The sequence below is a fragment of the Nelusetta ayraudi genome, unplaced genomic scaffold (assembly GCF_046127955.1).
Source record: "Nelusetta ayraudi isolate G7.1 ecotype Tasmania unplaced genomic scaffold, CSIRO-AGI_Nayr_v1 ptg000028l, whole genome shotgun sequence".
Taxonomy (NCBI): domain Eukaryota; kingdom Metazoa; phylum Chordata; class Actinopteri; order Tetraodontiformes; family Monacanthidae; genus Nelusetta; species Nelusetta ayraudi.
In genome coordinates, this window is record NW_027466078.1 from 3978146 (window position 1) to 4050234 (window position 72089).

Sequence of the window (72089 nt, forward strand, 5' to 3'; positions counted from 1 at the left end):
AATTGGCTATTTATGATATTGGTTTTGTGCAAGTGGGACAGTGCCGTTCTTTGACTCTTTGTTCTGCAGTCACCGGGCTGTCATTTGTGTTGTTGTGCCCATCCCACGCTTGCTACTTTATCAAAGACCACCAGCTGTGCATGAGCGTGCATATTGTCTCTGTCGTAGAACTGGGCGTTCTTGTGTGAAATTACGCTGACATCTGTCAGTACGTTTGAAGTCATTGAAATAGTCTTTTGGGAGCTCACTAATTACAGCTGGTATTAATAATAAAAAAAAACAAATGTACCACTATAATGCACAGGGCTGTCAGTGAAGGGCATCTATGGGGAGTTTGTAAGGGATTCATGGGCCAGTTTAAAGCACCTCAACAATCTTTAGGCGGAAGAAAGCAATTGTTAAGTTAAAGGCTTAGATCCAAATAAAAAAATAAAATAAAAATCTACTCCGCTTTATTTTCATAGTGCTGCTACGACAGGCCCTGGACGTGTGCAAACATGTTATGATGCTGTCTTGCTTGCTTTTGACAGATTCTTATCAAAAGAGTTTTTTTCCAACATATGCACATTAAACTCAGTATCAAAACATGCCACATTTTCCTGTATTTATTATTACATTAAATTGTTCCCACGACAAATCACGTTTGCTTCCTCCACATTAAAATAAACACAGTAAAGAGATGCTACCAATATCTCTGACCTCAATATTTCTGCTTTAAAGTATGATACATAAAGAGACCGGCTGGCTTATTGGTGGTTTCAATGTTCACAGTAAATTAATAACCCCAAAAAATAAATAAATCATGAACTAAGATCCACACGAAAGTGGCGTGAAACGAGTGTTTTTTGCTCGCATTTCTAATTTACAATGTATGATGAAAACTTCACTCTTCTCGCTTCAGTTGGAATAACTTTTCGAAAACACGCTTCTACCCAAAGTATTTTACACAGCTACGAGTCAGTCATCCAATAACATTAGATTATAGGCACCACCCACTCAGTGTCAACGCGGACCCATGAAGAAAATGAAAGTAAACATCTCATAAAAAAACATCTCAAAAACCAGGCAGCAGTCTCTTACGTTCAAATGCACACATGTTGAATCCAATGTCCATTTACCAGACACTCACCTGCAAAAGACAGGGGGGGGAAAAAAAAAACGAGACAGGACAACCGCATACGTTTTCTCGCCTTGCTTTCGTGATTCCGTGGGGACGACGGAGGAAGCTGCGCATGAAAAAGTAAACCCGAGAATTTGTCCCCTGCTCTTAGAGCGTGACGCACAACTCTGACGCTGAATTAAATGGACAACTGCAAGCTCTGCGCGATGTCATTTGCAAATGTCAGTAATGCACACACGGCGCATTAAAAATACAATATGTAAAGCCCAACCGGATGAACCTGACCCCGATAACGAAGATGAAAAAAAGATTTTTCATACGTGTGCGTCGCACTTTATGACATGTATTAGTGTTTGCAATGCAATCAGACTGGCTGACGATTCAAAGTGCAAAACTGTCTTTTCTGAACCGGATTTCAATCCTACATTACACTGAATGCGTAAAACCCTGACACCCTGTTCAGTACCCATGATGCTTTGGGCTTTAGCACAGTGCCATGCTGAAGGACATGACTTTGTTGATTTATTTCCCCCCCATTTGTTTGTTTGATTCAGCAATCGAGATGTTACGGTTCCTAACACTAACAGTAGTACCTATTTATAGAAATTATAATATAATAACTAATTAAATAGCAACAGGCAGTAGTTCTTCACACTCATGTCTCAGTAATACCACCAGGGATGTTTTACTGCACTACTTATACTACACAACTGCTGACATTTAAGGTGTGAAATAGAGGGATTTGCACCACCGCAGGGTCATTTTTGCATTATCTGTCACGGTTCACAGTTTGGCAACTGCAATTGTTCACCTTTTCAATGACTGTTCAACGAAACTGTGATAAAACACTGATTGACCAAATAGGTGTTTTTTTTGCCATCAATATGACTGAAATTCACGTAATGATTGGTAAAATAAAAGTAAAAAAAAAAAAAAAATCTTGAAAACAGTCTGGTGATTTTTATTTTTCTGTTCGTTTTTTCAAGCCTGGGAAACAATAATGACCAATAAATCGGGGTAGAGAGTATGCAGCTTGCTTCAATTGAAAAAAACAAAAAAAACAAAAAAAACAAAAATCCCACTTCTATTTGTTCAGTGCGTTGTGCATAATGCAAGCTGTGAGCCAGCTGGAAACATGTCACAGGGGGCGAGTGAGTCAGCTAAATAGAACTGAGCCAGATGCAGTGACAGAGGTTCCAAATGTGGCGCACCTCATGGGGAATTGCCAGTTGGATTCTATTACACAATCCACATATATAAGCTGTATTCATTTCAAAATGAGTCGCCTAAGCAGGTCAAACCTCCCAACATGCACTTGTTCACACATCACATGAAGCCTAAATTGTGTAGTCGTGATCTTTTTGCGCGAAAGCTTCTGCTGATTCGGCAAACTAAGGTAAACAAAAATCTTTTTTGCCCTAATCAGACAATCCTGAACCCTGAGACTGATGCTTTTTCAATTCCATCATCGTCATGCAGAAGCGCCGGTGGAGGTTGCACAGAGCTGATTTAGCAGGTGGATGCATGGAGTCAAAGTTCATGTTCGTAAGTTTCATCCGTTTTGGAAGTTGTACGCATCGGAGAATCTTAATGGTGATAATCTAACACTTAAAGGGCAACAGCATAACCCACTACTAAACACATTAATTCTTGTTTTCGGATGGTCTCATTCCATTTAGCAACAGTGAAATTGATAGCCCAGTCTTGTATCGAACCGATCCTGGAGACAAAATGCAAATTTTGCAGCGATCGACGTGCAAAAACTGAGCAAGATTAAATCACTCAATTAAACTTTTAATAGTCAATGTCATGATATTAAATCTGCTACTCTTCAGTCTTTTGTAGCACTGGCCACTGCAGTTATGATCAGTATAGTATAGCACTGTATTAATTGTCTTTATTACAGGTATTACATTTGGATTTAACAAAGATCTGCTCAATGCGTCGTGCTAATACATGGAATGGTCCAAACTCTGAAGGTAACAAAGTGATAAGAAAAAAGTCAGTATAAAAGATTTCATTAGACTCTGAATAATTTATATCTAAACATGGTTCTTATCTCAGAAACTGAAGAACTTTAACTTGAGGGAATACAGACACCAAATCACAGATGCGCAAAAAGACAACTGGGTAGTTTTAGTGGTTTTGATAGGTGTTGTCTCCCTGAATCAAAGGGTGCGTTCGGACTGCAGGCGAATCTGATTCAAATCAGATTCCTTCTCAAATCCGATTCTCAGGGCTGACTGTCCACACTGTTTTTTTAGCAAGTGTCCAAATGGGATCTGGCTCTGTTGAGACTGGGCCACATTATTGACCCATCTGACATGTTGCTGTAGCAACGACGTCAGAGCGGAGGCGTCGTCCAGCGTGTGTGTAGTGTGTGACGTCATATAATTGCAACAGCTGCACTTTGTTGTGATAAATGCCCTGGAGCTTGGCTTGAATGGAGCTACAGTATCTCCCCACAGACTGATGAGCCAATGAGTTTCCTCCTCTGTCCAGGGGCTGCTGTTTTTGACGTTCTCTGTCCGCTCCATTACGTTCCAGCTCCGCACCCGGAATGGCGCCCTCTGGTCTTGCGCATTTGTTCTTGCGTCGCGTAGAGTGACGTCACGGACAGTCAAAACCCATCGGTGTGTTTGGAGCTGTTCAGACTGACACTCATCTGTCCAAATTGTCCGACTGGATGATGAAACCACCTCCTGAATGTGCTTTCAGTACGGTTTTGCAAAAATTGGATTTCATGTGATTTGTGACTGTTCAGACTGCAAAAGAGCAATCTGCTTTCAATCTGGATTCAGTGAGTGTGAATGGATTGTCTTTCTATGGCCCTGTTTGCACTTGGTCATTTCATGCGTTTTTCGTATTCCGATCGGCAAAAAACACACAAAGTAACCAAGTGCAAACAGTCCAAATCCGTTTTGTCATCCGAAGACCAAAAATCGCATTCGTCACGGACGTGCGAACAGAATGCGAGCTCAGTCCACATTAAGGACCGCCTACTCCACTCACCTCTCCCGTGTACGTACTTGGTCGGCGCCCCACCTCCCTGCGTCGTCATTATAAAGTTACAAACAAGAAGCCAAAACAAATCATTTTATGTTAGACTCTTTTATTAGGATGCTAATAAATTTCATTCCGCATTAGCGTATTTTGTCAGTGTAGCAGCGGTCGCAGTTTCCCCACACATGTGATTAAATGTGCGACATTGCATCCGAGAATTTGCCAGCCACTGTTGATCCGAAAATAAAGTCGTCGCCACTCTGTCCCACCAGTCGTTACTCCTCGTTCCGATCCATACGCACGAGCTGCAGTAGAATTAAAACGAGTGACTTGATATAGTCCACAAACAGGAAGTTGATTCTTATTCGTTTTCAGGTGAAACTAGCCGTAGTTTTGCGCTTTACTGCCCCTAGTGGTTAAAAATGCACTAATGTGATCACAAGTGGCATGCCATGTGCGAACAGATGCTTCAAGATGCGTATTTGTGATACGATCCCCCAAAACAGTTACAAGTGACCAAGTGCAAACAGGGCCTATGTGGCCCTGCAATTAAGTGGCGACATGTCCAGGGTGTAACCCTGCCTTCACCCCAAGAATGCTGGGATAGGCTTCAGCAGTCATCCGCAGGATGGATGGATGAATGAATGGATGGATGGCGTGTGGTTTGCACAGACGTGACCGGGGAAGCCAAACAGGGAAGAAGACTCAGACTCTGGTGTGACAGTTGCAGGCGTGCTGCAGAGTGGCAGCCACAGGAAGCTACATACAGATCCAGAGATTAACTTTTGAGGAAAGAAGCAGAACGCTAGAAATACGGCGAGGTGCTTTATGACCCACAGACAGAATTCAAAAGAGAGCGACGACGCTTATTTAACTGTTTCAACCAGCAGGACTTTGTCTTACTATATCCTGGGCGTACTTATTATTACACACAGTGGTAAAGAAAAATAAATTACGCGCGTGACATCGTTGGTATCTGAATGTATCTATCTGCATGTACACAAAGACAAAAATGATGTCCCTAAAATATCCTGGTTACATTTCTTACATCATGTTGATATATACTTATTAATATAAAGTATATATACTTTTATAAACTTGTATATGTACACACACACACACACACACACACACACACACACACACACACACACACACACATAGTTAAAGGGTTAGCCGATTCATTTACACTACTCACAAAAAGTGTGAAATTCAACTTTTGGATGTACTGAATGGAAAATGGGAAACGTCAATATTTGGTGCAGAAGCATGCAGTGGTCATGTCTTCATCTCAGCAGTGGTGGGTAAACCGCAACTAATGCCAGTGTCTCAATCGTGTCTTTTGTTAGGCGTTGTCTCGTCTCACCATGTCAAAATGTGAACAGCATGGAGACGTGCTGTCAGTGAACCAGAACATTTTGTGTTCATCAGTCATGGATGAGACGCTAGTCTTTGTGATTTGCGTGGTAAATCACCTGAATTGCAAACAGTATGTTGGTAAATAAAGTTCCCCTGTAAAAGGTTAAAGTGCATGTAGGTGCATCCTGAAATTTCATCCAAACGTCACTCACTTTTGGTGAGTAGTGTAAGCATGTCAACTTCAGCCCAACCTGCCTTTGCTGCTCCTGATGCCAGGGTGGTCATTTTGCCTTCTGTGTCCATTCTCCTGCAGGTTATGTTACCCCAAAGACTTCCTGGATCCCTGACTGTCAAAGAGAAAGGCTGATCTCCTGCCTTCCTGCTTGTACCCTGATACCAACTGCACTGAACCCACAACCCCCCGACCTCCGACCCTCCAACACCCACACACACCCCTGACACCCACATCTCACCCTGGCCACCAAGAAACCAACCCAGCCATTGTTTTCTCTTCTCCGTGGCCCCATGGCTGCAGGAGGTCATGTCCCAGAGATAGAATCAAACAATTCACAACAGGTAAGGACAGAAAGAAAGTCTATTCTGATGTAATTTACCCATCAAATCAACCATGAGATGATTTCGTGACAATATTGTCATTACTGTTGTTGCTGGAGCTTTTAAATCAAGGTGCCTGTGTAGAAGGGAAGAATTCTTTTATTTCATTTATTTATTTTTACAAAAGTGACACTAAAAATATGATTATAAGATATAAGAAGAAATACGTGTGTCCTAATAAGTGATGTCATTTATAGCTCTCTGACAACATGTGAAAATGCACACAAACAAAAGTTGTGATGTTTTGTAAAAGTCTTGATTTTCCACAAACCATGTAAAAAAATGAAAATAATAATAGAAAAGAAATAAGAACTATTGCTATTACTACCATTGATTTTATACATATATATGTGTGTGTGTATATATATATATATATATGTATATATTAGGGGTGGGGCGATACGGGTAACCCACAATTCGATACTGTGACGATATTTGGCCCACGATAATGATAACATCACGATACACGATATCTCCGATATTGAATATATTGCAAGAAACTTTGCTGACGATATGTGACTGAAAAAGAAAAAAATACCCCTAAAAAGGAAAATGCCTGTGATCTTGCATTTATTCCAAAACGTTGTATAATGTACAAACAAACGTGCACTGCACAAGCAAACATTCATAACTTTCCTGTGAACAAGGACAGTGCTTTCTGGTAATGTAAAGTCAGTAGCAACTTGTTTCATCTAAACTTGGGGACTTTGGATATACAAACAGACGGGAAGATGAAAGAGGGAAAAATCCTTTCACTGCCCCGATTCTGAAAATCAATAAAAAAAAATGATGCAGACAAAATAAATAAATAACCGCGTCCCCGAAATATACAGGACAAAGTGAAGTGCGTCCCGTATCAGTTCATTACGGGACAGGTTTTTTAGTTGCCAAATATGGGACAATCGCGTATTTTACGGGAGAGTTGGCAACCCTATCCAGACCACAGACGGAAATCAAATGAGGTTTTGTCATTTTCCCTAAAAAACGGGACAAATTGTGTCCCGGGAGAGACTTTATTTTTCCCGGGGCCGTTTGGTGAAAAAAAGAGAACAATTCTGGGAAAAACGGGACGGGTGGCAACCCTACCGTGATAGCCAACGAGGCGGCTCTGCAGATTCGTAGTGTTGCCGTTGTATTTTACCTTCGCAAAACAGTTCTTGCAGACCGCATATTCTTTATCCAGTTTTCTCCCGTCATCCGTCTCGTAAAAAGCCAAAGTTGTTCGCATTTTCCGCCATTCTTGCATGTGTTCTTCCGTTGTTAACTCGTCTTATTCACCGGCCGCCGCTTACGCCTACTTGACTCTCATTTATGGGATTAGCGCCCCCACAAACAGGACAGAGGAGAGATTAATAGTTGACGGTGACAACGGGGTAAATCCATAATGTGTTGTTGAAATAAAATATTGATATTTGCCGTCAGTGTATCGATTATTTACTGCGACAGAAAGCACAACAATATATGGCAGTATCGATTTTTTTTTTCCCCCCACCCCTAACATATATGTAGACAGACATATATTATTAGGGAAACCCAATATTATCATCTGATATTAGTGGCCAATAAATGCATTAAAAATTCATATTGGAAAATATCGTTATCGGGAAAAAACATTATAAAAATGAATTTCTCCTGAATTTAGTAGTCATGCCAAAGAACGAATTTCTTGAATTTCCTGGTGTTACTAAATAGTAAATAACAATACTTTACTCGTCTCTACTACGCCTGACGATGTCATCAAACCGCATCGAAGGGTTAGCAACACAGCAAGCCACGCGCGTGTTTCAGCAGAGTGGTTTCAGTGGTGGCTGGCTGCTAACAAAATAGCTCGTTTGTAACTGACGACGACATGCGGGGACGTCACAATACAAATTAGCCATAATGTGGTAATACCACGACTGCATATATCGGTATTGGTAGATCTCGGTATCGGAAATTAGGAGTTGGACAATATCGGGATATCGGATTTCGGTAAAAAAGTCAATATCGATCATCCCTATTATACATATATTCATATATTGAAATGCTTTGCTCATAAATTTGAGATGCTTAGAGAAAACAAAAGGAAACCCTAATGCTGATATTTATGTATTTATATTAAATAGTGATCTGTTTATCTGGGAGGTGTCCCAGCTCCTTCAATCAAAGAGGCTCGAATAAAGGGATGGAAGGAGTGGGAAGTGTTTTCAAAGACGGCTAAATAAAACGAAAAGCAGAAAGCAGCAGAGAGCTGGAAGATGTGAAAAAAGAGAACAACTTTAACTTTCTAATAATAAGCCACCATTTTTCTTTAATATTGAGAAACGGTGTCCAGGCCGAATATCCTTCAAATGCAGGTTCTCACCTTGTAATCATGCCTGTGCCTCAGTCTGTTTTACACACACACACACACACACACACACACACACACACACACACAAATTAATCAGCAGCTTATAAATATTACATGGCGCTGTCTCAATGCCCCATTTACAATGAAATATTGATGTCGCTATAAATGTTGGGCAGCTCGTCTGAAAAAGCATGTTTCCAATCAGACAGCAGCTGCGCTCAGATAGCTGTGTCATTCTTTTAGGACAGTGGTTCTTATCATTTTTCCCTATAATGATTCTGTGACCCAAATTTATTCCATAGCACTCAAATTTGTTCCACAAAGATAAAAAAAAAAAAAAAAAAAAAAAAAAAAATGCTCGCCCACTTTCTATGATGTCAGGTAAATAAATTATTGAATTGAACTGTGTGTCCTGCAAAATAAATGGCCCAACATTTTCTCTATGAATATACATTTTAAAATCCTGACCCATCGCTTGAGAAACGCTGTTCCAGGAGGTCCGGAGTTCAAGTGGCCGGTTAAACAACAATGCAGGGTGATTTGCAGTAAATATCCAGTATTATGGGTTTTTAACAGAGACACAAAGCTCATCTCACGGTTTAACTCGTGATAGTATTGTCAGTGAAGTTTTATGTACCGGAAATCTCAGACCTATAAACAGGGTTATTGGCCATGTTGGAACGCATAAAAGAAGGACTGACCTTCTGTCTTTCGTGTGTTTAAAGTGAATCATTTCTAATGAATTACTCAAACGATCATACATTTATTGTCCATTTGCATATTGAATTCAATGTCATTGTGTCAGAATGTTTTCAAATCAAGCGGAATATTGTGTCTGAAAACCAATAATTACAACATAACGTTTGGCATTGTTGTTTAGCATTCGATTACGCCTTTGTTCTGTCGCATATTTGCGATTCCAGATTATTATGTCATTCAACAGAGAATGTGAACGAACTTTCACATTCTTAAGACATATTTTTGTTTAAAACCTCTTCAAACCACAACAACAACAACAACAACAACAACAGTAATACTAGCTAAAAAAAAAATTGAATAAAGAAGAACTGTTTAAAAAATGTCTTTGCACTGTTTGCTGTCAAATGCATTCTATTCACAAAATGCTCCCACTACCTGCTCTGGTCTGTGCCCTCTTCCCCTCCCCCCACCCGGCCACTTCAAAGCACACATGAAAGAGTCTTCAGTTATTAGTAGCAATGCAGCCGGAGCAAAAGTCTCAATTAAAGTACAGACGGAACTGGCCCCAGCTGAGACCATTATCCCCAGTAGCATTACATAAGCGCCGTTAAATCCATGGTCCCGCTCAGGCAAAAGCGATGTTTCGAGCAAGAAGAAAGCTGGTAGGTCGCAATTCTGTGTTCTTGCCCTGCCTGGCGCATGAATGAATATATACGTCAATAATGAAATTATAACATCTGTGAAAAAAAAATGCAGCAAGAAAGAACTGGCTGAAATCCAAACACATTTGGCCTGATTAGTAGTAGTCTTAACGTCTTTTTGGATGGATGAATTAAAAAAAAAAACAAGTCCACAGCTGGTGCTTAATCTTGTGAGGCTTTGAAGCCATCAAATATACACACGGCATACACATACACATATGTATATATACATACACTGTTTACACGCATATTTCTTTTTTGCCAACCACTGCCTTTCAGACGCTTGAGGGGATTTTTGATCCTGTTCAGTGGCTCTTGTGCCAACTGTGTTACTCGGCCTCACGTACGATTGATCAAAGGAGAAGTCAGTACTGAAACCTGACTGAAACTACATGCAACGTTACGCACAGTCGCGCCACACCTGCACAAGACAAAACAAAAGAACAAAATCAGTGGGTGAAGCTCCTGAACCACGTTTACTGTGATCTAAATGGGAGTTCCTGCAGTGTTTCAGCTCCATGCGCAGGGGTCGCCCTCTGCCCACCCCCTCCACTTCAAAGCAGAACATGAAAGAGTTCTCAGTCATTCGGGCCGATCCAGTCTTGAGAGAAAACAGAGCCTGCACGCAGAAGTGTCTCAGCCAAGACCAGTCTTCCCCATGATGCTAAATCATAATTTTGCACTGATAAATGCAATTTTGGAAAGGTAGGATGTTGGAATTGGGAGGCGGGAGGTGGAAATCGAGTAGGGACACTGGGCCTCTTAAATATATCAAAAGTGAAACCGGGACTTATATATATATGTTGAGTCGTTTTCATTTTCGCAGCGGGCTCAGCTGCCCAGACCCTGTGTTGGTCGCTAAGTGGGGCTATTAAACGTATCCTGTCCCCCCCCCCTTATCCCACCGGCAATTAGGAAGTAATGGAGCTTTGGCACTGAGAAACCTGAGACGACGAGAGTGCTCGCCGCGCCAGCGGCCAATCAGAGGCAGGGAAAGCAGCTGGCCGCGTAGAGTTTCTGACCTATCACAGCTGCCTCATGACTTTGACAGAGAGGCCCTCCCTCCCTCCCTCCCTGCAGCCTCCACTGTCTCCAGGGCCGGTCTGGAGCATTAGCGCTTTGCTGTTTGGCACTTTGTAGTATTGATTAATTTGATGTCCACGATGCGTAAGGTGCAGGATGGACATGGACACCTTTACTATATAGTTTTTTTTTTTTTTTTTTTCTTCTAAGGCTTTAATTAATATAATATAACTTGCATGTACATGCAAACCCACTCACCCACATTTTCATCCTGGCTACTGTAAGCTGCTGTGACTTAATTAAGTCTAAGTCTGATCCTCACCAAAGATTACCTGATTGCTTCACCCCTTAAGCCGCTACTATACTGTATAATATATGATTATCAGGACAGTGGATTCAAGAATCAGTGACAGCGCTTTTCAATTTTCACAATTGGCTTCATGTGCATTTTTGGACTGTGGGAAGAAGCCGGAGAACCCAGGCCAGGGGATTTGAACCCGTGACTGTCTTGCTCTGAAGTAACAGCCCTAATCACCGCACCACTTTGCTGCCCCACTGCAGGATTATTTTTTTTTGCAAAAATGTGTGGTTCCAGTGGATATCGACAGCGTGGATGTTAGACATCACCTTCTGACTTGGTGGCATGTTCTTTTTTATGAACGTATTTTTATCCCCGGCTTTAAGGTGAAGGTAGATGACGCACCGGCGGACGATGATGAGGACCTGGAAGATGCCTTCGGAGTGCTGCGCTTCGGGGAAATCTTCAGGTTCTGCTCATCGAGCAGCGAAGAACGAATGGGCCGCATCTACACAGAAAGAGACTATGACTGTAAGAGGCAGTGGACACCCGCAGTGGAACTCACTTTTTTGGTTTTAACCTTGAGATTTGATCCGACTAATCTCCAGAATTAGACAGAGGACCTGATCTGAGGAGATCCGTGTCATTCCAGTAATGATAATGTTGAAGGTGGCTTGGAGGCGAACCCAGAGAAGAACATTATCGGCCCTGCTCTAACGACAATTTCCTTCCTTTTTTTTTGTGTGTGTGTGTTTCCCTCTCCAGACCACAGACGCGCAATGCACCACACACACCACCCCTTGTCCACTCACCTACCTCAGCGTACGCGCAGACGGGCGCACAGCACAGACAGAAGGCACAAAAAGAAACGGAAGAAAAAAAAGACCTCGCTGCCCCCCTCGGCAGTCACGCCAACCATCCAAGAGGTGGATGAGGAGGAGGGACAATCGGAGACGGACGCGACGGCCGTGACTCAACCCCCCTCACAGGTAAAATGAGAGTCGGGTCAAAAGCAGGACTTCCTGGTCATTCAGAGGACCGCTGATACTCTGATCCTATTACTACTGATCTAATATTACAACAAATTATCTCATTAGTCTCTGTCACTCTCTTAGATCCTCTATGTTACATATTATTTATCCGTAAAGCATTTTTTTTTTTTTTTTATCACTTATCCTGCTAATTGACGTTTCAAATAGATCAAGCTAATGGGTAAGCTAAATGCAGTGGTTCTATCTAAAGAAGCTTTCAGTACCACGCTGGTGTTCTTTTACTAAGGATGTACGTGTCTGTCACTGGCAGCGTATGTCTTACTTTCCTTTTTTTTTTTTTTTTTTCTTGCAAAGGGACAGCGCACAGCGCAGACATGAACGTTGCCATTTGATGCACTGTGCGAGATTATAGCTTTAAGACAATTAGCATCACGAGTTTGCTGTCGCCTCCTGTTCCTTTAGCAGAAACAGCTATTGGCTGTGCATTCAAATTCCGACTGGCTGACAACTGTTCAGAGGGTGATTGTGAAGTGCTTGTCAGACTTGCTGCCACCATGTTCCTCAACTTTCACTGATGCCCCTCTTCCTCTCAGTTTAGTTTGGGGAGCCAAGAGGACTTGGAGAAACGCACTACCTACCACATGGAAAATGAGGAGAAGAAGGAAACCAAATCCACGAGAAGAAAGCGGAAGAGCGACGTAGGGGAGGACACCGACACTGCGAAAAGTGGAGAGTTTGACGATGAGGAATCTGCTGGCAGCAGGTAACTGGCGCAGCACTTCCACCTGGAGTTGCCAAAGGTCTCAAACCGGCCTTGGTTTTGAGTGTAGAAATGATCAGCATCAAGTACTTGGTGTGCAAAGAGCAAAAAATACATAGAAAAGATCAGACTGACACGCATTTTTCTGTGCCACTATGATGTGTCATAGTTCTACATAGGTTGTCCAGTCAGGTTCCGTCCTCAGGAAACAGTAAACACTCGGATCTTCTAGCCTAAAAAATGCAAAGCTCTACTTTTAGAAGAGTTACATTTGAAACGTTTGTAACGTTTGTTGCAGAGAAACCCCTGGTCCATGTTGTGGTTCATAACGTTGTCCCTTTTTGTTGAAGGAAAAAGAAAAAGATGACTTATTGTTATATAATGGGCTTAATTTGATTTTCTTTGAAATTCTACTGTATAAAATGTGTCCCTGCATGAAAGGTGCTTCGCTCTGCCGCCCCAAAACACAAGATCGAACGTCAAACGGTCGGGTTGAATATATGCAGCCTTCATTGTGTGTGTGTGTGTGTGTGTGTGTGTGTGTGTGTGTGTGTGTGTGTGTGTGTGTGTTTGCGTGCGCGCATGTCATCAGCTCGACTCAGGATGACTCAGAGGGTTTCTGCGGGAGATCTGGATCTGCCGCTGTATTCAGTTGATGCCCCCCAGTGGTAGAAAGGCAGCAATGCAATCAAAAGCAGTTTTCAGTCACATGCGTAGGCAGAAACTGTAATTGGATGGGCAGTCTTTTCCCTCAAAAAAGGACTTGAAACATGCAACACTAGTTGAAAAAAAAAAAAAAAAAAAAAAAGAATAAAAAGTAATAATAATAATAACTGATTAGATTTGTATAGCGCCTTTTCTAGGCACTTCACATTGAACCCATTATTGATTCACACCACTGACGGAAGCGTAGCAGCCAATCTGCACCAAACAGCCCCTCCGACCATTTGATTTGAACCGCCAACCTTTCGATCATTGGACAACCCGCTGTACCTCCTGAGCTGCAGTAGGACTGCAAACTAAATGGGGGGGGAAAAAAAGGCACCGCCAACACCATGCAACACCATCACAATTAAACACATTCAAAACGACTCCACGGAATGTCAGATGTGGACTTCGCTTATGCACAATCACTATTGCTAATGTTGAAAACCTAGGATTTAGGGGAGTGGCTTAGCAAACACTGAATTATGTCTTCCTTCAATTTGTTTTGGCAGTTTTACTGATGACAAATGAAACAATCATAATAAAATGCCAACAACATATCAATGTTGTATTCACTTTATGAGTTCTAATGAATTAAAAGAGTTGTTTGGACGGGCCCAGACTCATTACTGGCTATGCTGCTTGCTGCAAGTCTCCTAACATCCTGTTGACTGTATCATGTTTTTTTTTTCCTTAAGTGATCTATCTGGATCAGATCAAGCAGCTTCGACCCGATGGTTCAGAAGGAGGCAGGCGCATCATCACCAGTTGGGGAGCAACTACGACCTGCAGGATCGGCTCTGCATCGGCAGCATGACTGCCGCAGAGTCGGCTGCCTACGAGGAACAGCCGACCGATGAGGCCGAGGCCAAGATGCTGGCCAGCGCTGACCTGGATGACATGAGAAGTGAGTGAGAAGCGTGAGTCTTTGGTTTGACAGTGGCTCCAACTGGGCTTTTAACCAGTTCGGCTTGATTTGCAATTAAACTCCCAATTTTAGCCATTTTATATACTTTCTCACTTTCATTTCTTCCACTTTACCCCCCCCCCCCCCAAAAAAAAAAAAGAACAACAACAGATAAGTACATTTAAGTCCAGTTCAATGCAATTTGTAATTCTCTTTATGTATTTAAATGCCTACCTTTACCTCCTTTACCACAAAGGAGGTAAAGGTTTGTTTGTGGAGCAGTAAGAAATAAATCAGTCTGTAGGGAAAAGGTGAAATCAGAAATGTGAGCACATGAATGTGTTTCAGCAACAGAGTCGCACCAAGAGCGAAGGAGCTGCTTCCACAGGAGCTGGCTGACAATGGTTGGGAATCTCGTGTGATTTGTGTGTCGGCCTGCACGCTCACCGGTTGACACTGAGAGACACTTTCTCTCAGCAACTGTCCATGGCTACGACCTCAACGGTCACCATTGAAAGGAAAGATGCAGGACTGCTTGCGTCGTCCGTCTTCCTTCTTTTCTTCTCGGCTATTACCTTCAGGGGGGTGACCTCAACCAATCATCTGCCTCCATCTCACTGAATCCTCAACATCCTCTCCTCTCACACCAACCAACTTCATGTCACTACATCCATAAATCTCTTATTTCCTCGTCCAGGCTTCCTGCCTGCATCCTTCTAAGTCAGTGGTCCCCAACCTTTTTTGCGCCACGGCCCGGTTTAATGTGAGACAATATTTTCACCGGCCGGCATGAAAAACGGTGGTATTCTAAATATAATAATAAACGTGAATCCACTGCGTACACGTTTGGAACTTTATTAGCAGCGTCCTCTTAACACGGCGACAACAACATAACATGAGTAACATACGCTTTGTTCTTCCTCAGTACTCCCAAAGGCTGCTGGTCTTTCAAGGCAGGGTGCTTGGTCTCTGAGTGGCGAAGCAATTTTGAAGGTTTAATTGCCTCATTAGAGAGCCGGTCGCAGCGTGTTAAGCAAAGTGGGCCTGTTTGCGTAGGAATCTTCAAAGTTAGTGGTAGCACTCCTGGTATTGTCCTCCTGGCTTTTCCTCTTTCCAAAGACGTTTGTTTTCCCTCATGTTGCTAGCTCGCTTGCTGGCCCGTGGGTTCAGTCGAGTGGTAACGTATCGCATGACCGAGACAAGCGCCTTGACATGCATCAAGAGTTGAGCCATAGATGGATGTCACGGAGAGAATCCGGTAATTTTTCCAAATAAAATTGTTCAGACTCAGAAAATAAAAAAAAAGCTGAATTGATTTGACAGAAGGTAGCTATTCTTTTTGTGCAGCCCGGTACCAAATGACCCACAGACCAGCACCGATCCGCAGCCGGGGGTTTGGGGACCACTGCTTCTAGTGATACATCCACTGACCCTCCACTGTACGCATCCAGAGAAGCTCGATCTGACCGCTCTGGCATGATCTACAACACCTCGAAACATGCGCCGTGCCTCTAATGTACTCATCCCTGATCCTATCCATCCTGATCATTCCCAAAGAAGAACTCAATATTTTAACGCCACCGACCTTCAACTCTTGACGCCTGCATTTTTTTCTCAGTGCCTCTCTTTCGAAACCAAACACCATCGCAGCTCCTCCACCATTTCCATCACCTTTTATTCGTTTTTGACACTCGTATGTTGTTCATCACGGCTGACAATTTTCTCAGCCCGTTCCAGCCTGTTTCCACGTGCTTCCTCACCTCTTTCACGCCCCCTCCACTTCTCTTGACCATAAATACTTAAAATCTTGCACCTTCTTTATTCCTACTCAGTGTCCACTCACCGTTTCACCTGGGTGGGTCCTTCTTATTCACACTCTTGTTCTGTCTTTCTACAGTTGACCTTTACTCCTCTCCTTTCCAGGGCCCATCTCCCTCCACCTCTAGATTTTCCTCCACCTGCTCCCTGCTCTCACTGGAGACGACAATGTCATCTGCAAACACCGTAGTCCGTGGCGATTCCTATCTAATCTCATCTATCCTGTTCATCAGCATAGCCAACAGGAAGGGTCTCAGGGCTGATCCTTGACTCCCGCCTCCACCTTCGACTCTTCTGACCCCTGCAGCGCCTCACCAATGTCTTGCATCTCTCCTACATGCCTTCCACCACTCTGATGCACTTCTCTTCCACTCCAGACTTCCTCAGGCAGTATCACAGTTCCTCCCTCGGCACTCTTTCACATGCTCTTTCTACAGCTCCCTCTGACCTTTTCTATACCCTATCAACGAAAAACACATCAACAATGCGGTTTACCACCGTTGCATTTTCATTAACTTGCGCCAAAATTGTATGGCATGATCTGTCAGCTTAGATGGCAGAATTGCAAGCTCATATCCCATTCATATCAGATTTATTTCCACACAGGAAAAAGGGCCTGGCACTGGCCTGGAACTGTGTGCCTCCTTTTTCCTTCTGGCTATGAGTCATATGTGATCTGTGCCACGGGGTGGAAAACACAGTTTCCCCTTTGAACAATATATTGTTGTAAAACTACTGGAAAAATATGGAGAAACTTGTGGTACTCAGTGACTGACAGCGGCAGCAAGCTGCATATGGATCAGCTGGTCGCCAGCCGCAACAGCTGTGGAGACTTTAACGGGCAACTGCTGGTGTATTAAAGAGCTCACAGTATTGATTTATTAAAAGGTCAGTGAATTAGACAATTAACTACAGCGGCGGTGGTGACTTCAGATTGTGGTCATTTCATTGGACCTTTTCAGATGGGCAAGTGCTGTTCCTTAACCTCACAGTAATCTCAATTGAAATTGGGAACATCGGGTCATTTGCACCCCTCAATGTGTATAGGTAATCATTTCAATATTTAAGTCATGATAGTTTTAGAGGACTTTCTCTTTGAATTTGTTTTGACAGATTTAATGTTTTGGCTGCTCTGTGAAAATGAAACTACAAAACCTACAAAACGTTACTTTCGTTATTTGATCTTATTTTAAGTAGACAAATTATTTGCCATTTACATTTACAGGTGATTTTGTGTGCATGGTATATGAGTAATAATGAGTAACAGACCATTTTCACTCAACTCAGAATGCACTAAGGGCTAAATACTAAATACTATTTAGATTGCAGTTTAAAATCTTTAAAGTGCAGTGGGCTGTATACAACATACATGCATACAACAAGATCTACGTGCTTTTTGTGTGAGACAAGGCACATTTTATGTGGAAAAAGGACAAAAGAGAGGTTGACGCCGGGCGGGAGGGGAAAAACTCTCGACAGCATCCAGGGGCTATAATTAACAGAGGCTGGAGTCGATTCCCCTCTAGCAGCGACCCTGCCCCTGGCCTTCCTGCCTCCACACAGCGCACCCATCATTGACTGCTCAGCAACCCTCTGGAACCAGAAAACAGGGCATCCGCAGCCATTCATTTGATTTGCAGAGAGCCATGCTTGACTTTTGACGGTGCCACTACTGGCTGTCACAATAAAATCTGGCCACCTGAAGTTACACACGTACGTTCTAAGTCACATTAGTGCGTAGTTATATTTCTTTTTCTATTTGTCTAATAAATTCACTGTGAGCTGGATTTAAGAAATGCTTGTACTGTATATTTTCTCCCATAAAGGGACCAAAGTTATAAAAAATACCCAAATGGCTTGCTAATGGGTGATTGCTTTGCTCAAAATGAAATAAATGTCCACTTTAAGACATACAACAACAACTGTACACTGTATGGAATTTATGGCTTCTCAACACAAATGTACAAATGCATACATTTCACTCTGGCCACTGAAAACCCAATGCAGATCAATAAACTGGATGCACGAGGAAAAAAAAAAAGGTGGCACTCCCATTCAGATAGAAGGCGTGTCTCTCTTTTTCCCAATAGTTCAGTTTGGAGCTGTGGCCAAAGCAAATGTCATCACTTCTATTAGGAATCCAACAGGGAGTGACTAACTAGGTGTGCACTCCCAGCCTGGCATTTTGTTTGTTTACAGGGTAAACTACCCATACGTTGAATTGTAGATTTTTTTTGCCCAGGCATTTATCTTGCCGGACATTTTTCTTTCATTTTCTCGTCTTCGACGGTTGATTTTGAATCCGAATTTCCAATGCTGACTGGTCGTCGCTGGTTCTTTCGCGCGACCAGAGTAACATAGAAGAGGGGCGGGGGAAGCGGTTCGAGCGGACGTCAGATCAGAACTGTGCGGTCCAGGGCGAGCGACGGCGTTCCGGAGTGGGAAACCCTGGATGAGCAGTGCGTCCGCTTGGAGAGAGGAGGATAGGGGGACGCGTCGCCTGTGGAGATGACAGACATTGGGGGACAGGACAAGCAAGAGCAAGGAGGCGCCAACAAGAAACGCTGCTCTGACCACCATGGCCCTGATCGTAGACCCAGTGTCCCGAGAGGCATTGGCACCCCGAACAAGCATGTGCTCGAGCGCCACGGCTCGTCCTCTCATGGGGAGGCGTTTGAAGAAGACTTTGAAGAATTTGTCTTGGATTTTGACGACTACGACCTGCTCGAGTCCATCCACACCCACATGGAGACGCCGGCCGAGCCCACGCGTAAGTTCCTGCGAGGTCCATTCCCTGTAACTTTCTCTGCCTGGCGTTCCGCTCTGCCAAAGGGTGAATGTCACTTCAAACTTCCAGTGGAGGAAAGGTCACATGACGAGCCTCATGTTCTATTTTTACACGGGCGATCAATGAATGGGAGCTCACTTGTTTCCATTGACTGTAGTTGGCTTGCGTAATTGCCACATACGCTTCATTCATGTGCACACTGCGAGCTGTCCGCGGTATTGAGTAGATTGACGGGGAGCTTGACTGACTTGCCGTTTCCTGCTTCCCTATTGATCTGGTGGCACCCATTTGGTCTTTTTGGGGTTAGCCGCAGCTAGAGCAGAAAGGGAAGTTTATTGACCAGGAATTCTTGGGTTTTGCTACATTTTAGCGCAACCCTGACTTCAATTGTCATATATTTGGTCTGGACTGCAAACCTTCATTGCATGCAGCCAAAGTCTGCATTGAAAGAAGACAATATTTTGTACATCTCTTGTCTGATAATCGGTGCATTTCTCTGAAGTTGAATCGTAAATTAGCCTGGATATCCAACAATGATCACAGCATGTATATTTCCTCCCTTATTAAAACAAAAGGAATCAAATGGGAAAAAAAAAAAAAAAAAAAAAAGCCCCCAACATTTTAGAAGGTTTGGGAACTATCTTGAGGAAAAACAAACACAGCTCAGTTACATTTTTGGAGCAAATGTGCCCTTTATTCCTTGAACTAATGAATTTCTTTATTTATATATAGGTCCTTGTTATCCTACAACTTGAGTGCCTGTCCATTTGTCCATTTATATACATACAGTATACAGGCAGATGAGAGACCTGTCAAACCTCAACAACCACTCACTTAAAATGATCTCCCACAGAAATACAGGCAGCAACACATTTTGTCTCACGCAAAGTGATGCCTCACACCCTATGTGTGTGTATTGTTCTCTTGTTGTGAACTGGCTCCACTCGGTCATATTACTGCTGGTGAATGACAGCGTACCTCCTGCTCTCAGCACTGTGTCAAACTACAGGATATGGTGGCGAATGGACACCACTTGAATGCTACGCAGCTATAACAGGCTATATTGTACTAACTTTGCAACTTCATATGCTCAATGACGGTTCAGTGGAGCTACACCAAAGGCTGCTGAAGATGTACCGCACCTGTTTATGTGTTTCTGTGTACCCGCGGTGCCTCATTATAACCAAAAAAAAAATCTACGTTCTTGTTTTTAAAGTGTTTTTCAAGTAGTAGTGCTTTCTATTAATATATTTTTTAAAATAAAGTAGATAACATTGTAGTAATGAAGAATCATCCTAGTTTTGAGATTAGTATCTGCTTTGCTTCTTGAATTTCAGTGAGAAACCCAAGAGCAGTTATGTTACCCATGTAAGCCGACTCCTGTCTGGCTCAGGTATAATTGCAGGCCCAGAAAGGAGAACATCAAAAATTATTAGGTATTATGTCAACAGGCACTTCTGTGATTGCGGCCCTAATCCTCCAAGTCATATTATTCATCTTCAATATGGGTATTTGAATTGGAAACGTTTAACAGGCAACGAAAAGAGGAACGTTAACTCAGAGTAACCCTTAAAAAATACTTAATGAGCGTATGACTTACAGTTGTGTTTTTGCAACTGATCGGATAACGGGGGCTTATTGTGGATAATAAATTCCTGGACACTGCTGTTGATGTTTAAAGGCACTGGCGTTTCAAAAGTAAGCAGTTTTGTGTTTGCTCAAGATTAAAGGCCTTGGCGGAGCCAGAACAACATTTCAAAAGGAGGAAAGGGATAAAGCCAAAGTCCTTTTCAGTCTGATTTATTTGACCTGTCCGTGCACTGCTTTTAGGTGGGAAAGATCTGTTTGTTCGGATCAGATGGAACAGATCATCGAAGGCCAGCTTTTATAGTCCCCCCCCCCCCTAATGAAATAAACAGCCCAGCCTTTTTCGGCTTCCAAATTCTGCCTCTGTCCCTGAAGACGGGGCAACATAGCAACATGAAATATGGGCTGAAATTTATGCACAGGCATATACTCTTTCCACCTCATCTCCTCTTTTCTTCCGACTCTCTTGTGTGTGTGTGTGTGTGTGTTGGCTTTGTGACAAATTGTTTTCAGCTGTTGGCCTGTCTGTTGGTCAACAGCGGTTCAAGGCTGCTTTCCAACGCTTCATCCGATTTGTTCAACGTCCAGATTCTTGACCATTATCGCCACAATCTCAGGTCAAAAGTATGAGCATACATAACATCACACACGTTCAAGGTTCAAGGTTCGACTTACTGAGGATTTTGCTTGGCGCCCGCTTCGGTTTTTAATCAGCCTCCGACTCCTACTCCAAAAGACACGACCTGAAGCTTTGCTTTTCAGAGCATCCGGCCAAATCATTGGGTTCCCAAACATCCATCTAGCAAACAACCGATTCCGGTTCAACCTCTCAAAACAAACAGCTGGACATTTGACCTATTTAGGCCATTCACATCTTCATTTCAGTGACTACCTCACAAGACTGTCTTGCTCATTAGACCCTTCAAACCTGAACAATGATAGAAAACGGCACAAAATGCCTTTTGGCCTTCAGAGTTTTGCCAAAAGACACTTCGCTATGTCCTGCACGGGCCTTGCTAGCATCGACAATTAAGACCCAATGCACCCAAATTTTAATGCTTCACATTCTGCGCATTTTAATACGTAGACCTTAAGCAAATTGGCCCGTTCCTCTTTTTTTTTTCCATTAATTACCTCATTGTATAGAATATCATGTTATTCAGATCTTCTCACAACTCACTGGAAGTTAAATTGAAGTGAAATAGCAAAAGGTCAAAGGGTTTCTGAAGTGAATTATTGCAGGACAGAGAGTTTTCTAACATAAATCCACAGGCACCCACGGACCTCGTTCACTCACTGAGTGTTCCTCTCTGGACTCCAACTGGCCGCCATGTGATGAAATGCATTCCGCATGCTGAACATGATGTATGACTTGTTTAGATGTTCAGTAAAGAGGACTCTTACCTCTGGTCCCTGGATGACTTGCTGACTGCTTACTTACTTGCTTACTGACTGACTGACTGACTGAGCGATTTACTCTTGTGACCCGTTGTATCTTCAACTGGTGCTCAGGTCACAGATTTGAGGACAACCCCGGGATGAGACGCCACCTGGTGAAGAAGTCCTCACGGGCTCAGATAACCCGAACCAGCGTCAGCTCCTTACCAATGAGCAGCCTGAAGAAGACAAAGCCAGAGAAGAAAATCCATGAGGTCAGTAGGGCACGCCTGTCTCATACTTCATCTCCAGTCGCTTCCAAAATCCAAGAAAGTCCATTGAAAAAAATGCACACATGAACAAAAAGGGACCCATTGGTATAAAATGCAATAATGAAAAATACGCCTATGCATTAGATATATAAAGATACATTAAAGTATATGTCCTTTTGCGTTGTAATCCACAGGAAGAAACATTTATACTTAGATAAAGAGCAGCTCTGTTTGGAAGGAGGGGGACATACGTTGGCCTGTTTGTTTTTTTTTTTTTAACATTGTTTACAACAGACTTCTTTCCTATTCGGTGCTGCAAAATCTTACACACTGAGCCTTTTACTGTGAGTTTGTTGACAAACTAGCCAAAGTTTTCTGACATCGGCTACCTCAACTTAAATATTATTTGTGTTTTCTTTTTTCCCCTCACACACAAAATATGGTAAATTAACAATGGCAACTGTGCGCTGACGTAACTTACATGACAGTTGATATTTAACTAACCTATAACAGTTAACTAAACCGACGTCTCCTATAACCTACCACCTAATGTAAAATGGAAAACTGCCAATTAGTGCTGCAGGAAATGAGCGTCTTAAGAGTATGCACTTTGTATGTACCAACTTTTAACAGCGAAAACTTGTTTCAAGAGTTGTCGTATAACAACCTTTACATGCATGTTATCCATCAATCCATACATCCATACATCCATACACCAATCCATCCATACATACATACATACATACATACATACATAAATTGTTAGATTGATGGATGCATGGATAGATATACTTTATTGATCCCAAATTGGGAAACTACACTGTTGCAGCACTAAAAAAAAAAAAAAAAAGAGAAAACCGACAGAAATTAACTATACAGTAGTTCCATAAAAACTCCAATCTATGTACAACAAACAACCAAAGCAGATGTGCAAAAAAACAGTCAAATTGTGCAGAGGCTGGTGTATACAAGGTTTTCTAAACCATTAGTGCAATTTTTGCCTTTGAGTCCAGGAGAAATGTCCAGAGTGCTATCTGTCAGACAGCTGGGAAGAGTTATAGAAGGTAATGGCCCCCAGGCAGGAAGGATCTCCTGAAGCGTTCCTTCAGACAACACAGCTGTCTCAGCCTCCTGTGGTTGAGAGGGTGGTCCTGGTTGTCCATGATGGATAACCGTTTTGTTCAACGTGCTACTCTCCACCACCGCCTCAAAGGCCTCCTGTCTGCAAGCCAGTGGCTGAGCCCGCCTTCCTCATCAGTTTGTTCAGTCAATGAAGGATCTCAGTTTCCTCAGCAAGTAGAGTTTGCTGCAACCCTATGCATACATATTCATTTTCAGTCACTGCTTATCCTGTATGTGAAGGTGATAATGCTATGACCTGCATAAGTGGGTCAGCTACATTAAACCTAATGAAGAATCTTTGTTCTATGAAGGGTTTATGTGCGGGAACAAAATAAATCGCTGAACAATTTTACAGACAAAAAAAAAAAACATTGCTGTTGTCGCAATCTATATTTAGTATATTACTGTCAACTCCACTTTCAGCTATTTGTGGAGCTGAACGAGCTCATCACGGACAAGGATCAGGAAATGCGGTGGAAGGAGCGAGCTCGCTGGATCAAGTTCGAGGAGGACGTGGAGGAGGAGACGGACCGCTGGGGCAAACCTCACGTAGCTTCACTGTCCTTCCGCAGCTTGCTGGAGCTCCGTCGCACAATCACGCAGGGTAAACGGAGATACCCATTAAGAGTCAGTGAAGACCACGATTTGTTGTCGCGTCGAAACAGACATGTCCTTCCCTTCATGTTGCTCCCTAGGCGCCATCCTCCTGGACCTGGAGCAGAACACCATGCCAGGCATCGCCAACATGGTGGTGGAGACGTTGATAACCTCGGACCAGATTGGAGTGGAGGACAGGGCCAGTGTCCTACGGGCCCTGCTTCTTAAACATAGGTCAGCCACACAGCACAAGAACCACTATCCTGTGCGGTAGTAGAATCAATGGATCAATTTAGTTTGAGAGAATAAAACATCTTGTATGTTTGGATCATGGCTGAAATGGCATGAACATGAAGGACCTTTACACAGTGTGGTGTTATTGGCTGAAAACCAGCTTAGTGGCTGGTTCCTTATTGGCTGAAAACCAAGGAGTGGTAGTGGAAACTATTGGGTCTGATATTGTAAAAGCAGAGGAAGTTGGTATGATTGTGCTGGTGAGAAGGACTGCAAATTTCTCTCAAGACAAGATATAGACTAGATGTACACAGCACCCGTTTGGTTTTATTTATCTGTTTTTTTGTTGTTGGTTTTTTTTTTTGACTGTCAGCTCATCAGTTCGCCGCTCACATTATTCCCAATCATTGATTACTGCTTGTATTGGCATGCCAGCTAAGCTCAACTGACTCAATGGAGCCAATGGTGAATTATGGATTCCGCGGTTACGTAACGGGCATTACTAATGTCGGCTGTCAAGTCCAATTTGTCAAAGAAGAGCTCGGCCATGCTTGTCAGAAATATGGACAGTTTTAACACGATCCAATTCATTGTAGTTGTGTTTTCTGAAGCATTTGACACGGGCCCTCTACCTTGTTTCGCCGCTGGCAGCAGTGACAGTTTCCACACATGTTGACTCAAAGTAGCAATCGATCAGTGGGTGATTTGGTCAGGCTACCTGACCACCTTTTTCTTTTTTTTTTTCTTTTTTTGCCTGAGAGATCAACTAGAAATTGGCTCATGATAGTTAATTAAAAGGGAAATGATACATGCTGGTCAAAAGTGTGGTGTGTATTGGTATTCAGTCAGTACTTTGAACTTTGAACACAGGGTAGGTTTCCATTAGCATGGCACTAGAAGCTGCAAATTCTTGCCAGTCAGTTCAGTCAGTTCGGATGAAGAGCAAACGTGAACCGTTTTGAAATCTTCCGGCAGATTCTCAATGGGATGTGCAAAAAAGTTATGTCCAAACCTAAAAACGACACATTTAACACATAAGACTTCATCCATTCCATTGTAAAGCTCTGGCTGTCTAGAGTCGTTCTGAAGGAGTGCAAATCTTCGCCTCAGCCTCAAGATAGGATTTCTTGCAGGATTGGCTTGCATTCTTGCATCTTCCCATCAACTCTGAGCTGCTTCTTTGTTGCTGAGGAAAATCACCCCCACAGCATTATGCTGGCCCATCTTCATGTTTCAGAATGGGAATGGTGGACAAATAGTGTCATTGGGATTACTCCATAAAAAGTAATCCAACGACTGATTACCGATTTCTTCTTAAAAAGGTTTTTGGATGACTTGTCCCACACATGTGACTGCTCTATACGAATGCTGGATTGTCTAGTGGGCACTTGTATTTTTAGCATGGCTGAAGTTCTACTTCCTGTCTCGGAACTCTCACGTGATACTGAATGTACGACCTATGATTCCTTTCCTTCCTTCCCCCGTAGCCACCCGAGCGATCTGAAGCACCGTTTTCACCGACACCAGTCGTCCGGCAGCCTCCACGGCAGCTTCAACCACAACCACGTCCAGGACACCAGTGAACCGCTCGTCGCCGAAGAGCACGACGAAGAGCACGACAAAGGGCCAGTCTACGATCCCAAACAAGACGTGTTTTCCAGCCTGTTTGTAAGTTTTACTCTTTGGTTGAAAGTGGACCAGCACATGGTGTATGAACTCGTTTTGACCAGACTACCAAAGAATAATCAAATTCAGCTATACAAGGAGGGTGTAGATCAAAAATAATGCTGAGCCCCATCGGTCTCGCTTATGTTTTCCGTTAAGAATCAGCAACCACCGTTGATTCCAGCGCGATTGCGCCACATTTTTTGATCGCTCGCTTTGAAACGCCCTAACTCACGGGCAGAATTCAACAGGTACTTCCTAAAGCTGAAGAATTTGAGCCTCACTGTGCCACATGTGTCCCATTATGTCCCGGGTCACTTTTGCAGGTGCTTCTACTTAAAAGATTCTTGATGCATTAACCGTTAAGAAAAAAAAAAAAAAAAAAACACTCGCACAAAAAAAAACATAATGTTCCCCATGGCTTCAAATCTTGGCTGATTCCAAACAGCCCTTTATAACTATCGTGTTCAACAAAAAGAGCCATTCATCCAGCTGTACAGTTCAAAAAGAGCCACGCAGGGCTGTTGGATTATCGCTCATATACTCTGCCATTTCCACGCTATGTGCACATTATTGGTCCCAAGGTATGTTCTCCTGTCACGTCCCATTGGTTGGCACAACAGTGAGGGATTTTTTTTTCTTTTTTTTCTTTTTCTTTTTTGCTCTGTTGCCTCTCCAAGAAATCTCTCCACCCTCTGCCCCCGGAGAGCCATCCAGCTGCAGCCAGATCCATGAAGCTTCTGGCCAAGATTCCTAAAGATGCTGAAGCTGTCATTGTTCTAGTTGGTAAGCTCTTGGAAACAGTTTTAATTGTTTGCAGAAGTTTTTTTTTTCTTCCATTTTGTTCCTCTCTGGTGTTGAAATATCAAAGCGCCACTGATCCATTAGCCTCCACAGTAAAGATTTTTGTCAAAGTCCCCCCCCTTTTTTTTTTTTTTTTTTGCCACCGAGACTGTTGTTTTATTTTGAAATGCAAAACATCCCAGACTTGTACCGATGTGGCTATTTGTTGTCGCTCCCTGCAAGGCTGCGTGGATTTCCTGGAGCAGCCAGCGATGGCTTTTGTCCGGCTGGATGAAGCGGTCCTGCTGGAGTCCGTCCTCGAGGTCCCAGTTCCTGTGCGATTTATTTTCGTCCTGCTCGGTCCCAGTCAGTCCAGTGTGGACTACCACGAGATTGGACGCTCTTTCTCCACCCTCATGTCTGACAAGGTACGTAATGAAGTTCACAGTGTTCCCCGAGACGGACTGATCAAGTCGCAAAACACGAGAAAGCAAACTGATTTAAAAAGAACGCTGATTTACTATTACACATTGGGGACATACAGTGCCACTGTGTGCAGTGGTTAGCACTGATGTCCCACAGCAGCCCGAAGGATGTGGGTTTGAATCTCCGGGCCTGGGGTCTCTCTGTGTGGAGTTTGCATGTTCTTCCCGGGCACTTTGGGTTCTTCCAGTCCAAAATTAGAAATTGAATGTTCAGTCCAAAAACATGCGCGCGTGTGTGTATATATATATATACATATGTATATACATATGTATATATATACATATATGACAGCCTATTGTGCTTCCCCGCAGAGTTTCCACGACATCGCCTATTTTGCCGAAGACCGGCAAGATCTCCTGAACGGCATGAACGAATTCTTGGACTGCAGCATCGTCATCCCGCCGTCGGACGTGGCTGGAAAGGACCTCCTGAAGACGGTGGTGGACTTCCAGAAGCAGCTGATGGCCAAGAAGAAGGAGAGAGACCTCCAGAGGCAGTCGTCGCTGGGTCTGGAGGACCACAGAGGTGCTCCGTCAAGCCCGAGTTTGCCTGCATGTCGCTTCTTGTTTCACACGACCACTTGATGGTGCTAAAGCCCTTTTTTTTTACCCAGACCGAGCTCCGTCCCATCGGTTGTTCTTCTGGGCTAAACTGGACTAAACCCTGCAGTTGTCTTTTGCTTTTATCACACCTGGGATAAAAAAAAACAAAAAAAAACCTTGTTGACTAACGAACGCTGTGACGCCCTGTAGAGGTGACCGCAGAGGAGGAGGAGGCAGGCGACCAGGAAGTGGACCCGCTGATGCGCTCGGGGATACCGTTCGGAGGCTTGATCCATGACATCCGGCGCCGCTACCCGCAGTACATGAGCGACTTGAAAGACTCCCTGGACATGCAGTGCTTGGCCGGCGTCATCTTCATCTACTTCGCTGCGCTGTCACCCACCATCACCTTCGGCGGCCTGCTGGGTAAAATTCTGACCACCTGCCGACAGACGGAAACTCGTGGCACTCGGGCGAGCAGCTCTGAGGGAATGTCGTTCTTGGTTTGCCCTCCTGCAGGCGAGAAGACGGAGGGCATGATGGGAGTGACCGAGCTGATCGTGTCGACTGCAGCGATCGGGATTATATTTTCACTGCTGGCGGGTCAGCCCCTGCTCATTATTGGCTTCTCGGGACCCCTGCTGGTGTTCGAGGAGGCCTACTACAAGGTAGTCGATCAAGAATCCAATTGGGCCTCACGTTTGGCAATGGCCCGTTTGGTTTTGTCTCTGCTGTGCCACTCTTGATCGCGATCTGAACCGGAGAAAAAAATAAATGTTCCTCTGTTCAGTTTTGCCAGGCCTACAATTACGAGTACCTGACGGGTCGAGTGTGGATTGGCTTTTGGCTCATCTTCATCGTCGTCGTCATCGTGGCAGCAGAGGGCAGCTTCCTCGTGCGCTACATCTCACCGTTCACCCAGGAGATTTTCGCTTTCCTCATCTCCCTCATCTTCATCTATGAGACGTTTTCCAAGCTCATCAAAGTACATACCTAGAAATCTCAAAAGCACAATCAGCTGTTTTGTTGTTTTTTTTTTCATATTAAGATTGTTGGGGCATCTAAACCCGAAACGTGATCCTTCTAATTACAACGAAAATCTTTTTCTTCTTATTTCCAGGTGTTTAAGGAGCACCCTCTCATGTCAAAATACCCGACCACGTCTACTGGGACTCACATTGAATACGTCATTAACCAGCCCAACACCTCTCTTCTGTCTCTGGTCCTCATGATAGGCACTTTCTTCCTTGCTTTCTTCCTCAGGAAACTCCGAAACAGCCGTTTTTTGGGTGGCAAGGTACCTTGTTCGCGTTATCAGAAATATGCTTCATTTAGCCTTAGTTGTTAATGGTAGTTCTGGTAATAGCAGTGGTGTATGTTTTAATGTGCTTCTTTCATGCCTATTACCAGGCCAGAAGGATCATTGGTGACTTTGGCATTCCCATCTCCATTCTGGTTTTTGTCCTGGTGGATTACTGCATTCCTGATACATACACACAGGTGGGCCTGAAAACGTCTTAAAATGAAGATAAAATGAATTATGTAAGAAAAAAAAGAAAAAAAAGAAAGACAAACTGAAGCTACATGCCTTTTGATGATTCTCAAGACGAAACCATCTCAAAACTAAGCATTTTTTTTTTTTTTTCTAAACTCAAGAGGGATCTTCTGTGTTCAGCAGGAAGAATTTTGTTTGCAGTTGCTACAAAATGACCAGTTGGTTCTTTGGATCCCTTCATCTGAAATGACAACTTTTTTTCAGCTACTGATGGTTGTCGTGATCCCACTGCAGCTGGGAGCTGAGCGCATTCTGGCACGCTAGCAGTTTTCCTGCTTTCAGACAAAAGACATTTGTGAAAACAGGATGAGTTATTGTCAAAAATGAGATTTTTTTTTTTTTATCTTCTCATTGCGAAACATTCTGGTGTTGAGGAAAAAGAGCCAAGAAGCCTTTATTAAAAAGATGATTATACTTATACTTACTCTAGCCAAATGAAAACTATGGCCGCACTCATCTTTTTTTTTTTTTTAGCTTTCTTTAAAAGACAATTCTTCACAATTTAAGTTTCATTCATTCACTGCTCACTGCCACTATCTCTTAATGACAGAAGTGGGGGTGACTTTTTATTCTGCAACTTCTTCAACTGTTGTTGATGCCAGAAAATTAAAGCAACGGCGTGAGAGAGTGTGAAATGTCGGCACAATCTGTCTCGAAACTGAAATGCCATCGCCATGTTTTTAGACAAAATCTTCAGGACAGTCACCTAAGTTTGTTAGTTTACATGCCATAGGAATTTTTGCAATTCTTGTGAGACTTTAATGAACTGTTTTTAAGACAAAAAGACCCTACATAGACAAAAGGTATTCTAAGTTCTGCACCAGTTAGTTTTCTATATTGGGCCACCTCCGGGTGCCATATCTAATGTTTTTTTTTTTTTTTTTTATTTCTGTGAAATACATGAACATGTATGAACAGTTATGGGGATTAGAAAATGTCAGGAGCCTTCTTTTACACAATGGAAGTTGTTAATGGGTGAAATTTCAATTTTTTGCCAAACTACACATTTAGGTTGTCAGACTCTAATGATTTTTATTTTTCTTTTATTTATTTTTTTTTAAAATTTAAATTTCTTTTAGAAATTGAATGTGCCATCAGGCTTTTCAGTCACTTCTCCAGCCAAGCGAAGTTGGTTTATCAGTCCGATGGGTCAAAACCAGACCTTCCCCCCCTGGATGATGGGAGCGTCGTTCGTGCCTGCAGTTCTAGTCTTCATCCTCATTTTCATGGAAACTCAAATCACATCGTGAGTACAGTTTGAATATGTTAGGCAGTCATGTTGGGGGCTGTGGAATCGACACACTCTATAAGAGCCGGCGTCATAGAAACGGAAGACGGACGACTCATTGAACATTATTGATACCAGTGGACGTGTTAGGGGGTGTTATAAATGGTAATAACAGCCTGCAGTGCAAGTGTGCGGCGTTAAGTGTTAAACCCAAGTTTTGTAAAATGGCCCCTCAGTACATTTACCATAAAGTATAAAGCTAATATTTATCAACATCCTATATCTTGATTACATAACATCATTTTTTGCAACATTTTTGGTAAATATTCTAATTCTGTTTCAAACTTCACATTTCGCCTGATGTAAAGTGGGAAGAAAATGGAGGACAACTATACCTATAACCCTTCTAGTACTGGAATGCTCAACTGTAATGTAACGCAATTTTTTATAAAAAATGGCCCCTCAATAAATTCACTATAATACTTTATAGTATAGTATAATACTTGATAGTGAATTTATTGAGGAAACACTTTTCAAATTAAAAAAAATCAAAAATAAACGGCTAACATTTATCAATATACTATATTTTGATTACGTAGCATCATTTTTTGGGGGGTAGATTTTTGGTAAATACTATAAGCTTCTTTCAAACTTTATGTAAAGTTGGAAGAAAAAGAATGGCAAGTATGACTGATAAAATAACTATACTGCAATCCACCACTAGGGTCGATTTGTCACTTATTTGTCACCCACTGAGCCAACCGTCAGTTCAAAACATTCAAGCTGCATTTTCTTTATTTTTTTATTTGTTTTTCCATTTCACCCTGGACTCCCCAGACTGATTGTCAGCAAAAAGGAGCGTCGGCTGGTGAAGGGCTCGGGGTTCCACCTGGACCTCCTCCTCATCGTCGTCCTGGGCGCCGTCTGTCCGCTCTTTGGCCTGCCGTGGCTCACGGCCGCCACCGTGCGCTCGGTCACCCACGTCAACGCCCTCACTGTCATGAGCAAAGCCACGGCTCCCGGCGAGAAGCCCAAGATCCAGGAGGTGAAGGAGCAGCGGCTGACTGGCCTCATCGTGGCAGTCCTCGTCGGTAAGGGCCGGTTTGATTCGCCGCTTCGTCCCACTACTTCTGATGTGAATTACGATGTGATGAAATAGTATCTGCACCCACTGAAGTGGTCCATCATTTAGGGGCTGTTCCAGAAAAGATATTTCTAAGGATGAAAAACACGACGGGTTGAATCAACAGTCAGCCAAGGCAGAGGTGGCAGAATGAAAGGGCTCTTTTAGTTTTCCGTAGGGTATACTTTTCACGGTAAAGTGTCAAATTTGACGAATGAATATACAGTGATGTAGAACAGAAATATTGAATATATCATATTTGTTAGTTATTCAACTCTATTTAGGGGGTTTATTTCATGGGGACAAGATCTTTTTATTTATTTTTTTTTATCTTTACTTTACGATACTGAAAGGCTTAATTGGTAGCCTATGTCTACTTCGTCACTGTAACAGTTGAACAAATCAAGTGCCAAATATAAATAAAAGTGTATACACAAAATGATACAAATTGATTATTTGATCAATTTTAAAGTTTTGGTCCATTTTCTTCGTGAAATCCACCTTGAAATCCGACTCCCTGTCGGAATCAGGATAATCCATTTTTTTTTTTTCGGTTCAAAGTTATCCAGATCCCACCGGAATATTTTGAACAACTCAAACCGAAGGTTTGATCCAGATTAAAACTAGGATCGGATTACCTGATGTAATCCGATGTCAGAATCCTTCTTTCCCTTTTGAACAACCCAGTTTCAAGATTTGATCCAATCGGATAACCAAAATCCAATCAGATTACCTTTTGAACAGCTGTCCCTTGGTGATCCTGTGCAGGAATGAGTGAGCGAGAAATTCCCAGCGACTGTCCTTTTATTTGCCATTTGTGAGGTTATGGTTAGCTAATGTTCTGCGCAGGCACTTATTTGACAAGGAATAAGATCTGTCGCACAACCGAGGTGGCGTTAAAGTCAGTCTCCTAATAAATGCACCTTGGGTTTGGGAGTTTTGCGTCACTCTCTCGCTCAGCTATTCCCACGCACTCGTCTGTGTGTGTGTCAAGGTGTTGTCGTTTGAATCAATGTGTCCTTGGACCCCCCACCCCCCCCAGGAATGTCCATCGTGATGACCAACGTGCTCCGCCTCATCCCCCTGGCGGTGCTCTTTGGGATCTTCCTCTACATGGGGGTCACATCCCTGACGGGCATCCAGCTGTACGAACGCATGACCCTCATGGTCACGCCAGCAAAGCATCACCCCGACCACATCTACTGCACCAAGGTAGGTAACGCGGACCCGGACCATATCAACGCGCTTTCACGCGTTCTTTTCACCTTGAATAGGATTTACTGCCGCTTTAAATGCTTCTCTGGTTTGAATGTAGTCGCTCGTTTCGACTCTTGTCACTCTTGTCCAGGTTTTAAAAGCAGGACTTTTCAATAAAGATTTCGAAAAAGGAATTTGGAAGGAAAATGGATTTGGAAAAAAAAATAATATCAGAAAATAAGAAGATGTCATAGATTCTTAGAGACACGTTTAAAAGTCCAGTGTGTAAATTTTGGCTTGATTTATGATTTTTATATTGGTAAAAGCTTAACACATTGCACATAAAGACATTAGTAAAAGTGTGTCGTCGCATACAATAAAAGAAATTACGTTTTCCTACCGTTAGAATGGTTCTCATATACATATATATATATATATATATATATATATATATATATATATATATATATATATATATATATATATATATATACATATATATATACATATGTATATATATATATATATATATATATATAAGAATATACATAGAGCAATAAGGGTCTTGCTCCCAGTTAGCTGCCATCTTGCATCGCCATATTTTAAGGAAGCCTGCCTGACAGTGTCATGTACGAAATAAAAATTTTACACACTGGACCTTTGAGGCATTCTCTTCTCTACTTGCCCCTTTCAATGACTTGGCTCTTACTGAATTTTTGCAATAATAAATGGAATAGCTGTCAGTACTTTGGAAACAGATTATTTTTCCCTATTCTGAAAAATTCGAAAAAGTCTTTAAAAAAAATCCTTCTAAAGATTTAGAAAGATAAGACTGTATTTGCAGGGTGACCCATTCACTGTGTGACCCTGTATTACTCAGTAAATGCTAAATGGCCTCATGCATTCCACAGCTTGGAGGCAGACGATGAATTCATATTATTAATTTATTTTAGATGCATTTCTTTTTTTTTTTTTTTTAATTGGCCTAGTATTTGTAAAACTAACAGTATAGAGAGACAGCTGTACGTGTGTTTATAAGAACATTCAGACAGGTGTCATCCCATCAGTAAAAGAAAAAAAAAACCCAACAACAACCACAGATCCTTTTAACAGTGGTAAATTTCACAACTTTTACATCTTTTGCAGTTAAGTTACCATGTTGTTGTCCGTCTTTAATGAAAATCCACATTTTTTTGTGTGGCTTCAGGTGAAGACATGGCGTATGAACATGTTCACCATGATGCAGCTGGCGTGCATCGTGGCCCTGTGGATCGTTAAGTCCACCGTGGCCTCCTTGGCCTTCCCCTTCGTCCTCATCATGACGGTGCCGTTGCGTCGCGTCGTCCTCCCCAAGATCTTCGACGAACGGGAGCTTAAAGCGGTAGGTTGTGGGATCCAGAACTATCCCTGGAATTCCAGGCTCTCTTCCACTACAGTCCAATCCCGCAGGACCTGGATAGACTTCTGCCATACAAAACTGAACAAATCAGGTCAATGTTCCGGTGTTACTTCTTGTACTCGGAGCGTTCAAGGAAATCGCTTAGTCCAGCCGCAAATTATTTTCTCCTTGAACTAGTTTGTAATCTACGGAAGCGCATTGCTGCCATCCTAGAAAAAAAAACAAAAAACAAAAAACAAAAACAGGGCTTGGTTTCACGTTGTAACGTGGTAGTTTCATGTTTTTACGTGATAATTTTCACGTTATAACGCGAAACTGTCGTGTTATTACGTGATCATTTTTACGTTATAACGTGATATTGAGGGGACATTCAAAAACGCTTAAAGATCTTAACGTAGCTAAATGACTGAAAACGGCGATCATTAAGACGTCGTGTGGACATCTCTAGTAATGCCCCCACGTCCACCACTCCAAAAACTCCCGTGTTATGGATACTGTCCATGTTAAGACGTTTCCTCTCCATCGGCGTTCGTCATAGACAAAAGGGCTTTACGTGGCTTAATGTCCGAAAAGAATGATCAACTATCACCGAATTTCACGTGGGCAATACAAGAATGTAATATTCAAGCTGGGCACGACTGCAGACGTCCACGTGAAATATGGTGATGATTGATCTCTGTTTTTGGTCTTTAAGCTACGTTAAGCCCTTTAAGCGTTTTTCAATGTTCCCTCAGTATCACGTTATAACGTGAGAATTATCACGTAAAAACGTGAAAGTATCACATTATAACGTAAAACTATCACGTAAAAACGTGAAACCATTACGTTCTAACGTGATACTGAGCCCTATTTTTTTCTTGGATGGCAGCACTGCAATGCACTTCTGTACTAATCCATGTATTTTCAGACGGAAATAAATTCACAGGCCTTCCTAAAACGCAACGATAAGATTTCCTTTTTCTTTTATAAGATCCATCAAACCTATTTGTCATCACTGTCAGATTAAACCCTTCTGTATCTAAATTTTTACTTCAAAATAGGTAGGCTATCCCTTTAATCGATCCCACTATTTATTTCAGGCGTTTGTATGCTAGCTAGTTGTCAATCTCCTTCACAAACCATGTTTGAAACATTATGACGCAACTGTAAAACTTCACGCATACAAGTGACGCGCAACAGCGCTGAATACGAGCGTGTGCCGGCACGTACAAATAGCAGTGTGCGCCACGCCGTGCAATTTGAGAATCTCTTAACAATCGTGTGTGTTTCTTCACAGTTGGACGGCGACGAGGACTCGCCAAACTTTGATGAGGACGGCCAAGACGAGTACAACGAGATTCACATGCTTGTATAAATTGAACCGAGACTTTGACTTCTGACAAGCAAGGCCCCCCATTCCCTGGGTTAGAGGCAGCACACCGAGGCGGCTACTGCAGGAGCGTCTGTAAATGAATTGAAAGCTATAGTCAGATAAGTCCCTACGTAATCTTGTTCATATAACAAGCACACCTTTCCCTACTTCCCCTCCTTGGTGGTGGTGGTCTTGTTTAGAGCTCCCTGAGATGTATTGCCAGATGCCCAAAAAGCAGCTCCCTGCACCCAAGCCAACGCGGGGTGGTGCGCCGTTTCACGAGAAGAACTCTTACTTTTCTCCTGTCTATCCCTTTAAGTACACAGCCGGGTTCTGGGCATATACGTGCAATGATGATGGTGACTTTTAGGACCACTGACATTTTTTTTGCCATCAAAAGCAGGAACGCGGGAGGGCAAACTGCTAGCAAAGTCCTCCATTTATGCAGCCGGCAGACTCTGCTCACTGCACCGACCTGCCGACCGACCCTAAATGTCTCAGCCCCCTTTAGCTTTAGCTGCCCCTCCTCTTCCTACCACTGCCACCACCTGTAAGGTTTCGAGGATGTAGGATGTACAAAAGAGACGTTGAGTGGTCCCTTTTCATGTTTCAAAATACTTGTAGTAAAGACCACTTTTTCCTGGGGGAAAGGGGGGAGATCTTAGCCGTGTTCTCAACCCAAGCTTCCTCGCACAAAACCCTGTCCCTAATTGCTAAAGTCACAATCTCTGCAGGTGGAACATGATTCTGTGGAGCCTCTCAACTCCATCCCCCGATGTTACCTTTAATGTATAAAAAAAAACAACAATATTTTATAGCCCACTACCTTATTTTTCTCTGTATCGTATCACTGTTTGTGACCAGATTCTTGGCGAATTTTTTTTTTTTTTTTTTTTTTCAATACATTGTGTGCTAAAACTGATTGCTTGAAAGTTTGAAAGGCAAAATCTGTCATCGGTCCCTTCATACCATGAGATATTTGTGGTGTTTTTTTTTTTTTTTTTCGGGGGGGAAGGGGGAGGGGCTGGAGGTAGGGGAGGAGTGTGTTTGGAGACAAGTCATGAGTAACACAATACAGCACGCTTGACTGGAAAAGCACAGGTGCAAGGGAAACGTACAGGCACTTTAACGCTTTGTAAAGAGTTGAAAAGTCGGTGGCAGGCTGTACGACGTGCGATGTGCCGCCACGGCATTACTGCTGCTCCACAGCGACCCCTCCAGCGTGTTCAGAGAGCTCGCGTGCGTCTCAGGGCGACGACAGTTCCTGACTGAGCCGAGTGAAAACTACAAACCGTTTTTGTGCACAGTTGTGTGACATTTAGAGAAATAAACGTGTTTTGTTGTGATTTTACTGATTTTTACATTTGGTGATGCACTCGTGTAGGGTTGGTATTGAGGATCAATGCCGTCGAGACTCGTCTTTTATTGGGCCAGCGACTGCTCTTTTGATAATAAACCTCTAACATTCAACATTTTAAGAAAATATTACCAGAAAATTACATTTAATCGCATCAGCTACCTTAGACTTAGAGAATAGTGTTACAAGCGCAGGTACAAGCATTTAGACCCGGACGAGACATCCTGGCTGCTAAAGCATCCATTGAGGTGAGATAATACGGATAAAATAAGCCTGACTTCATTCAATAATGGCTGGAATGAGGAGCCCATTAAGGTGTATATTGACAAATTACCATTCAAACACTTTAGTCATCGCATTACCACCTCTTTATTTTAATTTGTATATTATATGATTGTATCTATTGTGCTGTGGTGAATGACGAAGTTAGAGAATGAGTAGGAGAAGTAAGAGAAGACAGTCCGTCACTCTAGAAAACACACACAAAAATACTTTTTGGGTGCTTTCAGCTAATCCCTATTTTTATTTTTTTTATTTTTATCACCTTTGACATAAAATCATTTTAATTCAGTGCGCAGACTCAGTTGCGACGATCTGAAATACCATAAAAATCCCTCTTGTTTGCGTGAGCTGCGGTGTTCCACACTCTATGTATGATAACCAAAGCGCGTGCGTGTCTCTTTGCGGTAACCTTGACCTATATTCAGAGCCATGCAAGAATTCTGTCTCAGGGTAAACTGACCTTTGATCTGTAAATATTGCTTTGCAGGCCTTTAGTTTAGTTGTGTACACATGAGTGGCCACAGCAACCCAGCACTTACAATGTAAAAAAGAAAAAGAAAAAAAAAGAACCAAGTGGTATACAAATCAAGCCCTTATGTTATACACTGGAAAAAGAAGGTCAAGAGATCTGTTTAATGTGTTGATTCCATTGCAGGGATACTGGAAATTTCCCTTTAATTATCTGTATTCCTCCACTTCCAGCCATATTTGGATGTGACTCATGCAATGGCAAGGATCTGTACTGGAGGGGGGGGGGATCTAATGAGTTCCTGCTCTTTGCATTAGCAACTGGCTTTTTCATGTGAACTACGTTCTGCTGGAGATCTTTTCAGCCATGTTTTTGTGTCAACGACTGAAATAAAACTCAATATAAGGGCAACGCAAGACCGCTGGTTTTTTTTTTTCCCCTTCATGTTATTCATTTGTAACTTTCTGGCTGCTCGAAAATTTTGCTCAGCTTGACGGCCTGACAAGGACAGCGATGGCGTTTTGAGCACGTGACTGAAAAGAAACAAGCTAGCTCCTATTTCAACAGATTCCCCCCACGATCGATTATCCCCCCGGCTGGATGTTTACACGTTGGCCTTTATAATAGCTACCAAGTCTTGTGGTTGGACTGTAAAACATGAGAATCTTTGGAAATGCTGAGAGGAAATACTTTGAATTGACGAAGCCATTCTGCGCCTTTCTCCCCCGGTCTCCTTAATAACGAGTGAACATTTGCCGGTTAGCACGGTGGCGAAACAGAGAATGCCTTCGACCTCTTGAGAATAAAGTCGGCGTGTGACTGTTATGACTGGCATTTGTGAGTGCTTGAGGCCTTGACTGACCAAACCACTCGTGCACTATTTGCACAAAGGTGCAAAGGGGCATGGCACTCGTCGTTTGAGATGATAAAAGGTGCGACGCTGCCCCGAAGGAAGGAAATTATGCTTTATTTCTTTACCTTCCAAAGGTCCGCCGCACGCCTTCTACCGCCGAGCTGGCAGCGCAGACCACCCACCCCACCCAAAACTAGGTCTTGATGAATCTGTTGATTTTTTTGAAGGTCTTTTAATTCAATCACCGCTTCGTGCGAGGACTCAAGGGGATCTTGGGGTTCTGGCATCGACACGGTATAATAAGTGTGACCTCAATAGTGCCGTCGCACACGTTTGAAATTAGATCACATGCTAAAATTGGGTGACTGGCACAAATATTCTCAAGAGCAAAAAAAGACATCTTTCTTTAATTGTTGAAGCGAAGGACGACTTTCTCTGCACGATCATTTTCACCTTTTTTTGGGGGGATTTTCTGAATTAGAAGTTGTAAGTCAAAATTGTTGCATTTACTCTTCTTATTCGGAGGTTCCTTTTGGGAAAAAGATGCTGCATTTCTAATCATCGCGGTTTATAATAGCATATAAAATTACGGCAGCGTTATCGAACCATATTAGCGCAGAATTGGTGAAACTTTCATGCTTGTCATGTTCAATGCATTTGCTGGGGGTCGCAAGGTGATTCGAATATTTGGTTAAAGCTGCTAAATTGCCATTCATTTTATGTCAGTGAACTCACAGCATGCCTGCAGACATCAGGTGTAGAGGATGTCACTCATCCCATGTGAGTACTCGCTACTGGACAGCGTCAAGCGTCAAGTGTCTGCAGCAAGATCACAGGTCAGACTTGTGTAATATTTAGAGATTTTGAGAAGAAATGGCAACATCAAGTGGTTGCATCTTAGATTGCAGCGCTCCCTCATTTTCCCTACCTTCTCCCGAGCTTGCCAGTGAACTGTGGTGGCCTGAGCACACAAACCTGGGTACCTTGTCCACCCTCTTCTTTGTTGGTTTATTTGAACACGCAAACAGTCACCCTAATTATGGAACGTGCTGCCAGGCGGGCTGGATTGTCCACACCAGGCTTCCTTAGAAATATGGCGGTGCAAGATGGCAGCTAACTGGGAGCAAAACCCTTGATCTTTGTATATTCCTATAGATACAGTATGAAAGAACTGTTCTATAATCCCTTTGGCCTGACTGGCATCACCACTCTAATTCATTTTTAATGAGACCGGTAATCCTAGCGTCACGTTGCAGTTAGGATTGCTACAGGCTATCTTCACGACAACGTTGTAGTGTACAGTAAAGTAATGACAGATGTTGAAATGAGTTTGTGACAGCAACAACGATGGATAAGTCAAGTGATTTTTTTTGGTCTGAAATAAAGATTTATTCTTTGTTTTAAATATAAACAGCAACATTTTTTTTTTGTCATTCTTTCAGGTTCATAACACAAAACAGCCCTTTGCGGAGTATCACATAAGACTTCTAGAAATCAGTGCATCCAAGTGGTTTTCTATAGTTGTCAGATAGTTTGGGTCGATAAAATAGTCAAGTTTGTTCAGGCAGCAAGAAACATCGTACCCTGCTGAACAGTTAAACATTTTGATGACAGATTTTACAGACAGTCATCTTGAATCACAGGCCTCGATTTCAAAGACAGTAAAGCTTCTAGAGTGGCGGTGTGGAGTTGACAAATCATATCACTGATACGTCCCGTGGGGTGAGGTAGAAATACAGTAGCGGCAGGAGCAGCGTGACAATAGTAACAGGCGCTATTAGCATGACAAGAGTAAAGAGTGGAGGATCCTGGACCAGCCCACAGTCTGAAAAATACATTTCATGGACCTTCAAGAAGACCTCGTCCATCAGAGAGCCACGACCCCGGCACTGTGACACATCTGCGCTGTTATCCACACAGTGCTTCAGTTGAGTGTAGATGCTGCACAAAGCAAAGAAAGCAGGACAGCAGAGTGATAGTTTGAAGTTGTTCCAGTGACCAAAAAGTGCAAAGGCGCAAAGGGTGTTTTATATGAAGGACTTCTGTCCATTTAAACACCACAGTGTGCACACTTCCAGACTTTTAGTCTTGGTTTTCTGCTTAAATTGGGACTGAGAATGTACCTATGTGGTAGACCTTAGAATACGCACAATACATACAATAATACATTTCATTTATAGGCACTTTTCTGGACACTCAAGGTAACTAAAGTATCTGCCTACAGGATTTTATCTACTTTTTTGATTTGTATAATTGGCCCCACCACTGCTCGAGAATGGAAAAACAACTCCTCGAAGCCCCAGTTGTCTTGTGTTCCTTAATCTGTTCGTTTGAATTCACTTTAAGCATTTGAAAGATGGATGATGGCGTTAATGTGTTCGTAATAACACATTTAGAAAAAAAAGCGTTCCGACGCCGAAGTTAAGCTAGAATGTCTTCTGGTGGAGTGCCGCAGTTCAAATGTTTGATGATCACAGAGCTGCAGTAAATCAAGGTTTCTGGTCGGTTCTCATCAATACATCAGTGTGATTCATGGAATAAGAAGGACATGTCTTTAAATGTCAAGACCGCACAGTCACTAACTGAGCTGGAAAAATGTGTATGTATGTAGGTGTCTGTGTGTGTGTGTGTATGTGTGTGTGTGTGCGAGCATAGCGATACCTAGCATCAGTGGCTCAAAAGACATCAGGAAGAGTTATAATGATGGATTTTAAAGTCCTTAACATCTGTTCCTAACCGCTGGATGCCTGATCAAAAAGAACATTAGACTCGAACACTTTTTCAGCAGGATGGCTCCAAACAAAGTAAAAAAATACGGATTATAACAGCCAGCGGTCTGCCGAAGGCAACCCGGGGTAAAGGCTCCATAAACAAGCATCTGGAAATATGAGCCCTGGAGGCACAATTCTGGTTCTTTTCATCAAAGGCCGACTAATTTGGCGGAACCCCAGGTCCCCGTAAACAGGAAAGTCGCTGACAATCTCACGACTCAGCAGTAGTACACATCATTTTCCCCACGAGCCCATAGGAAAGGTAATGGCGCACCGCTTTAGCCACTGTTCGTGACCCTCGGATGTCACTTCAAGAGATGATCTACTGCAACGCACACACGCCGAAGCTCCAACACCAACAGACCATCAAACCACGTAATGGACGTGAGTCTTTAAAACATGTTTTCTTCTTTTATTTATTTATTTTTTTTTTTATCAAGCACTTAGTAAAAATTTAGATTGCGCTCTTGGAATTGGAACTAACCAACCATCCCAAAACATGGTTGGAGATTTATTTGCCAGTTATTGGTGATGACAAAAGGATTTACCGTTTTGCAGCAGGCCAAGCGCAGTGGTCCCGTGGACCACTCGTCTCCAAGCTTTGGTTGAAATCTGACAAGCAGACCTCAACGCCGCTGTCGAACACGTGAGGGTCGCAGGGAGGAATGACATCACGGACGGCCATTCCTGGCGGGAGAGAAAGACTTCAAACCAAACTTTCTGCACTGGAAATTTACACCGTCGCTCGTACAAAGTTGGAAGAGAATAACTTGTACGCGCAGATTCATTTCACTTGGGTAATTGGGACACATTAAGTCAGTATTGCACCTGGTCAGAAGTGATAATTATTGCATTCACATAGGAATGAATAGAGAATTGTGTCAGAAGCAAGAATGATTTCAACTTGATGGGCAACAGTGGAGTAGAGATGGACATGCTGCTTGATGGAACACAGGCCGAACTGAATATATTCAGGCGATAGAATGAAACTGTGCGGGCTTCATTGTAGCGATACAATGTCATTGCTGCCTGATGGGAAGTCTATCAGATAGATAGATAGCCAGATAGATATAAACTTTATTGTCTGTTTTTCAGTAAAAAAAACAAAAAAAAAAAAACAGAAATTTGTCTTCAACACAGCTTTAAAAACACTCAAAATACATTCACACAGATAAGAGAGCAGCATATTGTTTCACATTAAAATAAGCACATAGTCGCATCCTATCATAGCTGAGACAGAGACGGTTTTGCCTCATCTAACATGGTCTAATCACATCTCAACGGTATTTTTGGAAAGCTGGAGATTATTTCCCTGTGATAAGCATTTTCCAAACCGACTTTCCAAGTGTTCATACCTGTGTAGATGAAGAGAAGTGTCAGCATGCATGAAATCAACGCCATCTATTGGAGAAGTATCAAATCAAGGCATTCAGCATTAGCAACTTTTAATTCTGAAATCAAGAAGCTGTCATCTGTTCCAAAGTTTCCAAAGTTTCCAAAGTGTTGACCAACATATTTTTTAGAATGTCTGGTATTTGAAAGAGCACTGTGACAGACAAAACGAAAAAAAAAATGAGTGACTGATGAGTGACTTTCAAGGCAGGGATTTTAAACATGCTCCATCTTCTAAGGAAAAACGGAGAGGGAAAGAATAAGATATGTATAAAAAAAGACACGATGGACATCTGCTTCCTGGACAATAAATGAGCTTATCTCGTGGGAGACCAGCGATGGAAACAGATGTTCACAGGGAATGCAGCTGAGAATTTTTCCCCCCTCTTCCTTGTTTTACATGAACGACACGCAACCACCCCAATATATTCTACAAATTATAATTTCATTCTCGTGACCCTGAATTAGGAAGAAGCGGGTATAGAAGATGAATGAATAATTTAATTCTTAAGTCCTTCAGCAAGCAGCCAGTCCAAGACATTAAGTCATTTTAGGAGGGTTTCAAGCTTGAAAGGAAGCCCTCCTCATGAATAAAGAAAGAAAACGGGGTACATACCGCACTTCCTTAGGTAGTGTAGTTCCTCGTAAAAAAAAAATAAATAAATAGTGAAATATAAAACCGCTCTGATGACGTTTTAGATTAGTTAGTGGCCAACAAAACGATGAACCAGCGGTCACAAAAAGCCTCTGTATGATCTGGGCCAGTTTCTTATCTGCGCAGCTCACGGCTAATTGGGTTGTGCAACAGCAATGGACAGCCTGCTTCCTTTCCCAGACTGAGCCTGACTGTTCCCAAGCCACGAAAATACATGTCCCACTCACAGCAGACCCCCAAGAGACACTGAGAGGCTGAGAGGCCTCGATGTCAGACAGGCAGATTGAGTTTCACAATATATATCTGATGTGTGTGTTTTCAAATTATGGCAAATCAATTTCAGCTCGTGAGGCAATCAGGCCTGCAGTCAGAGGTCACAGGGGACCAGTGTATTCCACTTATCCATGCTGTAAATACCGCAATAAATACATAAAGCTAAAAAGGATGTTGAGAAAGGAAAGGGGGAGGCCACCACACAAACAGGAAGACAAACATTCAAGTCACAGACCCAAATGCCATTGAGTCACATCAGTGACGCACATATTAAGGGCGCCCTATAATGAAGCTGACTTTCGTCACAAGTCAAGCTGAGGCTTTTTCGTTTTAATGTGGGCAAGGCATCACTTCATGAAAGCTAGTAGCCATCTTCCCCGCGAGCTAGCACTTACATGCTAACGTGATCGGCTGGCCCAGGACGAGGGAGCGGACGCTACAAAGGAACCATGGACGGAGGAGGTTTATGGTTGGAGGGAGACCACCAAAATGAATGTAGTAAATATATAAGTGTCTGTAATAGGGCCCTTTCAAATGTCACAAGATACCACCAATAATTTACCAATCAATATTACCAAGCGGCAGTGGCGGGCCGTGCATTTCAAGCTTAAGCCATCAGTGACGTCATATTTAGTTCACCCGAAATGAATACACCTCGTATTACCCTCAATATGACACCACGAATCAAGAATCCATAGAGAATCAAACTAGCACATTACATCACCTTCATGTAGGTGACCTTGTCGCGGAAAACGTAGTTTCCGGATCATTAATATCATAATTAAGACGAAGAAACCAAGGCCATGGATACTATCAAAACTCACAAAGCTTGTCCAGTAAACTGTGCATTGTCGCCGATCTTTATTTAGATTTTCATTTGCAGATGATTCAGCAACTAAACCTCCATATTCTCCATCAGCCGTCGTGGGTTCGCCATGGTGGAAAGTTTCAGTCTGTAAGGTTCTCAGGTTCTTATCCAATCACTGGCTTTACGCAAGGTCAGCGACGTGAAAAGAACAGACTATAGCGAATAACTTTATTATCATATTTACGGGAAAATACAACTCTACTTTTTCTAAGTTTGATTAGGCCGGCAGAGAAGGCCTTGCAGGCGGCCTGCCACTGGCAAGTGCTACGATTGGGAGGTTTATTAGACACCCGTCAATAGCATCCGAGGTTCTACAATTGAACGGATCCTCCTCTCCAGCACTCTGGGGTAGATCCTACCAGGGAGGCTGAGGAGTGATGAGTGAGGTCTTGCCATCTGGTTCTCCCTCTTATCTCTGGATGGGAACCACCACCCATGTCCGCCACTCCATTGGTACCACCCTTGATGTCCATGCGAGGTCGCAGAGACGTGTTAACAGGACAGTCCTACAACATCCAGGGCCTTGAGGTACCCATGATGGATTTCGTCAACCGCCGCGGATTCATTTAACTGCCTCAGCGACGTCTGCCTCAGAGATTAGATGCACACCATCCAAAATACATCCACAATATAAAATAGAACTTGAGGTTGATAAAATAAAAAAAAATGCACAATGTTATACTTTTCAGATAGTTTTCGCCCATGACCCTGAGATCAGGAAGAAGCTGGTATTGAAAATGGATGGATGGATGGATGGATGGATGGATGGATGGACATAGTCTTCTTGTTTTGCTGGGGGATTCATGTATTTCAGGCCAGTTAATTAACTTTTTATGTGTGCGAGATATGTTTTGTACGGAAGCTACTCAATGTGAAAAATTTCCCTCTGGGGTGAACAAAGCACATCAGTCAGCAGTCTGTCAGGCAGAACATAATCTGCAATAATACAATCAGAAACACGTGTAAATCTAGCACTTCTGATTTAACCATTCTCTCACTGGTGGCTCGAAACTACATCACACGAATGTGCGCATGTGAAACTTTCAAAATTCTAGTCACAAATCTGAATGACAACCACATATGATGTAATAACCAACACTGTGTTGCCAACAGTGCCTGTGTTGCCCCTCCTGGAAACTGCTAAATTCAAAAAGTTCCGCACTCATTCGATTAAAAATATTCCCTCATCCTTGACTGATCCCAGAATCCACGCAAACATTTCCAGCTTTGCATTGCCCCTCCACTGTGGTGTCACTTCAGCTCTGAAATCCTCACGTATAGCAGCTCGGACTTTGGAAATCAGGTTGCTTTGCCAGCTCAGTTCAAACACAGGTTCTTGTCGTGTCGTGAACTAGAATGTAATCCAGCAGTCTAACGTTTGATTCCTTCAAGATGGTGTTGAAATATTCAAATTGCTCGCACTGAATGTGGAAGGCACTGCCATTGAAACGACGGTGTTTTCCGTCCTTTCCATCCAAACGTGTCAGAACATTAAAGGATTACCGTGTGTGTGGTCAGTTTCCATATTCCTGCCACTATCTCCACAACAGAAGGAATTCCATTCTCCCGACATTTTACAGTTATTATTTCCCTCCCACCCACATACTCCAACCAGCTGCACCGCAATCCAAGGCACTTGTTCCACTGCATAACTCAGAAGTCAATAAAATTCAAAGAGGGGCTTTAATCACTAGCAATAATTTACATTTACATGCACGTCTTCATCAATAACAGGTTTAAGGAGATCATTTTGGAATTCATTGCTTTGGTAAATCACCAAACCATCTTATTTTGGTGATGGAATGACTACATTTAATGCTAAGCAAAATTGTCAGGTGCTGAGTGACACAATGAGCCAGTTATTATTTTACAAATCTTGTTCTTTTCTCTTTTTTTTTTTTGATCAGCATGAAAGGAGATCAAGGAAGTCAAATAACTGGCAATGGCGTTCTGGTAAATGGTAATGATGTCGTGATTCACACCTATTTAAACCTCGGTGTGTCTCAAAAGGTTCATAAGCAAGCAAAGTTAGGTGCATTTTCAATACCTTAAAACAATATAAATAGAATTTCATCTGTGGAAACAAAACTGGTTGTGCAAAAGCAATAAATGATGCAGAGCGTTATAATCAGAAGTTATTGCTGAAGACAAAAATAAGAAAAACAAACCTCTGCAACTGATCAGATTCCATTGAAACTTGAATTCCTACATTACTGTTCAGTCGGAAAAAACTTGAGTTCACTTTTCCTCTTCCACTGTAACATCTTAGAACACAGAAACACAAACAGCAGGTACTTCAAAACCTTATCTGTACAAGCCAAAAGGACATGGAAAATGTATGGAGAAAGAAGCCGTGGGCCAAAAGTATGTTTAAAGTTTTCCTCCTTTTTTTTTTTTTCCAAAAGCAATTTTCAAGTCGACACTACTTGCCCTTTTGTTCTGTTCTTTGCTCCTACGCCTGTACATTTTCCACGGCACTGTCGAAAAGAGCCGGGCCGTGTCTATCTGCTGCGCTCTCTGTTTGCTCTGTCGCTCACGCCGCACTGCCTCCAATTTGAAAAAGATGGAAATGTTTTCTTATGACCACCCCTCAGCATTTCTCCACTCAGACGCATGAGGCCTGTATTGTGTGTATCCATTGCCAAGCAACCGAATGAATGGGCGATGGCTGAACAATGTCGGAACAATTAATTTTACTCTTTAGCGGAGCAGCGCGATAGCACAGCGATGAGAGCTATTTTAACTGGCCCCTGTGAAGATCAATCTTTTACAGAGTCATTACAGCAAGACAAACAACACAGCAAGGCAGTCATATTTTCCAAAGTAAGTAATTTTCCCCGGTTATGGCCAGGATTTAAAGGAAAGAAGAAAGGGAATCGCAATAGCAAATGGATCAAATCAAAATGCTAATGTGAGCCTGACGTTGCCGTCAAATCACAAATGCAGTTTTCATCCAAATAAAATAGATGAAATATACTCCTAATTAACAGACCAAGATTAAAATCAAGTAGTTCACAATTGGAGCAGTGGTCTCTACTGAGCTACAATCAAATTCCAATCAAAATTGTTCATCAGAACCAATAAAAGTGATGAATGATGAAATCCTAATTCATGAACAATCTCTATCTCAGTCTCATATCAATACATATTCATAATACGAGTTCCCAATTTATAATTCCAATATTCTTCTTCTCTCCTGTCGCCTGGCAGTCAAGAATCAGACCATTGATTGTCTGCTAAAGGAAGCAATGCTGCTGGTTGAGCTAGTTACAACATGGCTGTGTTGAAGCAAACAATGCTCTTTGAGTTGAAGAGGCAACCAGTTGCTAATATACTTTTGTTAAAGGAAGCTTGCATGCATGCAGCGTGGTCATCTTTTGGACATGAAGACCAACCCCCAGTAGGCCAGACCACTTGGGAATATTATAATATATATATAATAATAGAATCCTCGATTGCTACCCTTATTCAGATAGATGTCTTTCATTCTTCCATAAGAGCAGCTCGTGTTTATCTCAGAATAAGAGAGCCTGTCTCGTTGAAGGCTACGTTTACACCAAATCCAGGACTGTGGTAAAAAGCTGAAAAAAGTCATTTTCGCTGAGTCACAGAACACTGTAGAGCTTCACATCAGACACTTGGTTTATTTTTGTATTTCACCCCAGCTACTCATAGGCAGATGATGGCCCTCTGGAGTCTGGTTCTGCCCTAGGTTTCTTCCCACAGGGGAGTTTTTCCCAGCCACTGTCGCATCTTGCTTGCTCCGGGGGCCCGGTTGGTTCTCTCTGATTGTATAAAGCGCTTTGAGACGCCTTTGGTTGTCATTTAGCGCTGTACAAATAAAGTTTTATTATTATTATTATTATTATTATTATTATTATTATTATTATTATTTCATGTGTGTATTAAGTTGGACTCCTCCCAGTCCACAACTGCTGCACAACCCTGAAGTGAGCGAAACCTAAGGTGGACAACGGGGTTGTTTTTAAAAGCATTTCGAGTGGCGAGTGAACAATTAACTGTGGTGCCAGCAGAGGCTCCTCCATCTTCCCCACTCCACCGCAACTCACGTAACTTGATTAGCAACAAAAAAAAAACAACAAGAAGTTATTTGGACATAAGTCTGCCCAACCTAAATATTTATTATAATAAAAGAAAGCAAGTCCCAGTTCATGTCCCACAATCTGCTGAATAGCAGGAGTAACCTCACAGACTGGGTCATATTCTGTCACATGTGATTGAAACGTTCTTCCTCCAGCGTGCTGCGCATATGGAATTTACTAGTATACAGATGACTGTTGCTTCAACGCACTCTCGTAAAAAAAGACCATTTACAATTTCAGTTACGACTCAACAATTGTCGCAGAGAGTTCACAGAGGAACACAGTCAACTGGCCGAATGTGCAGCGGTTGTACAGTGTTTAATGTTTGCTTTGCGAAAGGGAGGCCAACATTGCACAAGAGAAATAAAGTCCTGGCCGCGTGCCTGGATTTCTAAAACAATTTTAAACAACCATGGCCTGCTTTCTTGGAATTGTAACACAGAATTAAAGTGATACTACCAGTGAAAAATTGTAATCGAATAGTTTTTTGTTTCGTTTTTTTCAAAAGAGTTACTTTAGAAGATCATTTTGAAGAGATCATGTGGTGGGATCAGTACACAATGTTACATGAAAGAAAATTAATTAATAGCATAGACCTGTTCTGCAAATGTGCAGATATGTCTCAAGTACTGTGAAAGATTTTATCATAAACTCCCTTTATTAATGCCATGGGAGTCTCATTCCCATGTACAGTCAAGTCTCATTTACAGTCAATTCAGTTGACTCTTTGTTTCTGTCCCATCCAGCAGGAATCAGATCAAGGTCTCTTGACAGTGCCCTGGATGAGGACTGTGGCTTAAACTGAACCGAGTTCATTAACCTATTGAAATTTCCTATGGTGGAGGAAAGCAAAGGCTCTGGAGCCAGACTTTTCCCAGGTACTGGGAATGCTGACGCAGTAGTTGGAGATGCCAGGAAGATCTACTCTGTTTCTTTGTGCTTCTAGAGAAAAGCATACAATAAGGTTCCAAGAAAAGAACTTTGGTATCATGTTAGGGGGTGAGAAGTGACAAAAGAAAGTATGAGAATGTCATACAAGACTTGTATGACGACGCAAAAAGACAGTGGTGAATTGTATGCTTCGAGTAACGCACAGGTTCAGGGTAAGAGTGGGATGACGTCAGCTTTAAGCCACTTGTTTGCTAAAGTTGTCAACAAGCATATGAGATGAGACAGGAATCTCCATGGTCGATGATTGCGGATGACATTGTGATCTGTGTTGAGATCAAATAACTAGTGGTTCCTCAGCCTCAGTAATAAAAGTAAACTCAGTAAAAAAAATACTCAACACCATCTTGCAACTGCAGCTTGTGATCTACTTGAGGTTAACTGACTAAAGTCTACGATACCTTCTCTCTGATTAATGTTCTACTGATCACTCCTGAAAATGGTAAGCTACTAGCAAGCATATTACGGCATAGACTCATTAGAATATCAAAGGTCTGCAAAGGTCTTTCTGTGTGGAAATACTCATTCAAACCATTGACTGTGCATAAAGAAGTATGGAGTCGCCATGACATCACCTCTTGATTTGCGAATACCCGTTTTAAAGTCTAGGCATCGCTTTCATGGTGCCCATCATCTTCAGTTTCCGGTACTTTTTCAAGCTGGATGCTTCCATATTTGCATGTATTTTAAGTGTTTTTTGGCCATTTTTGCGGTGCATGCTGGGGAAATAATAAAATTCAGGTTATTTGGCACTTGGGTGTTGAAACCAGAAGATCCTTCCATCTTTATTAACAGCCATTGATTCCAACGTGAGTATACTAAAATTTGACTCATTCTGCTGCATTTTAACTGTTGAAGAATCATTTATGAAAAAGGCCAGAAATCAAAGTTCCGTGTTGCTGCCCCACTTAGTTAAGTTTCCGAGGCGGCATTCGGCCGGCCATGATGGACTTTGCTGTAGCTACAGCGCGGCTGTGACGCGGACGTATGAATTAGTGTTCACCAGCCACACGCCACATTATTCAAGTCATACCCTATTAGTTTGGTTCCAAACTTTAAAGTAATGGCTCTACGCAGTTTTGAGGAATTTCACATGTGGCTCACTTCTTAACCTTAAATCACACCATACCTGTTGTCTCATAGACATGTGTTTTGAGGAAGTTTGTTGCTCCAGTTTTCAATGCTGACACCTCACGGCTCCAACCACAACATCCATCATGGAGTGCTCAGGAAAGTTTTAGCTTGCCCTTTAATTATGCTTGAGCTTAACAGGGATTTAAGTGGTCCTTCGGCAGCACAGCCATGGAACAAATTCAAACAGTTGAATGTAACAGGCCCTGCTTCGTCAAAATCCTCTCTTGCATTCCTCTCAAATATCAATGTATTCTGACTCGTTCAGAGCGCAGCAGTAAAAAAAAAAAAAAAAAAAAAAAAAATATATATATATATATATATATATATATATATATATATATATATATATATATATATATATATATATATATATATATCAAAGTGAGGGGAAAAAAAGACATTGCAATACTTTTGGCCAAAAACAAGTTAATCATCTATTAACTATATTGCAATAATTTCAAGATTTGGTTACATTTATGACTCTGCTGCCCAGCTGATCACGGTGTATACAGAGTGAGAAGATATGCCACCTTTCCCCCTCTTCCACTGGACATCTGCTATGTGAATGTTTTTGATCTTTAAACCATGTGTCAGGAAGCCCACCGATGTCATTACGCAATTCCATTTTTATTGATGTATGTCCTCTAAGTGTTAGTTTTCATTTGTTTTATTCTGATCGTTTTCTCATGAGCAGGGCCATATGCAACGTGTTACATACTTTCAACGTGCCTGGAAAACAGAACTATTTCAAAGAGAGGCACATCTTGGCAAAGACATTTCCCTTTTTTAAATGCACTCAGTCAGTAATATGAGTGCACATAGGACCCTGTAAGTGGCACAGCAATGTTTACCCACACAGCTGAGACCACACCGAGTTCGCTCTGTTATCATCCGGGGGTCATCCTCCCTCTCAGTCGCCACTTACAACAGCAAAAAAAACATGCAAGAATGGTCTCGACTGTGACTTACGGCCTGCTGCTCGCCTGCGTCGCTCTGCCCGGACTCGTGCTCGGAGATTTGGCCTTCCGATGTCCGAGTTGTACCGCGGATCTGCTGGCAGCGTGCCCCAAAATCCCACCATTTTGTCCGGAGATCGTGAGGGAGCTGGGATGCGGCTGTTGTCCAGTGTGCGCCAGGCAGGAAGGGGAGCTCTGCGGCGTCTACACGCCGAGGTGCTCCAGCGGACTGAGGTGCTACCCGAGCGCAGAGGCCGAACTGCCCTTGCAGCAGCTCATACAGGGCACAGGCCGCTGCGGACAGCGAGTGGAGATGGATATATATTCCACCAGCCTCGATGAGCAGGCTACAAATGGCAAGTAGAAAGTTGCGTGAAGTTAAAGTCAGTAGTTGAGCAGTTGTAAGGCTCCACTTTGGCTTTTGGATATTTGCACCTCTCTGCTTCTTTCTATTACAGGCTGCAGCCAAAGTGTTGTCATGTGTGCGCGGGCGCGCGCGTGTGTGTCAATATATCTGTAACATTAGACACGCAGTGCATGTTAAATAACCACAAGTCTAACTAAGCGACTGGCTGCTTTAAATTTAACGGCAGCCAGTTCACAACTCGATACTTTTTTAGCTAAACACCCAAGAATGTCCTTTGAAAGTTAGACGTCCAGCAGATGCATAAAGACTATTTTTGGTGGGGAGCTTGCTAGACTCATCAGGAAAAAACGTTTGCAGCGCTTTTCCATGGCGATGCCCGTCCAAAACTAATTTCTTTTGTCCTGCACACGTCTTTATGCCCCACTGGAGTCGATGCAGAAGCACAGCGCCACTTTAAATACCAGACTTTGTTGCCTGTTTAATGAGTTTACTCACCCCCCCCCCCCTTGCATCCCCCCTCATTTTTTGCCATTAGTCAGTAGGCTGCACACCTAATTTGCTGTGCTGTGCTGTAAGGCCTGTTCTGAAATGTGCTATGAAACGCCACAGTTTTTTTTTTATTTCATTTTTTTTTTCATGTATGTCAGATTCTTTCACTTGCAGGACGAATTTGGCGTCACTTTGTATAAGGTGGTCCCGGAATGACCACGCAAAAAAGGGCCGCGATTGGCTCAAGCACCGGCGCTGGATTGTGCAAACGTGCTCAGTCCTGGGGTGCCAGTTTAATATGTGATTTACAGTCAAAGCATGTCGTGCGCACTTTTACTGTTTTCGGGGATTTTTGCAGAACTCTTGCGCTAGTCTTTACCCCCCTTTTTTTCTTTTTTTTTGGGGGGGGGTGATCCACGTGGATTATGCGGACCGACTTGAAACCGTCTTCCTCTCAGAAACTGTGAAATGCATCACACGAGAGATAGAATGCTTGGCTCTGGAGTGTCTGTGCGGCTTTACACAGCTGCAGAAGTTTGGCACCGCGGCCCGTCGTCTTCTTCTTCTTCTTCTTCTTCCTCCACTTCTTCTCCTTCTGAGTATTTATTGCTGGATCGCTAACAAAGGTTCAACGCGCTTAGAGCCAGCAGAAATGGCAAATCCTTAGGATCGGCGGCAAGAGCCTTTCCACCAATGGAAAAGTACGCGTCGCATAGCCTGCGTTGAGGAGCAGGAGTAGATCACTTGCCAGGGAATTATCTCTTGTTGTGGTGCCGTCTACATGATCAACACCCCCCCAGCTTGAGCTCTAAGTGTTTCATTGCCATCCATAATTTGCCCGTGACATTTTATTTATTTATTTATTTTGCCACAACTTACACGAGTGTGTTTACAGTCTGACTAAACTTTTTTTTTTATTTTTTTTTTTTATGTCTTCGGTTTTGATGTGCTTTTTCTGCACCACACGCCGGCGCCCGATGATGTAGTGCAAACCGCCCCCCCCCGCCCCCCCTTCATGTGTTTGTCAGTGCCAGCGCTGACCTGTCATGAAAGGTGCACACCATATTAAGATGACTAGCCCGGTCTTGGGAGTTTAGAAGTTTCACAGAGAGGATGAGTCAAAACAATATTTTCACTGCGTGAGTCTTTAATGTCAGGGGGAGAAAAAAAAAAAAACAAAAAAAAAAAAAAACCACAGCTACATCAAACACTTCTCGGGTCACAATAATTACCCAAAATAAGCCAGATATCCTGCAGGGACACAAGAGATCTTTTCCCACATTAAAGTTATTAAAGACACAAGGTCACTTTTGATTCATGAAAATACAATCTGACATGTGCAGTGTATTTTTTTTTTTTTTTGTTGTTGTTTTTTTTGGCAGGCACTGTGCACTAAGCATACACAAGCACTATCCCCTCAGTGAACCCAAAATACGTCAGTTACCCAAATCTTTAAAGTCCTCCTCTGAGGAGGGTCCTTTTTTTTTTTTTTTTAGGGGGGAATTATATTGTCAGTTTACATCGCCAGGAAGGGTTTTATTAGTATGTTGAATTTTAAACGTCCAGGCAGTCAGTAAGTATGAAGGGTGGTAACCCATCACGAAATGTATGCTATATATAGTCCTTTTTTTTTTTGTCGGACTGTTGTTTTTCATTGTTTTTTGTTTATGACGGGGTTGAAGTCAATACTTGGGATGAAAGCTTATGGCTGTCAAACAGACAAGTGTTTTTGTTTGTTTTGTTGTTTTTTTTGTGTGTTTTTTAGAACTTTCAAAAAAGCTGAAAAAAAACTCTCCACTGAAATCACTATTGAACAACGTCGGAGTGCATTGTGTGTAACACTAATAATCTGACAACTTTGAGAATCAGCTCAGTTGGTAAAGTTTGGGTTTGTGACCAAAGGAAAGTGGGGCCCTGTTTAGCTTGAGATGAGCAAGTTTCCATGACTGACTTTATGTTTCATGCTCTGATTAATTATCAATGGAAAAATCCTTTTGGGACACACTATGATATTTTATACAAACTCAAATGTCATCACAATACTTTTGTGGAAGAATGTTGTCTCAAAAGTTGTTCCTCACAGAGACAAACCGCTGCTATTATTTGTTTGTTTTGGTTTGTTTTACGAATTGATAAAGGACAAATAACAAAACCTAAGCACTTGTACCTGCCCTTGATGTGTGGCCAGGGCTATTGTCTTGCTGAAGACATGGACGGCGCAACGGTACGTGCCTGGGACGGATCGCTGAAGATAATCTGATCTGATTTGCTGCACGTGCTCTGAAAGCGGCTCACACGTTGGCTCGTGGTTGCATGTCGCGCGTATTCTGAAAACAGACGAGGTTGTTGACTGCTTTGTCAGCGGGGCTCATCGAGACCTCGTACCTTCAGCCAGGTGCCACACGCCGGTCTGCCCTCCGCTGCGACTGTGGCCTCCGGTGTTCTGATGGGATGGAACACGGCGGAGCTGCGAGCGAACGTCGCATCATGCTGCGCTTTGCCCTCAGCTCATTTTGTTGTGTTTGGCCTTTTAATGCGCGAGCAATTGCTCGGCTATCAGATGATGGTCTCCTTTGTACCTATTAGAGTGCAGTTTAGGGTCGTTTCCTGTAGTCGGTCGAGATTAAATTTTCACTTGGTGACCGCAGCTCTGTTTACTCAGAGGATAACAGAAACTGGCAGTTTCGGGCGTTTTGATTGGGTCTTTCTGTGTGATCCTCCTTTGTTTTTGCTTTCTCTCCCCCCCCCCCAAACCTGGACACAGAGGAGCTGCAATGACGTAAGACGCACGGCCTAAGCAAACAGTTCAGAGTTCACTGCAAAATCTCCCAGCTTTGTCTCTGTAAAATCCCAGTGTATCCCCTTACTGCTTCACAGCTTTGTAGTGCTAATGCTGGTGAAATGGTATGCGTCCGCTCCTCCTGCCTCCCGCTTGGTTTCAAAGGAAATGTTTGAGCGACTGAGCGATATTTGTGCTTTTACATTCATGGCCTGAAATTCTCCCAATCCGCAAAGTGTGTAATGGCAGACGTGTGCACATCATCTAAAGTGTTTCCACTGCCTTCGCAGTTGCGAGTTTGCTCAGAGCCGCTGTCTCAGTTCACGTCTTGTTTTGACTCCGCTCTCCAAACAAGTCGAAGCCGTTCTGTTTATTTGACTTCTGAACAAAGATCATGGACTCGCTGTTTCTATCGGAAAGGGACCGGAGCATCTACCAATACCGTGGCGACATCATAATGCTTCCTAAAATAAATAAATACATTTAAAAAAAAAAAAAAAAAAGTTTCACAAATGCAAATGTTTGGCAGTGAAAACATGGCCGATCAAATACAATCTGATCCTGATCTTGTTTTGTTTTGTTTTTTCTGCCCCCCCCCCCCACCCACCAATTGACAGGAAGGAGATCGCTGTGCCAATTTCAACAATTTATGTGGACAATATTTTTGACTGTTTGATCGCAAATGCACATTTGAAGCAGGCTCGGTCAGTAACTGCAACAACGAAGACGTGGAATGCTTCAAAAACAGCCGTTTGCGACGCTCTGGTACTGAAAGATTGATCGGGGTCAGGTGACTCCATCACGTGCAGAGGACGATGCGGCCTGGAAAGCGTAGAGCCATAAACTCATTGGCTCAGTCAGGAACGAGCAGGGCAATGCAGCAGCTTTTAATGACTGGTTCTTAAATAAATGAGTAAATAAATTGGCCTTTTTTTTTATGGCTATTTCCAGATTTGATAAATTGGGTGTCTTTTAGCTTCTACTTTCAGGTCTTACAAAACAAGTGGGGGGGGGGGGGGAGGCTGCAAAGGTGTTACTATGATAGTCAGGTCGACTTCTTACACAGAAACCCTCAAAAATCTGAACGGCTCGTTTCAGTGCAACATGGGGGAAAAAAAAAAAATCCCATACTTCTAGAAACGTACAAGTTGTCATTTTTCAAACCAGTAACAACGCAAAAAAGCTGAAAAAAAAAAAAGAGCCGTAAAAGTCAGTTTTACATAAAGGGACCCCCCCCTTTATTGTTCCTCCCAGCCAGATCTATAAGTTTTGCTGCTCTGTTTTTCCATAATCCCAGTCGTATATTCTACCATTTAACAGCGTTGCGTAACAACAAGGCACGTCTCACTGCAAACGAACACATAAGTCACGCTGATTCAGTGGAGCCTTTTTTGGGAAGAATACAAGAGAGTCTCCAGTGTGGCACTCTGTGGCCTCAGTGAACCCGCTGGCACTGTTTTTCCACTGCTATCCGTTTTGTTTTGTGTTGTAAATATTTTTTTTCTTTTCTTTTATGCAGTAAGATTGTCCACCCCACTGTTCCCCGCACACACACTGCCTGCTGCAAGCCGGGCTTGCACATCCTGCTGCTGTCAGCTTACACTTCAAAGTGTTGCGGTGCAAAGTGTGGCGAGAGGCTTAAGAGAAAGACAAAACGACGCAGACTCTGCGTCTCTGATGAGGGCTTGCATATGGGGCTGCTGGTCAGTAATGAAAAGCATATGGGAAAACAAAAACCCCTTTCCCTCAGTGCAAGTCCCAGTTGACTGAAATGCATAACATTTTTATTTTTTTTTTTCTCTTTTAATATTCTTCACCGTTCAAACTAACCTGATACGGGAGATAATGTGTTTCCCAATTACGTCCACCCATTCAGCAGCAAAATAAAAAGCCCAGTGGACAGGACGGACTTAAGAGTGGAGCCCTTTGCAGTGACAGGCAGAGCAACTAAATGCTCCTCCACTAGATGGCAACAGGTGGTGGATTAACCTGAGTGTCTACCTGCTGCTGCTCAAACATCAGAGCAAACACCGGTGGTGGCCAGTGTTATTTGTTGTTGGGCACTTTCAACGGTATCGGTCCGCGCCTCGTTCACGCCGGACTTGAAGCACCCCCCCCCCCCGCGGCTGGCGGCTCGCGATCGTCTGGTCTATCGAACACCTTTGCTTCGGTACGCGATATATATACGCCGGGACTGGCGCGATATTATGACGTAGCGCACGTAATGCTCACCGACCGGAGCCGTGTGCCGGCTAAAGCCGGTTTCAACCCGGGTCACTTGCACGGTTGTGTGACTCTGGTTGACGCGAGTCGGCGAGCCTTTCCCACTGCCACCAAATGCTCATTCTGAGCGAGTTTAAATAGGCCAGCGGAAAAGGGGCTTGAATGAGGCTTTGAGTGAGACAGCGGCAGTGACACGACCTGATAAATATTTAAAAAGAAAAAGTACTCAATCAGGACGCTCTGGTCCTGAAGAACATTCTGACCCAGATGAAAGGCCAAGTATGAGCAGTGGTCAGAAGAATGTGAAAAAAAAAAAAAAAAAAAAAAAAAAGCTGAGCTCAGACAGAATGAAAGTTATATTGCGTTTGGATTTACATGAAGTAAATCCAAAAACAATATAACTTTCATTTTGTCTATGTGGACGGTTGCTAAGAATGTCATTTTCTATTTCATGAATGGGGTTTTCTGGCAGAGTTGCACATAATCCAAGCCAGTGGATACTAGAACATCACACCCAACACACTTAGACCTCACACAACCAACTTTTCAATTTTTGTCAACATGCAGGTTGGCCAACAAAAATGGAACGATGCCAAATAGCTTAAGGACAGATATATTTTTTACATCAAGAAACGTCTTTTTCATGCCTAAAGAAAAGCTGAAACACTCGCGAAATCCTGACGGAGGTTGTCATAACTACACAAAATTGCTTAGAATGTATTCTGTGCTTGGACAAATGGTTAATCATATTTAAAGTTAGGGGGCGTCCCCATAGCCTCGCCTCGCCTCGCCTCGCCACGGTACGGTTGTAGAGCGGCCCCACTGGCCGCTACGCGGTTGTAGGGGGCGCCGTTTTGGTACCTCAAGCGCTCAGGGTCCAAGCGAGACGAGGCGAGTTGAGTGGTGACGTAGCGACGAGCAGGGCACTGGATTGGCTCGGTGTTTTCGTCGATTTTCCCTTTCGGAGCGGGACATTTGGAGACCGAGGCACACCTAAAAAAAAAAAAAAGGACACCTGGCAAATTATTGAGACATTATTATTTCTATTGGGGTATAACCCTCTCTGTTGCGCAGCTGTTGTTTCAGAAGATTGTTGGAAATGAAAAATAATACCTTTGCATCCTTCTACTTAAATGCAATGATTGTTGCGTGAACTTCTCTTTACATTTTCCATTAGTTTCACGCAAACTCAAATATCAAAAATATGGTCACAGTTTTTGGGAGTGGTGTATGTTGTCTCATAAAATGACCTTAACTCTGCCGTTGGACGCTCAAAGACAAACGTTATCTGGGTTTAGATGACCTTTGTCAGGTCGCTGTCGACGGTCAATGAAGTTGACAAGAAAAGGGCTGAAAACGTTCACAGGGTTAGGGTACAGCTGCATAAATGAACAGTAGCTTTCTGGTTTTGCCACCTTTGTGAACATTCTTGAACGAGGGCAGCAGACACGTGTTGCACGGCACATTACACATACAGTAAGGTGCAGGTGTGCTCTCCATGCCACTTGTTTCGGAAAGCAGTCCGTCTAAATGATGACGGTGAACGCTGCAAGATCATCTTTGACCTCTCGCGCCACCTTTTTCAAAATCCAAATCCCTCAATATCTGCAAAAACAACTCCATCCTACTGACACACACTACCTAACTGATACCTAACAAAATGAGAGAGGAAGCGTCAAAAGGTTGGCGGAGAAATCCAGCTGGGTGAAGAGAAAAAAAAAAAAAAAAAAAAAAAAAACACCATTCAGTTTGTTATTCGTACATTTTTCTGAAGAGCACTGAAACTGTCCTGACCTTGCCGGAGACCATTTCTAACTGATAAAGGGTTGAGGGAGTGCACAGCCATTTTCTTGGCACGAAGGACACTGCCTCACTGTATGTATGGTAACGGTGCAAACACATGAACGCTACGCAACCCTGGAAAGACATTACTCATTCAGCACTACGAGACAGTTGAGAAACGTTGCTTAAAGGCAATGCACAAAGTCAACACTTCCAACAGCTCACGACAGGTAGTTTCTATGGCACTGAACACAGAGTCAACAACACAGTATTTAGATTACAGCTATTGGCTGGAGGCATGTTTTTTTTTTTTTTCTCTCTCTCTCTCTCTCTCTCTCTCCCTGGACTATGCTGTCATGAGTTTCTGTGTGTATGGAACAGCTGTTCCTCACCAGGTAAATGCTGATTGGTGGGTTCTGAGGTCATGAGGAGACTGCTGAGGCAGAGGGGTTGCAAAAAGAATAAAAACTGTATCCAGCACTCATACCCTAATATATGTTCCGTTATTCATAAATATAAAAAAAAAGTCATTGGAGGGTTTTATCTCAGTTTTTCTGTTTTACCGCTGGCATTTATTATAAAGGCTAACACTTGTTGCCAAAAGATCAGAAATACACTGCACTTGTGTTCTTGGCATGAATTCTAATCCCGGAGACAGAAGATCACTGTGACTCCATGTTATGTTGTACTATGAAATGTTACATCTTGCTAGCATTTTTGTCTTTATTAATGCTGCTGGCTAAGAATGCTGAAACTGGTTAATGACCATAGACGTTCACAGTAATGCTTGTACAAGAGTGCGGCACAACCCAATGTCAAACAACCTTAAAGGTAAAGTGTGTAATATTTGGAGATTTTGAGAGAAAACAGTGACATCAAGTGGTTACATTTTAGATTGCAGTGCTTGTTCACTTCGCCTCCCTCTCCCGAGCTTGCCAGTGAACTACGGTGGCCTGAGCACACAAACCTGGAAACCTCCATCCTCTTCTTCATTGGTTTGAGGACACAAATGTTCACCGTAAATATGAAATGTGCTGTCAGACAGCTGGATTGTCCACGCTAGGCTTCCTTAGAAATCTGGTGGCGCAAGATGACAACTACCTGGGAGCAGGACCCTTGTTATATGTATATTCTTATAAATAAAAAAAAAGAAACATTTTACCAACTTGATTGATTTTTACCAACAAATTACTTTTACTGTATCACGATACACAATATATTTTTATGAATGTACTTATGGGCAGTATATTAAGCTTTTACAAATCATAAATCAAGCCAATTATTACACACTGGACATTCAAATATGTGCGACACAGAAAGTCTGCAGTCTATTTGATTCATAGTAGTCAATAACCTGAAGGCCTGCTTAGCTTCTTTGTCCAAACATATTTTTGCATCTGCATTTGCAATATGTCAGAATTCAACTTTGCAAAGTTTCTGGAATACTGCAGATAAAAAGTTAAACCTTTAATTGTAAACTTACATCATGCCGAGAAGGCATCGAGAAGGATCAAGAAGGGTGATCTGTAGGCCACCTGAGCTCCCTGGACGCACGTTGGGGACTGATCACCCCCAGCTGTGTATGATGAGTGTATGATGCTGAAAGCCTCTACAACACCCGACGGTCCAAGGTTAAATCACCCATGGTGTGTCGAGTTTGGTTAAGTAGGTTGTGTATTGAACCAAGGACGTGTCAGTGTAGCAACATCAATACTAATTGGTGTTTGCATTCACAGCAACTGACACTTACTAATCATGACATTTTAGCAATTAACCAAAATTCACCATATATAAATATATATATATATATACATATCTCTCACCAGACACTAATTCTGGTCACATCACTGTGTGGATCCAGGGCAAAACATGTTAGTGATTGGAGATGAGTCGGTTTCTCATTGACTTGATGTTACGTTTTGTTTTTTGTTTTTTTCCCCTGCTTCAAACAAATGATGAACAGATTTTGGTTCCCAAACAGGAAGTGCACTCCGAGTGACCCGACTGCTCAGTGCAGAATTATGCAAAACACATCAGGATCCTCGCAGTATTTTTGGGGGTGGGATGGATTTTGGACTTTGCCAACAAATTCTTAGCTTGTCTGTTCACACTGTCGGCATGGTAATTACAGGCATCGGCACGCCTGCCTGTCCAGTGTAGCATTAGCGCTATGAATCATGACAGACGCTGGAGGCCCTGAGGATTCAACATTTGGGAAAGTCAGAGGTTTGGGGAAGGCAGTTTCATGATGCATGTGTGTAATATCTGTTCAAACATAAAAGCCAATGTATTCACTATAGTGTTTTCTCATTGTTAATTATATTTTCATGCATGTTTTTTTTTGTATGTATTTATTAAAAACCCTCAACCCCAACCCCCCATCAGCTTAATCTAAATGATGGAGGAAAGATACATTTGATGTAGTGCTACTGCAGACGCAATACAATTCTGAAATTCGTCTTTTTTTTGTGTGCTTGTTGATTTTTAGAGGTGCACGTGACTGAGAACCCACTGACCAAACGACCAGGCCTCGCTAGTCGCTGTTTCCAGGAGTCCATCTGGAACACAGAACAGATTAATCGCAAGAAAATAATGAAGGTCAATGAGCCGGACAACACGCACACCCCGAGCAAGGCCAAGGTCAGAACGCAACTCTTCAAAGACGGGTTCCTTCTCAACTTGCAACACAGAATTGTATAAAGGGTGTAGCACCAGTGTGTTGGATCAAGAGTAACTCACCTTAAGTCTTAATACTGTTGTATGGAAATACAAATTTCAAAACTTTAATCTTTTTAAGACTTTATAGGTCTTTTCAACCATTCCAACCATTGTATTCCATTGTGCGGTAGCATTGGGCCCACAGAAAACAGACAGTTGTACGGCATCACCGGTTAAATATGTGCTAGTCCATTGGCACAAACCCCATCAGGGAGATCACACGCGGTGCATTTTGACATGGAACCTTAAAGGTAATTAGGTTGTAATAGGTCCATGTACTTGTAGGGGTACTCTGTGTTATTCATTACCCAATTCAGAACCATAACTGCTAAACCAGCAAAAATGTTTAAAACACAGTTCAACCACAATCCACCCATCAGGCAACCATAGCAAAGGTCGTAAGTTCACTGACACACACACATTGTTATTGTATGTATTGTCATTCTTTTATGTCCAAGATGAGACCACATGTTGAAAAATAAACTGTGATTTTACAATAATACATGCAAATTACCACCGAAAAAATGAGCTCACGCAGTGGAATGTTCAGTAGGGCACATGCTCTCCTAGCTGCCAGACTTCTTGAAATACGGCTTGGGATTCGTTTTTTGCAGGACACTACTTAAAGAAGCGCGAGTTCCAGATCGACCAGCCGAGACTTTGTGTCATTTTAGCCCATGTTGCTCAGCTCATGAGCGCCATTAGACCAGGAGTTAACGCTGCAGAACATGAATACATTCCGGGTGTGTTCACCTTCTGCAGACAAACACCTTCGTCTAATCACTCGAGACATACGAACAAAATTGTTTAAATTGCAGAATGATGGTGTCAAATGTCCCTTTGGTTTTGTTTTTTTATTCACATGCGGGAGAAAAAATGCCAAAGAATTTTCTAGCAAAGGAAACAGTTTTCTTGTTCTTACCAAAAAACATTTTATACTTATTTTATACTTCTGTGACAGTTTTCACATGAGGTGGAAATTTGGAAACGGCTTTTAATTGTCTGGTTTTTATTTTTTTTGTTAAAATGGAGATTTTTTTTTTTTTTTTTTTTTTCACAATTTCCAAGTGGTTTTGCACCTTCATTATTAAGTATGGGTGCCAATCTTGTATGTGCCGGTGCAGAGGGTGGGGCTCCTGTATGCACCATCATTAAGAATCAGTGAAGGCTAACAAAAACTTGTATATGTATTGTATATGTAGACAGATGCCGCGCATCTGTCTACATATACAATACAATACAATACAATTACATTTTTTTTTATGGCAGAGTTGCACAAAATCCAGCACGGTAGATGACATCACATCACTCCATGCACTCCGGCGTTCATTGAGCGGCACCATCATTAGGTCATCAGTTCAGTTGGCTCAGGGGTATCTTGGCAATATTTCCACTGTAGGGGACGCTTGAAGGTATTTTTGCCTGGTCTTCACTCATCCTCACATCTATATCAGTAAATGTATGGGTGAGGACCCGAGTTTGGAGGCAATATATAGGTTAAAGTTAGGGTTGCTTTCATGAGTTAGAGAGATGGACTGCGCCCACTTGACAACCCGAAGGGTGCCGTCACTCACGTGATCATCCTACAGAGTCTTAGGTATGCGATCGAGCGATGCTAACACCTAGTCCTACGCTACAATCCAATATGATTTAGAGAGCAGTACAATACAGAAATGGCAGAACATGACCAAAAGTCAATATATGCTATAAAAGCATATAAAGCTAGGGATGAAAATATGTGCATGCATGTGTGTAACTTGGTTTCTATTCCTATGTGAACCTAAAGTGATTACTTCATTGTGAGGACAGTTTTATTTCTCATTATATTTTTGCTGGCCCGCACAATAGTGAAACAGGGCATAATGAATAAAAAAAAAACAACAATGTATGAATTGAGGTTAGGCTTAGTCCGTAAGGTTAAGAACATTGCGGTAAGGTTTAAGCTGGGGTTTCCCCACTGGTGGGTCGGAACCCAAAAGTGGGTCGCAGAACTGTTCTGATTGGGTCGCAGCTTAACGGACAGTTTCTTCCCCTGTTTATTAAGTTGACAAGATAGAAAGTGGGCTTTTTTTTTTTTATTGTTTTTATTTTGTTGAATAAATGTGAGTCCTGAGACTTCTCCAAGTTGAGAACCACTGGCTTAAGCCATGCAAAGAATAGAAAATTGAAGAACGTTATGTCCTCATGAAGACAGTGATTTCAATGCATGTGCGTGTGTGTGTACGTGCCGCATTCATGCAGGCCAAAGCTGTTAACGTATATATGTTAATGTAACATTTTTTCCTGGAACGCGCAGCATCAAGCACGGCTTGTTGCTGCGCGGCCACCAGCATCAACGTAAACCAGCGCATATGGTAATGAGCGTCTTTGTGATAAACAGCATTTGTTCTCCAAACTGGAATGCATGTTTTACTCCCCCCCCCCCCTCCCCCCACCACCAGCACCACCAGCACCACCCCTTGTCGTTCCTCTAATGCTCACTCAACATTTCCCCATCCAGCAGAATGCAACCCCACAGACAAAACAAGACAAAGCAAAGCAAAACGGACCGTTCCTGGAACGTCCCTAACGGCGCGGCTTAGAAAAGCGCTCAGATTCCTTCTGTTTCATGTAAATGAGTTGCTGCGCGTCTGTCTGCTGGCGGCGCGTGCGTTCACGGCGCAGGGAGCGGCGGTCACGTGCATTTTGCTCGTCTTCCTCAACGCTTGACGCGGACGCTTTGAGCGAGACAAAGTGATGCCGAGAGGGAAACAACAACAACAACAAGAAAGACGGGCGAAAGCGTTCGAAGCGATTGTCCCTGTCATTAGAAGGAACAAAAGAGAGAATGCAGTATTGGGAGCGGTGCAGCTGGGCAGGAGGAGGAATCTCAGACAGCTGTGTCAAGCATGGATGCACTTCATTGTGGGTGGTCACATGAGGTCAGATCCTACATTCTTTACCATAGCCTAGGCCGCCATGATTATGATACCCCCACCCCCCCCGAACCTTCCCAATGCCTCAGAATTATAGGTTTGGCCCAAATTTTTCACTTTTGTCTCATGGTTGTTTGTAGCTGCGTTTCCATGACCCCGAGAATTGCGAAAACGTAAATGCCGCAATAAAAAACTGGTAATTAGAAACACCTAAACTTCAAAAACCTCTCAAATATCACTAAAAAGGTTTTTACGCTCTCATGAGGTGGTTTTTCAGACGCATCCATATGGAGGTATATCGCAAAAGTGTCACGGAAACACTTTCTTCGCATTTACACGTCACCAGACGTGACGTACAGGGTCACGTGACCACTTCACTCCAAGTGAAAATGGCGCATTATATGTTTGGTTGGAATACAAGTAATCAAAGAGAAAAATACAGCAACCATTCTTGACAGCAAACAAACAAACAAAAGCAAACGCAATCCTTGTGGAAGCACCTGCAAATCACAACCGTACTTTGTCGAAATTTTAGAAATATTGCTTTTATTTTGCAAGCTAGTGTCCTTGAACAATTTAACAGGAGGCTGTTCTTAGAACTGTTCCTTCTCAAGCTTAAATGCGTCAACCAAAATGTGCCATCAGAATAAAAATGTGTCTTTTACTGAAAATATCTCTTTATTCTCTATTATTCTTGGAAAACAGTTTACCTTATATTGTCAGTGATCGCAACAATGGCATAACTGTGCACATCAACAGTCAAAGCAAAAATGTTGCCATGATCCATTTCTTTTCTCTTGGTTCTCTCACTGCAACTGAAGTCCATACTGATTTCAAACTCGTGTACACCAAGTGATACCTGACTGTGTTTGGTTAGCGTTGTCCAAAATCCTGCACTATGAACACTTATCATCTGCAACTCACATGACAAATCATGTTGAATCAATTGTCAAACTCACCGGCAATCAGAGATCAATGAAATTAATCTGTGCACGAATGAGTCAGGGTGTGACTTCTCAAAAGCAAATTTCCGATAGACCCCGATCAAATACGACCAGCGTCCTAACTGAATGCTCAGAAGGCTAATGCGCCGCCCAATGAAGTCTTCATGTTCCTCACTTCAAATGTTTTGTTTGTGAGAATCTTCACCTTTCGTCCTTTCATCATTACCTTCAAGCGTCCCTCAGCCAATCATCTTCATGCATCTTCTCTCACGTAAAACTTCTCATCTAACTAACCCTCTCATACCAACTAACCCTCCATATCCAAACCATCTCAGTCTGGCCTCTCTGGCTTCATCTCCAGAACCTCCAACATGTGCAGTTCCTCGTTGATCCTCTTCATTCTGCTCATTCAGAAAGAGAAGCTCAGTAGATTGACCGTAGCTACCTCCAGCTCTGCCTCCTGCTCTTTTTCCCCCACTGCTACTGTCTCTGAACCGAAAATAATTGCTGCTCTCGCCATCGTTTTAGTCACCTTTCCTCTCACGCGCACAGTCTTGTAACGCTAAACTCCAGCTGACTCTTCTCCACATGTTCCAACCTGCTTCCACTCTCCACTTGTTGACCCTCTGTAATTAAATTCCTCCGTCTTCTTTATCTCTACTCTCTGAACAGTCACCGTTAAACTCGGGTCCCTCTGATTCACTCGTGTACTCTTAACCTTCATTACTCCCTTTTTGCAGGGCCGTCATACATCCTCCTCTACATTTCCCTCCAGCTGCCCTGCTTAGATTATGATAATGGATACTCTTTGTGCACACTTTTATGTAGCAACTGGCTGAAAACATTATCAAACATTTGGCTGAATGAATTCATTTGACCACCGATTAAGTGATGCTAATTCTTGTTTTCTCTGTATTTTGGTAAAATGTACAATACTTTTTTGTTGTTGTTGTTGTTTTTGTTGTTCGTTTGTTTTCCACATTTTACACTGCAAGTAGTAAAACTAACTTGCTATCCACCATGGACTGGACTTAAACCAGAAACTCTGAAAGCTTGCAAATGGTTGGTGAATATAAAAAACACATCCTCAACACTCTTAAATAAGGGTTTTATGTCTGTCTGTTAAGTACGAACAATAAAGAAAGGCAGAAAGCCAAGTCTGACATAGTGAGAGAGAGAGAGAGAGAGAAAGAAAGAAAGAGGGCTTCTTATCCGAACAGATGACTGATAAGGTCTGTGGCAAACTTTGCCCTCCTTCTCTCTCATCCTCAGCCAAATGATCACAAGGCCAACTTGTTTGATCCCACTTGTAGCCCCATATGGTCAGTGTGTGCTTGCCTGCACATCCCACAGACCGGAACAGAGTATTCCTTGAGGTGTATGAAAATGTGTGTGAAGAGGTGTGCAATGTTTCTCTCTGTCTGTCTGTCTGTCTGTCTGTCTGTCTGTCTGTCTGTCTGTCTGTCTGTCTCTCTCTCCCTCTCTCTCTGTGCATAAGGTAGTGCAGCCACCCATCTGCCCTCCAAACACACATTCATCAGCAGCATATCTGAAATGTGTGCTTTATACTTCATGCAATCAGTGTGGATTAAAAAAAAAATAAAAATACACACTCATTGAATAAGTATCTTTTTGTATATATTCTTTCTGGGATTCTGGGATATCACAAACCCGCAGGTGTTTTTTTTTTTTTTTGTGCTTTTTTAAATTAAATTCATTTAGCAATTCATCTCTGATAATCTCCGAAATGCAATTATTTATGGTTTGAATGTTTTTCTCTTTGTGTTCTCTTTTTGCGTATGCCAGTCCTTTCAGAACGTCTGTGAGGAGGAGTTGAATTATGTCATGGATCAGATTTCCAGTCTGACCTCGTTGGACAGCAGGGGACCGCTGGAGAGCCTGTACGAGCTTAGATTTCCAAACTGTGACAGGCATGGCCTGTACAACCACAAACAGGTAATGTATGAAGCATCTTGTTACAGAGTCCATTGAATAATATTGTCATAGCTGGTTTGGTCATTTGTTATTTACAACAGCCTTGTATGAGGCCCATGATGCACCAATGATCGTTATGACCACAATAAAACTGATTGAAATGACCACAAATTTTAGAAAGAAAGAAAGAAAGAAAGAAAGAAGGAAAGACATACAAAAAAATGCTTTTGCAGACTTAAATAAAACTATTTATGGACAATCAATGAAAGTATTTATGTGTCTATCAAGACAGTGTGATCTAAGTAAGCAACAGCAACTGGCTCTAATATACGCTCCATCCGTCATATTGCTTTAGCCATGTGTCTGAACATTCACTAGTAGAGGTCTGAGGGTGGTGGTGGTGTAAGAGGGAGGGGTTGGGTGGGATGATCAGGGCCAACAGGGACCCAACAACTCACTTTTGTCCCCAGGGCCTTCTGCGTGGTTGACTGTCCGTGCCCATCTGGGTCAAAATGTTGCCTCTTCATTAGTAGAATACAATTAAAAGTGCACAAATCCATTCTGCGCACAGGCACTGGATGGGGGGGTGTTGCCAGGAATCTGGGAGGGGTATCGCGAAAGTATCAGCGTCCGTTGTTAAAAGGACTGATTGCCAGAACTGTGAAAAACAGAGCAGCATTGCATCCTTATAAGCAGGCTGGAGACACATGGGACTCTGGAAAGGTATTGGGAATATTGTAATAAGATTGCTTTGAGATTGCTTCAAAAGAGCTGAGGGTTTGTGCGTGTTTGTACGTGTGTCCAAAGCCAATTGGCTGAGCGCGACGATTCAGGTGTCACGTCTTGCTGGGGATCTTGACTCGACAGATGATGGCAAAAGCAGGAACTTCATTTCGAAGCAGGATTTGTGGTCGGTGAGCCGTAGCCTCACGGTCAACCCCTGGATTCTGGTGTTGCTCAGCTGTGGTAACTGGAGTATCATGGCAAACAGATCAAAATGATGTCTACCCTGTGGCCATCTGTTTTGGGCCGTCTTTGTGGAAGCTCCCCACATTACTCTCCCGCTTTGACTGACTGAAAAACGTTTTGTTGCAAACACAAACCGAAAAGTTAACTTTAGATGTGCTTTTCTTCGGACTTGCTAACATTTAAATTTGTTTGACACATTTTTGATGAGGTTGCCAAGGCTGACGGCGACACAAACATGTCATCAGAGTTTAATTAGAGGGCTTATGAAGATCCACAAACGCATGAATATAATCCGTAGATGTAACTAGTGTGGGATCTACTCGTGCCCTGATGACAGAACAGCGATGCTGTAAGCTTATTCATTTAGAGATTGACACTGTCAACAGTTTCACCCAAGTTTCCTTCCTGCATCTGGCAGCTGCACCTGTGTTCCCCTTAGCCTGATTATGTGTTTGACTCCTTTCTATTTGTGCAATATTACAGTTTGCCATGCTCTTCTGCGAGCAGACATGTCGTGTTGGTGATGAGTCACATGCAGTACACAGCCCCCTTCTGTAGAAATGCACCCCTGTTCTTCTGAAATGACGTACTGTATCTTGGTGGCAAGGTCGGTTTGGCATGCAACGCTGGCCTTGTCAATACGACCCTGCCATTTATCTTGGTTTCATAAACGTATGCGTTCAAAGCCATCCTGCACAGCAGCTGCATCACCAATGACATAGTTAAGACAACATTCATTTGGACAGTTTTTATATTGTTGTTATTTAACTTTCTCCATTGACCACGAGTTGTGTATTTTTTTCACTAGATACCCTCAATAACCCCAAACAATGAGTGCTTAGATGAGCGCTAAAGTGCTTGGAAAATACATCATAAGGTCACAACAAGTCCACATTTGACCTCAACACCAGGCAGGCGCTGTTCCCGGTAACTTGTTGTCCTCTTCCTCACACGGGGCACAAAATAACACTAAAACTCCTCAAATTCACCCGCCGACATCTGAAACTACTATCATCGTATGATTTGAGTACTTGTATGAGGGAGCAAAATTCCCTCTCGGACCGCAAGTTCTCTGTCACCGCCGATGATAATTGCTGTCTGCTTGCAGTTATTTTCGCACTTCGCAGAATAGCAGAATAGTTTTATCGTGGAGTTAATCGTCCATGACTGGTCAAAGCAGATGACTCGGATCTGCTCTAGCTTTCTTCCAACAGGGGAGTTCTTCGTGGAGGGCTTAGTTGGTTTTCCTGATTGTGTCAAAGCGCTTTCAGATGCTTTTGGTTGTAATCTAGTGCTTTACAAATGTCCAGGGTGTTACCTTACCTTCATCCCATGACTGCTGGGGGAGCTCCAGTAGACCCCTGCAACCTTAAGTGCAGGAATAACCGGGTATAGAAGATGGATGGATGGATTGAGCCGCACTTTACCGTCATTTATTTGTGACACACACGGTGTCTATTGACTTTTACACAACATGATTTAGTTTGTGTTCTCAACCGTCATGTCCGATTAGAGGATTGTGCTGTATATCATACTATCTGTGCCTTGGTTGGGAGACTGATCACGCTACAAGTTTCAACCTGACCACAACCCCGATCACTTGTCCTGTGTTGACACCAGGACCATGGCAGAGTTCAGAGGTAGTTGGTAGCTGACATGCCAGATGTTTTTTTTTTTTTTATCGTTCTTGTGATGCATCCCAAGTTATGTCAAGTTGCACGTTCGTCAATCCCAACCCTCTACAACAGTGAAAGTTGCCCAGCCATTTGATGCTGGGTTACAGTAGGCTGGAACCTACTGGAACCCTGGTATAAGATTTAATTTATGAAATCTAGTTCATTCATTTTTGCCAGGAATTGATCGTCCTCTTGGTGGTACTGATGAGGATAGCAGGCAGTTTCTGTTTGCTACCCCGAAAAGACAAAAGCAGAGATAGGCAGAAAAGGTTTGGTTAAACTCTTTGTCTCACAGCAGCTCCCCACAAGGCCATCACGAGCTGCTAAAGTCTCCCTTGTGCCAATAGGAATCCATGAGATGTAGTCATTTGGGCCAATGTGAAAGAGGAGAAGATTGACCTCTTTGTTTCAGTTTGACAGAGAAGGATTACCCAGTCAGCTTTGCCCCGTCTCAACAAGTGTTTTCCATGAGCTCTTTGCGAGGTGGACACTTGAGGTAAAGGGGAATGATTCAGAGGACATTCAACCTGAGGTGTCGGCTTGGAGTAAAACTGTGAAACGTACAATTGGCTAAACTAAATTCGATACACAAGGTCTTGGTTACATCAGGGGCCTTAACAGCTGAATGTTAATGTACAGCCATGTCTTGGTTGGCATCACTTGCAGCACTTCTTCCTTCCTTTTCACAATACACACCCTCCGTTCTTTTCAGCGGGATGCACTCACACAAAGACGCACATCCGCACACACAGACTCGCCCATGCGCATGCACACACACACACACACACACACACACACACACACACTGGTGTGTGCCTGGAGATGTCATCATGAACAAGGCAACAGCTTCTGAGCTCAAGGTTACAAGGCAATAAAGCTGTTTTCTGTTCTTCCTGGGAAGACTTTAGCCGAAGTGAGGCACAAAACTGCACTTTTCACTGTGTGTTTGTGGGGGAGGTAGGGGGTAGGTTGGGGCGCCGGGATGGTCATGAATTTGAATTCTGCTCATCCCCATAATCAGAACGGGGGATGGCGAAACGGGTCATGCATCCGCAGAGTTGTGCGAGAGGGTTAGCGGGAGGAGAAAGGAGCGATTTGAACGGGTGCCACGGACTCTTAAAAAGCGAAGCTCTCAACCAACTCGGCCAATTTTTCACCGCCGGTCACAAACAACGGCATTGTTTCCGCATCCGAGTCCTTGGGAGGTTCCCAGGGGAGGAAGAAGGACTGTACCTCCTCAGCACTTGGCTTCCTCCTCGGAGTTTGTCCCTCCTCGTGGCAGGGCAATTACTGTAACTGTCACTTTTTTTGTTCTTTCTCATCGAAGGAGGAAAATGGAAAGTCTTTTCTCCGTCCCCCCGCCCCCCGCGCCCCTGCGCCCCTCCGCCCCCGGCTCCTTGGTTCCCCCCGCTGTCCCCTCCGCCGCATCCCCGCCTCGCACGGCGTAAACTGTGTCCACTTCAATTATGACCTCATTTCTGAGGAGAGGAGTGCCGGGGGGTGGGTGGAGTGGAAGGGTGAGGGTGGGGTGGGGGCGTTGCTGGTCTCCTGGCATGCCCCACCGTGCAAGTGTTGTTGTGACTGGATTGTGAG

The 72089-nt window shown here is 42.9% G+C and overlaps 3 protein-coding genes across 6 annotated transcripts in view; 2 read left to right on the plus strand and 1 right to left on the minus strand.

Annotated features, from left to right (window-relative positions):
* The first annotated feature begins 6015 nt into the window (after positions 1 to 6015).
* On the plus strand, positions 6016 to 36507 carry slc4a3 (solute carrier family 4 member 3). 4 transcript variants are annotated; one of them, XM_076030588.1, is made up of 22 exons: positions 6016 to 6058; positions 11537 to 11681; positions 11916 to 12139; positions 12736 to 12905; positions 14306 to 14514; positions 22220 to 22359; positions 23902 to 24082; positions 24174 to 24309; positions 25797 to 25977; positions 26655 to 26760; positions 27001 to 27185; positions 27555 to 27768; positions 27996 to 28211; positions 28305 to 28453; positions 28576 to 28770; positions 28906 to 29082; positions 29196 to 29285; positions 30420 to 30586; positions 31406 to 31659; positions 32734 to 32903; positions 34096 to 34269; positions 35564 to 36507. In XM_076030588.1, exons 2-22 carry the CDS (start codon positions 11648 to 11650, stop codon positions 35639 to 35641), a joined length of 3450 nt encoding a protein of 1149 aa, XP_075886703.1. In that variant the 5' UTR covers positions 6016 to 6058; positions 11537 to 11647; the 3' UTR covers positions 35642 to 36507. The 4 variants fall into 4 exon arrangements, with proteins under 4 accessions (XP_075886703.1, XP_075886704.1, XP_075886705.1 ...); XM_076030589.1 differs by lacking the exon at positions 6016 to 6058 and adding an exon at positions 9688 to 9790; XM_076030590.1 differs by lacking the exons at positions 6016 to 6058; positions 11537 to 11681 and having other exon boundaries at positions 12001 to 12139; positions 12741 to 12905.
* A 3458-nt stretch (positions 36508 to 39965) lies between these two features.
* LOC142891165 (receptor activity-modifying protein 1) lies at positions 39966 to 43819 on the minus strand. The gene is made up of 4 exons (XM_076030592.1): positions 43379 to 43819; positions 42726 to 42771; positions 41919 to 42057; positions 39966 to 40540 (listed from the first exon to the last, which is right to left on the minus strand). Exons 2-4 carry the CDS (start codon positions 42769 to 42771, stop codon positions 40297 to 40299), a joined length of 429 nt encoding a protein of 142 aa, XP_075886707.1. The 5' UTR covers positions 43379 to 43819; the 3' UTR covers positions 39966 to 40296.
* Positions 43820 to 51629: 7810 nt separating this feature from the next.
* LOC142891169 (insulin-like growth factor-binding protein 2-B) overlaps positions 51630 to 72089 on the plus strand; it is a 21903-nt gene continuing 1443 nt past the window's right edge. The window contains exons 1-3 of the mRNA XM_076030595.1: positions 51630 to 52055; positions 61828 to 61979; positions 67723 to 67872. Coding sequence (XP_075886710.1) covers positions 51692 to 52055; positions 61828 to 61979; positions 67723 to 67872 — 666 coding nt within the window. The 5' untranslated portion in view covers positions 51630 to 51691. The remainder of the gene's footprint in view (positions 52056 to 61827; positions 61980 to 67722; positions 67873 to 72089) is intronic.

Coding starts and splice junctions, on each gene's coding strand:
- slc4a3 (XM_076030589.1), top strand. CDS start 9,767: ATGTTTCGAGCAAGAAGAAAGCTG. Junction 22,360..23,901: donor CAGAGAAGAAAATCCATGAG/GTCAGTAGGGCA, acceptor CTCCACTTTCAG/CTATTTGTGGAGCTGAACGA. Junction 29,286..30,419: donor TTCCTGATACATACACACAG/GTGGGCCTGAAA, acceptor AATTTCTTTTAG/AAATTGAATGTGCCATCAGG.
- LOC142891165 (XM_076030592.1), bottom strand. CDS start 42,771: ATGGCGTTGATTTCATGCATGCTGACACTTCTCTTCATCTACACAG. Junction 42,058..42,725: donor ACTTCTCTTCATCTACACAG/GTATGAACACTT, acceptor CTCTCCCGCCAG/GAATGGCCGTCCGTGATGTC. Junction 40,541..41,918: donor GCTTGGCCTGCTGCAAAACG/GTAAATCCTTTT, acceptor TGCTTTGTGCAG/CATCTACACTCAACTGAAGC.